The sequence below is a fragment of the Chelonia mydas genome, chromosome 5 (assembly GCF_015237465.2).
Source record: "Chelonia mydas isolate rCheMyd1 chromosome 5, rCheMyd1.pri.v2, whole genome shotgun sequence".
NCBI classification, from domain to species: domain Eukaryota; kingdom Metazoa; phylum Chordata; order Testudines; family Cheloniidae; genus Chelonia; species Chelonia mydas.
Window position 1 is genome coordinate 83734633 of NC_051245.2, and position 52586 is coordinate 83787218.

The window sequence follows — 52586 nt, forward strand, 5'->3', positions numbered from 1 at the left end:
CAGGAGTTGGGAGGTTTGGGAGGGACTCGGGCCCACCCTCTACTCCGGGTTCCAGCCCAGGGTCCTGTGGACTGCAGCTGTCTAGAGTGTCTCCTGGAACAGCTACGTGACCGCTACAACTCCCTGGGCTAATTCCCCATGGCCTCCTCCCAACGCCTTCTTTATCCTCACCACAGGATCTTCCTCCTGGTGTCTGATAATGCTTGTACTCCTCAGTCCTCCAGCAGTACATCTTCTCACTCTCAGCTCCTAGTGCCTCTTGCTCCCAGCTCCTCGCACGCATGCCACAAACTGAAGATTCTAGCAGCTCCTTCATTGGCTCCAGGTCCTAATTAGCCTTCCTGTCTGAATTTGTTCCAGAAAGTTCCTTCTTGTTCTGGAACTGCCCATGTTACCTTAGCCAGGGAAAATGGACCTTCTTAATCTGGGACTAATATATCTGCCTTCCAACACTCTCCTGTAGCCATCTGCCCTGACCCTGTCACAGTACACTATTTTTATGTATATATAGAAAGAAAAAAAAAATGAATCAAGTACGTATAACTCAGAAGAATATATCAATAATAAAATATAAATTTATTGCAATACATTACAGGATCTGATTTCCTCGCATTATTTCGATCTAGTTAGTAGGACGCCACCCTGGTTTAGGTGTGGATAAAAAATAAAAAGAGAACAGAAAAATGGGGGGAAAGCATGTAGTAGAGTGTAAGGAAGTCTAACAAAGTTCTGATTTTTCCCATGATGACTACTTCGATGCTTTTTTTGAAATATCAAATTTAAAAAAAAACAAAACCTCTTTTTTTTTTTGGTGCCCACATGCTGGTGCCCTAAGCATGTGCTTAGTGTGCCTATTGGATAATCCAGCCCTGCTTCAAACAAGGGGGCATGGCATCACCCCCAGCACCTCTAGTTCCAGTACTTATGCTCAAGAGGCAATAGCTTGCTCGACTGAAGAATTCTTCTGTTGACCTAGTGCTGGCTACACAAAGACATACGTTGGCTTAACAATGCCACTCAAAGGTGTGGACTTTTCATACCCCTGACTGATGTAGTTAAACTGACCTAATTTTCTAGTGTAGACCAGGCCTGAGTTGATACCCTCATGCCAAGGGGACCATACAGAAGTGTACCAAGAAAACCAACTAACAGGAGGACATAAGAATGCGTAAGTTCAAGTAGGACTTCTCCCCTACTTTTACACACATTTCCTTTCTTCACAGTGTGTAAATTGTACCATCTTAGAGCCACTTACGCTTTGGGCATGAATGTACTACAGCATGAGTGTAAGGAGGTCTAACTTTTACATCCCCTCTGAAATTGGGTGTGAATGTTACTAATATGGTGTAATATTTCCAACTTTTCCTGCTACAAACACTGACAATTTGTCTGTTGAAAAAATGATTTTTAAGACGTGGGGTAATATAGTGCCAGCAATTTTTCAGCAGAACTCCCCACTGATTTCAAACACCAGTGAGTTCTGCCTGAAATTGATGGTATAAAGCAACCCACTGAAATTTAAAAAGGAGAAGCATTTTAATACAGAGAAGCAGATGACTGAAATAACTTTCCTTTTCATGAATCAGGTTGAAAACAAAATGCCTAAAAGCTTTGACAATTCCTCCACACACAACAAACATGATTTTTTGCCTTATTACTGTAAGCTGTTTAAACATGGTCCATATTTGGTCCCTCCAATGCAAAGCTCAGTTTCAAAATTCTGTTCTTAGTTTCCCCCTGTATTAATTCAATGTAACTTCATTTCAGTCAATGGACTTGTTCTTCGGTTACACCAGTTTAATTATAAGCAGAATCTGGCCATAAAATATAACCATATTATCCTAGTTGTGGTTTCTGTCTTCTTTCCCACTGTTACAAAATATTTAACTTTTTTTTTTAAAAAACAAGAATGCCCTACTTGACAACCACACTCTTCTTTTTGCTGGTATATGAATGACATCCTAATCTTAACCGCATGACCCTGAAATAAAACTCTGCAGGTCCAGCTTTCATAGGGGCAGCCATAGTGTTCTGCCTTTTCTTCTTTTTTAAGCTCAGACAAGGCAAGGAGATAATTCTTTAAAAATCTGAAAGAACATTGAATCAAAATGGAAAATGCAGGAAAGGTAGTGGGTGGAAATTTAATTGAGATATCATTCCAGTGCTCATGAGAAACCTAGGGAGATTAAACTCTTTTTTACACTAACTGAATATGGTCCTTCAACATGCACAGTAACTGGATCTTTTTTATATTAGTATATAAGAGCTCAGTTGTTCAAGTAAGGTTGTATGTTGCTATGATCCTGATCATATGATTCAGGTTTTATTCAGCAGGCTGGTCACATTCCTTTGAACTGTTGCATAATAGAAAGCAGTTGCTGATTGCGCTGTTGAACATTTTGCTGTTCTTCTTTTAGCCTCTCCTGATCATGAAGAATCTCTTCCTGCAAAAAGCAGGAGACCAAGCTTTAGATGAAACATCCAGTCCTGGCAACTAATATGAAAAATGAATTAAAATGTAACACCTCCTCCCCACCCACCTCTCTCCAATCCAAAAAACCCATAAGTGCTAGAGATCCACAGCTATGACAAGACTCTCTTTCAGTCAAGTAAAATTCAAGAACCAAAGCAAACAAAATCCAACTAGCTCACTGCCAAGTGGAAAAAATAATTTAGGGTCAGATCAAACTGAAAATTCAAGGGCTTGCCATATAGGTTGCAGGAATTTGTCCCTTCTCGTGGCAGGGGTTTGGGGCTTGGAGTGGGCAGGGAGTGAAACCTCTCTACTTAATAAATCCAATGGATCCACAGGAAAAAATACTTCCAGATCCCAAGTGGCAAAAAAAGCCCAGATGGAGGGCTGCTTCCTGTGTTTCTCTATTATCCCTTCCCCTCAGTAACACAGTTCTAGCAGGCTAAGTTCCCCTGAGGCTACTTAGTAGAAACCTCAGAGGGGACTCAGCAAGAATTATTACGTTTCTAACAGCATTACCTCCAACTCCAGTTTCTGTGTGGAAATCTATGGGCTGAGCAGAGGATGATTCCAATTTTCCACAGAGAATCTAGTTCTCATGAAAGCTATTGAATAGCTTCTCTTTACCTACCAACTAACTCCCTCTCATGCCTTATCAGCAGGGCCAAAATAATCCCTTCAGAAACTTTCAGCCAAATGGGTGACATTTGCTCCACGCTTTCTGAGCATAAGTGGGCCTTGTGCAGGATGTTGTACAGCAGAATTTATAACTATCATCTATTATTCCTTAGTCAAACTCCAACTCCAGTGGGAGTTCTGTCTGAGAAAGGGCTCAGAACCATGTTCTTCCCAAACTGGTTTTTTATCTCAGTAGCAGGAGGAATCTCCAAGTTTTTAGCTGTGGAGTTTCCCCCTCACTGTAACTTCAGAAGCCTAGGCTTGCTCTCTCCTTATGTAATGTTTGGAGTGAGGGTTTGGTCTCCTGACTTCCTGAGATTTCCAGAAGCCCAGGGTCCCATGCAGCCAATGCACAGGGCTCCCCTCTCCCTGCTAGTTTCTTATTCAGGAACCATTCTACCACTTCTGACACCCCCTGCAGCTTCACAGTTGTAGCCATGAAGGAGAATCCCTAATTATTAATGTTAACACCTGATTGGATAATCCATAGATTCAGCATGGCAGCACACTCCAGACTGCACCTGCTCCCTAGTTCTAACCCTGGCCCTATCTCCAAATACTTCAGAGGCCTGACCTGGCACAGTCTAGGAAAAAGGCTTCTGCAGTTTTCCTAGTGGGGGGAGGAGAGGAGAACATACTGCAGAGCTGGTGCTGTTGTGTTCTGTGGCACTGGCCCAGTTATAATCTGCTTGCATGCCTCTCTACACAAAGCACAGGGGAGAATCTGGCTCTGAGTGAGGATGGCAGGACTGGGCCACTGAGAAGGAGGATTAAAAGAATGCATACATTAAAAAACAAAACAAAAACAAAGCTACATTAATAAGGAAAATCATTGTGATAATAATTATTAAACCTGGTTCTAGATGGACAAAATAATGTATTTTAAGTTTTAAAAACAAACAAGTATAGGACAGGGGGGGTTGTTAACTTTTTTAAAAGTAGATTTTTTTTATTCAGTTCTTACCACAGGAATTCTTAAGGTAAATCAGAGCTAAAACAGAGAAATAGTGAAACAAAACATGTTTATCATTCATTCAAAAATGTATTGTTTGTTGCTGGAAACATGTCTATGTATTTTAGCTGCCATAACTAAAAAGCTGAAGGAGAAAACAATTAACATCTTTGAAAGCAATTTAAAAATGTGATCAAGAACTAGCAGTCGGTGATTCATTTAACATTTCCTTCTAGAATACTTTGATAACAGTGGTTTTGTTGTTGTTGTGTCATCTTCATATGCTGTGTTCAAGAAAAAAAGAAACATTTTGCTTATTTCACTATTGCTACAAGAATTGTGCCCACAGGACATATAGAAAGAATCCAAATGGACTCTCCAGTTATGTATACAGTTGTACGTTACTTTGAAAAAGTTCACCTTCAGTTTACATATTTCTTTTCTTTCCTTGTCATTTTCCTCTGCTCTGGCTTTGAGCCAGGCTTCATTTTGGGCCTTGTGCTTATCTAGCATCTCTTGCAGCTCCTGGTTTAAAAACAAACAAAAATTAAAAGATATGCTAAGTGGTACTGGCTTTAAAGTTGTCCATGTTCAATTACATACATTAAAAAACAACCCAGTATCTAGTCCAGTGCATCTTTCAGGAAACAACTGTCAAAGGCATACTCACATCCTAGGACTCTTCCAAATTTCAGAACGTTTAAATTTCTTCAGTCTCCCTAAGCTGTATTTTGTTCAGTTTTCTGTTTAACCAGTGATAATACAGAAAATTGTTGACTTTGACAAATGCAGTAATTTATTATTTCTGCAGATGTTTACTCATTTAAGTAAGTCTTGGTCATGTAAATAATAATACTTAGCAGGCCTATGCTTGCACCTGAATGGTGCTACTTGTGAGTAAAATGCAATATCCCTTTTGGGGACTTCTGTCCCACATTGTGTAGGGCTAGCCTGGAGACCCCTTCTGCATCACAGAGGGGAAGGACAGGCTGGCCTTTCACGTCACTGACAGGAAACACCCTTACAGACACTGTTCAAGACTGAGATGGTCCAAGTAAGGACTACTTGTGTGAACTGGGTTCTGCAGTACAGGGCCTGTAAATTGCACTCCAGCTCTGAAAAGTGCCTATACAAAATGGCACCTTCTTACTTAATGGACCTGATCCAGTGGATATTTAGTGTCACATCAACTGAATTTACTGATAAATCTGTACAACTTCTTACTCCTCTTAGTCCTGCAGAGCTAACAAAACTAAGAGAGAATGAGCTGAGTTTATTCTGGCTCATGCATCAACAGAGTTGTTAAATAAATTCCAATTATAGGATCTCTGTGGCTTAGCCAGTATGAGCTCAATTTGATTTTCAGGTTAAAGGCTGAGTTTGCAGACTTGGCAATTAGAACATATTTTTCTATTTGTAAATTGAACAGATTTGTTATGGAACAACTGAAATGCAATAAATATGAAGGCTCATGGTCAAACACAAAGTCAACTTCCAGTGTAGCACAACAATTTAAAGACAGAGCTGAATTTGGTTTCCTCTGAAATCAATAGAGTTGGGCCAGCTTATGCCAATGGAGATGCCAGAAGTGAGGGCTGAAAGCTCTGAAAAAGAAAATAAATGGGGCTGGGAGATCTGATGTCTGCTGCCCCTGCTCCAGGAAAGTTGGGACTTTTGTTACAGCCTGGGAATTGCGGTTTGTCTAGGGGAAAGAAGAGTGGAAGAGAACTCAGAAAAAAATATTGGAGAAGCCAGATAGTTGGCTGAGCACAGGACTGTCTGAATGAGGAGCAGGAGGTCAGAAGGAAGGAAGGAAAATTGCTTTTCAGTTTTTCACAAATATTAGTTAAAAATACTGTGTACAACACATCTGGATTTGATCCTGATTCAGGGTTTTACTCCTGCACTTTAAACTTTCACATTAAGAAAATCTACATTTCCTGGGATGATTTGCTCTTCAATAGTTGGTCCTACCTGTTACCTAAGGCACTGTGTGATTTAGAAACAAAGCGGCTACTGGGAGTACTTGTGGCACCTTAGAGACTAACACATTTATTTGGGCATAAGCTTTCGTGGGCTAAAACCCACTTCATCGGATGCATGCAGTGGAAAATACAGTAGGAAGATAGATATATACAGAGAACATGAAAAAATGGGTGTTGCCATACCCTAGAGTTGGAATGGCAACACCCATTTTTTCATGTTCTCTGTGTATATATATATATATCTTCCTACTGTATTTTCCACTGCATGCATCTGATGAAGTGGGTTTTAGCCCACGAAAGCGTATGCCCAAATAAATTTGTTAGTCTCTAAGGTGCCACAAGTCCTCCTTTTTTTTTTGCTGATACAAACTAACACAGCTACCACTTTGAAAAGAGACTACTGTGCTACTTGCTAATTAGTTAATCTTGTAAAAGGTTAAAAGGTGGATATTTTGTCTTCGTGTTCAAATAGACTCAAGTAATAGTTGTCTGAGATCTAAAATATCTATCAAGTATCCAAGTATAACACCATCCTCTGCTTGGGAGACAGGAATTTCTATATCAGACGGGTTTCAGAGTAGCAGCCGTGTTAGTCTGTATTCGCAAAAAGAAAAGCATAAGCTTTTGTGAGCTACAGCTCACTTCATTGGATGCTTATGCTCAAATAAATTTGTTAGTCTCTAAGGTGCCACAAGTACTCCTTTTCTTTTTATATCAGACAACGCTTTGTCCAGTTTCTTCCATATCTTTCCTGCTTCCTCTTCTCTTTTCTCTTTCTTCCTTTTGCCTCTTTTTTCCTCCTCTCCCACCTCTATTTTTCTTTGCTTTGTATAGTTGCTGCAGGATAGCACAGTCTAATAAGTGAGCACTGCACTTTATCACGATGGCGATGAGATCTGAGCTCATTCTTAGCTCCTCCATTAATGAGTTCCAAAGCTTTGGGCCTGTTGCTAAGAAATCCCTCACTCTCACAAGCTTCACAGAGGGTGGCAGAGGAATGTAGTAATTGAGGGAGGTTGTGAAGAGAAAGGTGTTCTGTGAGGTACAATATCTTGTACTGTTTCACTGGAGAGTTGCGATGGACTGAACATGTCAATAAAGTAATATTTATAATCTGTGGAGGGGGGGGGAGTTTCAGTTTTAGAAAGACTCTTCCTCAGCCAGACCTTATTCAGTGAACAATTTGTATTGCCCATCAGAAGCCACTTTACTTGATGGGCAGACTGCTCTGTGAAATACAGTCTTTCATCTTGATTAATTAGCCTCTTACTCCACTTTTCATGTTCTCTGTATGTATACATATATATATCTTCTTACTATATGTTCCATTCTATGCATCCAATGAAGTGAGCTTTAGCCCATGAAAGCTTATGCTCAAATAAATTTTAGTCTCTAAGGTGCCACAAGTACTCCTGTTCTTTTTGTGGATACAAACTAACATGGCTGCTACTCTGAAACCTTTCAAATGGGTAGTTAAACTTTTGAAAGGCAATGATTAAAGGCCATTGGATTCTCAATAGGACATCTCTCAGGCATTAGCTCAACAAAACCGTAGAGAAAACAGCAAGTCCAAAACCTATTGGGTAAAAAACTAAATAAATACCTAAAAAGTTCTTAGGGGAAGACCTGAAGAAGAGCTCTGTATAGCTCGAAAGCTTTGTCTCTCTCTCCCAAGAGAAGTTGGTCCTATAAAAGATATTACCTCACCTATCATGTCTTGCCCATTATCTAGGGCGGCTACCCCCATTCTCCAAACAAGTCTTCCCCTGATAACTCTTTAGGTATTTAGTTTTTTTACACAATAGGTTTTGGACTTGCTGTTGTTTCTAAGGTTTTGTTGAGCTGACGTCTGAGAGATATCCTATTGAGATTCCAACAGCCTTTAATGATCACCTTTCAAAAGTTTAACTATCCATTTGAAAGACTATTTCAGAGAGCAGTCTACCCATCAAGTAAAGTGGTTTCTGATGGGCAATACAAATTGGAAGTATGAAGCTGCCACTCTCTAGAGTGAAGTCTTTCAGGTCTTGAAGAAGAGCTCTGTGTTGCAGCTCCGAAGTTTGTCTCTCTCATCAACAGAAGCTGATTCAATAAAAGATATTACCTCATCCACCGTGTTTCAGGGACTGACATGGCTACAGCAACACTATTTGATGGAAGGCATCTCTAGACAGGCAAGCTGTAGGGCAGGGAAAAGAGACGTCTCTGGACACAGGGAAGGGAGACTCTCTCTTTCACCTTAGAACAGGGTGGGGGTGGAACTCTGACTCTGGGCTCCGAGCCACATAGTGCTTTTTGGAACATGATGCAGAGAGCATCTTATTTGGTTTATCTTGTGCAAAGCATATGTCTAGGTATGTAACCCAAACAATTTCTTTTTTGTTCTTGCTCCACTTTCTCTCTGTTTTAATCAATCTTGTCCTCATTAAGAAATCTGCTGCTGTGTGTGGGGAAGGTTCACCCAGTCCGTCCTGGACATGAAAAAGCATGCTGCAAACTCCAGCAAGGGATATGGATGGAAAAAAGGGTTCTGGAACCTAACCTCCCCACTCTCACCTCAGACAACAAGGCACGGGTAAGGGTTTCCACTCCTGTGTTGTGTTGCAAAAGGCAGTGGCAGGCAAATACTTGGGGATTAGCTAACATAACCAAGAAAGAGAAAAGTGGTAGCACTGGTGTAAGGTAACAAAGGTCTTAAAGGTTTCCACATTCTCTGTGAGACAATATAGTGAGCCGAGCACGGCTCTCAGTTGCCAGTCACGCTGAAGAAGAGGGCTACTGCATTCTGGACTAACTGAAGCTGTTTTAATATTGGAGTAGTGAGTTGGAATACTCCATTGTGGGGTGACAAAGTCATGGATTCCTATCGCCTGGTCTATATTAGGTAAAATGGGATGCAGTCTTATTGCTAGTTTTAGATGGATAAAAACATTTTTGTGGTTATCACTATCTCCGTGTCCAGCACTAGTGAGGGGCCAGGAGAAGCGCCTGAGACTGCAGACCAATTTAACAATCTGGGGTCGGGCGATAGGATTTCTTTCTAGGTCTTCAAAGTTTCCCCTTTTCCCACCAGCATTCCCTTATCTTGCCCCAGTTCAGCTTCACCCAGCTGCCTTTCAGTCGTCTCAGCCAGACAGGATATTTGGGAGATGGTGCTATTTGCATTTAAATAAAGACAACATGGACCTGAGTACCATGTACATTTTGCTGGCATTTCAGGCTCTGACTATCTTTGGGCTCTATGGCAACGGAGAGACCAGGAGTTGCTTAGGGCTGGTCTACACTGAAAATTTACATTGGAATAGCTCCGCCTTTCCACTTCCCTGAGAGACATAGCTCTGCCAGTCTAATCCCTGGTGTAGCCAGTGCTAGGTCAATGGGAGAATTCTTCCATTAACCTAGCTACTGCCTCTTGGGGACGTGGATTAGCTACAGCGAAGCAGATCCTCTCCCATCGTTGTAGTGAGGGTCTACACTGAAGTGCTACAGCTGCAGCTCTGCTGCATTCATGCCGCTGTAATGTTTTAACTGTAGACACACCCTTTGATTGTGAGCTCTTTGGAGCAAGAGCTGTCCTTTCTGAATGTTTGGAAAATGACCAGTGTATAGTAGGCACTAATCTATCATAAATAAAGAATAACACATGCACAGGCACTGACTTCTGCTCGTGCCGGTGGGTGCTCGACCCTGCTCTGCACCGGCCCCGCCCTAACTCCACCCCTGCCCCACCTCCTCCCGCCCCTGCCTTACCCCCATTCCAACCCCTTTCCCAAAGTCCCCACCCCAGCCTGCCTCCTCCTCTGAGTGCGCCACGTTCCTGCTCCTCCCCCTCCCTTCTGGAGCATGCTACGCTGCCAAACAGCTGTTTGGCAGTGGCAAGCACTGGAAGGTAGGCGGAGGAGCGGGGACGTGGCGTGCTCAGGGAGGAGGCAGAGGCAGAGCGGAGGCGAGTTGGGGTGGGGGGGAGGGGAGCTTGGCTGCGAGTGGGTGCAGACCACCCACTAATTTTTCCCTGTGGGTGCTCCAGCCCCAGAGCACCCACAGAGTCAGTGCCTATGAAGACATGAAAGGAACAGAAATTGGGAAGGAGGGACTTACAGATCCAGTGTGGTGTGGGTAGGGGTACTATGGAGACTGGGTGCTGGGGACACTGGGCACTACTCTAGGTAACTCGGGAGGGTGGAAGACCACGAGTGTCGATGAAGGCCTCCTGCTCTAGGCCCAGACAAACCTCAGCTCCTCCATTCCTTGAACTTTCTGTAACCCTGCAAAACTATGCGGCAGCTAGCACACAAACAAACCTGTTTGCACATATCTCGCTAGCCAGAACTAGCTTCGGCCGGGTAAACGTATAGATAAGGAAGGGATGTTTAGCTAAAACTAGTGGCAAGTATAACCATATAAGGCACGGTGTGAATAATGCTAATGAGGAAAGATAACTGGCTGCTTTAGATGATTGGCTGTGCTATTGTACAGGGCAACAAGTAATTGGTTGTATATGCTTGCATAGTTAAGTAGGGAAAAAGGCATAAATTGTACGGTGTAACCTGTCTCTGGTGCACAGGATTTGAGACAGCTCAGTCTCCCTGTCTCCCTATTTGAAGCTTCAAATAAAACTCTCTGCTTCTCCACCCCGTTGTGGTCATTGGCGTGACGTACACCAGGCAACGAACCCCACTGTTGCTTGCCTCGGGCACTCTGTGCCGGCAACACAATGATATGAGTCTCCTTCAATTCCAGTCATCGAGGAAGGGGCATTGGGCAGAGGAAAGACACAGATCAGTTTTACTGGCTTGCAAGACTTGTGGAGAAGGCAAATATTATATATCAGGAGGTCAGTTCAGGCTTCCCATCAGCAGGCAACAGCTCAGATCTCCTCCCTTCAAGTAAAGCCATTGCCTTGAAAGGCCTTACAGGACTGGAGTGAGGAAGTAGTTGAATACACAGTAAATAACTTGCTTTTCAAGCCAACCGTGTTTGTCAAGTTTCTCCTAAAATTTTAAGTCATCTCCATGCTGGATAAAACTGGGTGAAATAATCTGTTGCAACCAGGCTGGAGGCAAGAGATTCTGAGCACGACTTCATCACAGATATGGGAGAGATTCTTGGATAGATCTGTGCCTGGATTGCCATAAAGCACGTGAATTTGTTGCTGCCTGCAGTACTTTTCTGGAAAGGATTGGATGTGGAGAGCTTTGATTAGCAGCTCTAGGTTAGCAGAAAGAGCAGACAAAGGAAAGAAAATACTGTGATCCACTCATTACCAGGAATTAGGAATCAGGGAGAGAGCAGTTCTGTCAAGATCTAGAGACACCCTACACTTTAAATGTCCAAAACCAGGAACCTAAACTCTAAGTGGTAGGTGAAAGCATCCTTTATAGTAAGCTATCAAAATGAAATATTTCATCTAATAGCAAATATATGTAGATGCTGCTACATGACAGAGAGGAATTTGGATCCTACAAAAGAGGAGAAGCAGAGTAGAATGTTACAGGAAAAACAGACCATTAATCTTTCAGAAGAACAGCAGGATGTCTTGGAATTTGGTAGCCAAGGGACATAACAGCTGGCTAAGTTATGTAGAGACATATTACAATGCCTGTGTAGATCTAACACTTTCCCACAGAGTGTAATTTGATGGTTACTACGTTTTCTGTCTTACCTCTTGCACATTTACAGTAGGGACAGTGCAGCAGGGTGGTTAGCCGCTCCTGCCCTGTGGGGCTTAAAAGCCAGCCCTGGGAGAGAGCCAGGGCTGAGGGTAAGAAAAGCTAGGCTGATTGGGGAAATGGCCGCAGCTGGGCCTATAAAGAGGTTGCTAGGCTGAAGCTTAGCCAGTCTTTCTCTGCATTCAGAGAGGGAAGGGCCTGGCTGCAGGGACCTAGGGAGTACCTAGATTGGAGCAGGGCTGAGGGGGAAAGGCCAGGGAAGCAGAGGAGCTCTAGCCTGGAAACCCCAGGCTGCAAGGCCTAGATTAGGGCCTATTAGGTACTGGGGTTGCAAGGGGGCAGCCCACGGGTAGACAGAGGCAGCAGGTCCAACCCTTTGCTTGTGATACACTGCAGTCCGCCCAGGGAGTGGGGCTAAGTGAGGACTGGAAGTAGCCAAGACTGAGGTGAAGTGGATATAGTGAGTGGGGGGGTTCCCCTGGGTGGGGAGACCCCGAGACTGAGGGGTTGCCGCTGGAGGGGCAGCACCCCAGACAAAAGGGTACTGGGTCCGGGAGGGACACAGGGGTGAGTGACAGGCGGATCACCAGAGGGAGCTCTGGAGGCTGGTGAGCTAATTCCCAAAGATGACCAGCAGGAGGCGCTGCTGGGTGAGTCCGGCTCTATTACAGACAGATTCACTCCTTTGAGGATGGGGTTGGGGTGCAAAACAGGTGCCTACATGTCATGGTGATAAAAACATATATAGGAAAGCTCATCCCTTACATCTGCACAAGCAGCAACAATGGAGGGGGGATTTGGTTTGCAAAGGTAGGCAATGCAACTGCTATCCTCATCAGTTCTGTTGGAGAAAAACAGCTTTAAATTACTGTTGGGGCAGTACAGGAGCTCCTCTGCAGAAAACTGCTTAGGAGAGACACTGAATCCATGCAACTCTCAATTGATCTGTCCCTGCTCTCTGCTGTAGTGGCCATTTCCAATTTCAGGGCAATGTTAGTTCCTGAGAGGTGCTGTGCCCCAGCTCCAAGTGGACTTCCTATTTTTAGGGGCCTGCAGCCTGGTGAATCTGGCCCAAGATGTTTTGTGAACTTGCCCGTTTCCATTCTTGAAAGTAAAAGAAATGATGCAGTCTCCATTTCTGCTTTATTACCAGCTAAGATTTTTATAGCTGGGAAAATAGAGTAAGAGAGAGGGCAGCTCTTCAGGCTAATCCCCATTCCCTTTTCTATCCTGCAACTATCCATTTAAAAAAAGATGAGGTTGTTCCCCATGTAGGTACTTTCTAGACTGTAATCAAGTCACCCCTTAACCTTCTCTTTGTTAAACTAACTAGACTGAGCTCTTTGAGCCTATCATTATAAGGCATGTTTTCTAATCCTTTAATCATTCTTGGGGCTCGCCTCTGAACCCTCTCTAATTTATCAACACCGGAGTTGTGCAAGTTGAGCCTAGTTAGCATCAAGAGATGTTTTAACTTTTGTGTCCCCATACTTTGCTAATATGTAATTGCTAAAGAAATAAATTCCATCTATGAACATGCAGCCACTTTTTCACCATATTTTTTATAAATACAGAAACCCACCTGCTGTTGATATCTGAACTGTTTGTTGTAAACTTCCTTTTCTTGTTGGAAAGCAATTGTGCCCTGAACTAATTCAGCTTTCTCACTGTAAAGTAAATGGGCGGTATGTTTAGTAAAAACAAACAAGTCATGAATTACCGAATAAAAAAGGCCTGTTTTCAAAGATGTTGGTGGCTTCAGTTGTTTTTAAAACACAATATGCCATTTTAAATATATATTTCAAATGTAGATGGGATTATTTGATCTGTGCTGGAATACCAGGTATTAGACGTCTGTTGTTTAGGAGGGCACACTTCTAGAGCAGCCTCTAAACATGCCCAGTTTCCCTCCTAACCACACAAATTTCCAAGTGGAAATCTGCCCAGGAATTAATATTGCTCCAAACTTCCTTCCTTCACTCCTTTTATCCCCTGGGGTGGAGGTATGTGGGGAGACTGCAGACTCTGGGGAGGAGAAGCAATAGCAGAAAAACAGCTCTTAAGGAATCATACTACACAGAGCTGAGGATCCAGGATACTCCAGGGAGGGTTTATCTTTCCATGCTACAACACAGGATCCACAGGATTGCAGCCTGTTTTCCCTGAGGAACCCTAAGTGAGGCCTCAGTAGGCCTAATTCAATTGTCAGGTTAGAGGTCCATTTCCCTTGAGGCAAAAAGAGAAAGAAAATGCCTTAAAGTGAACATGGTGGAGTTTCTAGCAGGATAAGTTACAAAAATGTGAATTTAGGCATTTTCCCCAGGTCTTATGGCAATATTCTCATGCGACCTTGCTGATGTAGGCCCCAAGTCTGAATGTGCTTAACTTTACTACTTTGAATAGCCCTTTATCTTCAGTAGGGCTACTCACGGTACAGTTAAATTAAGCACATGCATAAATGTTTGCAGGATTAGAATCTAAAGCCTCAGTTTCACAATGAACTCTATGCAGGTGTGTAGCGAGGTGGTGTGGTCCCCTGCCACCTCGGAGAGGGACGAGCCCCTCTGGACACCAAAGTGGGCACAGCCAGCGCGTCCTGCAGCCACCCCCCAGAGGTCAAGGCGCAGGACAAGAAATATAAAAGCCCAACCCCAGAGCTCACTGGAGAAGCAGCCATTAGAGAGGCCAGATGCCTACGGCCTAGCTCCCGGTTGGGAGACGCCGGCAACTGTCGTTGGACCCGAAGACTGGCCCGCCGAACCAACGCCTGACGCTGACCCCCAGAGCCCGGAGGAGCTACCAAGCCTACCCCTCGCCAGTTACCCAGAGGAGCCCCAGGAATTGATCCCCCCAGAGACACTGTCTGGAACCAGGTATCTCTAGAGAGGGAGTTAGGAAGTGGCCTGGGGGCAGCTGACCCTAGTCTGGCTGCAGCACTGCCAGAGCCTATGTCAGTCTGTTGCGGTCAGGATCCCCACTGACGCAGCAACAGGCTTTCTGCTGCTGCTAGGGCCCCAGGCTGGGACGCAGTGGAGTGGGAGGGCCTGTGTCCCCCTGCTACCGAACTTGCGGGGGGCAGTCTCCCCCCTCTCCCAGGCCCCTCTGAGCTGAGAACCTTGCTTTGTTGTTTACCTGCCTTTGCTCAGCCCCTGCCTGAGGCCCTGGGCCATTGACACTCTGCTTCCCCGCCCTGACCCAGTGCCTGGACCTGCTAATTATATAAGTGTTTGCTCAGTTCCTGTCTGAGGACCTGAGCCCTTGACTCACTATTGCCGCTGACCATGGGCCGGGTGCGAATAACTGTCTGTGTTTGCCTCTACTGCTGTCGTGGTGAGAGATTCCCGCGGCCAGCCTAATTCACCGTCAACAACTGGAAGGAAGGACCGAGGCGGTGTGGACCCCTGCCACCCCGGAGACGGACGAGCCCTGGCCAAACCCCCTCTACTTTCCACAGTATGCATCCGATGAAATGAGCTGTAGCTCACGAAAGCTTATGCTCAAATAAATTGGTTAGTCTCTAAGGTGCCACAAGTACTCCTTTTCTTTTTGCGAATACAGACTAACACGGCTGTTACTCTGAAACCCCTCTACAAGGTGGATCCTCATTAAAGTCAATGAAACTCCTCACACGGGCCAGGGTCCATCCACAAAGTCAACGGCAGGATCAAAGCTAGAGGCTTGAACTACAGCAGTCCCTTACAGGTGCTCTGACAGTTACAAATACATCTATATTGTTGATTAAAGTAGAATCTATGCTTTTATAGTTCCTTGCTTGAATTCCTTAAAAAAAAAAAGCAAAATATAAAATAATAATAATAATCTTTTTAACGGTCTCTTTTGTGTGCAGTAACAAAATAAGTGTAGTGGGTACACACAGCCTATTCAAACTCTTGACATATAGTGAGAAAGATTTAAATTTTTGCAAGAAGAGTAATCTTTATGTATTTCTAACTATCTGATGAAAGTTACTGTCATACTTCTGAGAAACTCTGCATTCCAAAATGAAGGATCTTAACTCCAAAATGAACAAGAAAACTCTCTCTCTCAGTTCCAGTGCTTTTTCTGTCCTCATTTTTATTTTTCCTAAAAAGATATTTTGAGAATATTAAAATCGCTATGAAGTGTAAACCAATTTTAATGGTACAGCATTTTTAAAAGCCAATTGTACATTTTTAAAGTTACTTTTAACAATATTTTTATTTCTTTCTGTGACCTCATTTAGAAAATGGGATGTTTAAGATATATTTATTGTTACATAAAAGCTATAATAATCTTGTAAGGGATATATAGAACAGATATCCCTTGAATGATCAATACTTACTGATTCCTTCTGGCCCTCAGAATTTAAAAAAAAGCTATCCACCTCCTGTTTATTCCAAAATAGGATCCACCTAAGAAGTAAAGACACTAAGCAAATGGTTCACATCATTTGAGACACTTTATCTAAGCACCCACAGATCAGCCTTGGACAGGAGTTCCTTTTGCCAAGAATAGAAACTAAAATGGCTAAATGAGAGTATTGTCCTGGTGATTAACAAGAATCTTTCATACTTGGCATATAAATAAAGCCTCTTTCTCTCTCCCAACCTAGCTAAAAAGAACACTAAGGGCTTGTCTACACTGGCACTTTACAGCGCTGCAACTTTCTCGCTCAGGAGTGTGAAAAAACACCTCCCTGAGCACAGTAAGTTTCAGCGCTGTAAAGTGCCAGTGTAGACAGTGCACCAGCTCTGGGAGCTGTGCTCCCAGCACTGGTAGCTACTCCCCTAGTGGAGGTAGGTTTTTTTAGAGTGCTGGGAGAGCTCTCTCCCAGCTCTCTGCTGCGACTACACATGCCACATTAAAGCGCTGCCGCAGCTTTAAGTTACCAAGTTGTATGCAGTGTTGTAGCTGTGTTGGTCCACACCCGAGTTTGCATAATTAAGACGACCGGACCTCTAGTGCAGACAGCGCTAGGTCGATGGAAGAATTTGTCTGTTGAGCTAGCTACCGTCTCTCAAGGAGGTGGATTACCTACACCAATGGGAGAACCTCTCCCGTCGATGTACGTAATGTCTACATTGAAGTGCTATAGTGGCACAGCTGTGTTGCTATAGCATTTCAAGTTACCAAGGAAAGGTAACTTCCTTCTTTCTTATGCAAAGTGACCCCCTGCCCATTTTGAGGGGACAAGGGTTGGGTGGGGAATCTGCAAGTTAAGCAAACTAGAAATGTGGCTGTAAGATTGAAGGTTGAATTGGGCAAAATGCCTGTTACCCCAAGAAATACAATTCACATGTTTTAACCCCAAATTATAAACTATATATCATTTTCCTTGTAAATCAAATTATCAGAGATAATCTGTCTTGCATCCCAACTTGGAAATTGCACAATTTCTTTGCCTTGTGAGTCAGATCTACATCCTTCTATATGTAAAAAATATCTCTTGTTCTATTGTAAGTCATAAATAATGTGAAACGCTAATGTATAATCAAAGAAGTTGGTTTTCATCATAAATAATTTTTACATTCTCATAGTAATAGGAATTGTCTGGCACAAGGAAGAAGGAATATTAAAAGATGTAAACCAAGGTATACCTTTGAAATATAGAGAAATTCATAGGTTCTAAGGCCAAAAGGAACTAGCCTGACCTCCTGTATAGCACAGGCCACATAACTTCCCTAAAATAATTCCTGGAGCATATATTTTAGAAAGATATCCAATCTTGATTTAAAAATTGCCAGTGATGGAGACTCCATTGCAACCCTTGGTAAATTGTTCCAATGGTTAACTACTCTCTGTTAAAAATGCAGGCTTTATTTCCAGTTTGAATTTGTCTTGCTTCAACTTCCGGTCATTGGATCGTCATAGACCTTTCTCTGCTACACTGAAAAGTCCATTATTAAATAGTAAGTACCTGCATGGGGAATAAAAGGCGGTAATCAAGTCACCCCTTAACCTTCTCTTTGTTAAGCTAAAAAAGATCAAATTCCTTTAGTCTATCACTATAAAGCATGTTTTCCACTTATTTAGTCATTCTTGTGACTCTTCGCTGAACCTTTTCTAATTTATCAACATCCTTCCTGAATTATGGGAACCATAACTGGACACTATTACATCAGCAGTCTCACAAGTGCCAAATACAGTAGTAAAATAAACTCTCTATTCTCTTTACTTGAGATTTCCCTCTTTTATGTATCCCAGGATTGCATTAGCTCTTTTGGACACAGTGTTATGCTGGGAGCTCATATTCAGCTGATTATCCACCATGACCCCCAAATCTTTTTCAGAGTCACTGTTTCCCAGGATAATTTCCCATATGATAAGTATGGCCAATATTCTTTGTTTCCAGCTACATTCATTTACATTTAGCTGTATTAAAACACACATTATTTGCTTGTGCCCAGTTTACCAAGTGATCTAGATAGCTCTGTATCAGTGACCTTTCTTCTTCATTATTAACCACCTCACCAATTTTTGTGTCATCTGCAAACTTTTATATTTTCTTCACAGTCATTGATAAAAATGTTAAATAGCATAGGGCCAAGAACTAATCCCTGCAGGACCACACTGGAAACAGGCCAGCTCAATGACTATTCCTCATTTATAGTTACATTTTGAGACCTATCAGCCAGTTTTTAATCCATTGAATGTATGTCATGATGATTTTATATCGTTCTAGTTTTTTCATCAAAAATATTATGTGGTACCAAGTCACAATCCTTACAGAAATCTAAGTACATTATGTCAACACTATGACCTGTATCAACCAAACTTGTAATCTCATCAAAAAGATGTCAAATTAATTTGACAGGAACTATTGCCCATAAACCTATGTTGATTTGCATTTGTTACATTACCTTCCTTTAATTATTTATTAATCTAGTCCCATATCACTCCATTATCTTGCCTGGGATTGACATCAGGCTGACAGGTCCATAATTACCTGAGTCACCCTGTTTATCCTTTTAAAAAATTGACATAACATTAGTTTTTTTTCCCATTCTTCTTGAACTTCCTCAGAGCTCAAAGTCTTATTGAAAAGGAACATTAAAGTTCAGTGACCTCCTCAGCCAGCTCTTTTAAAACTCTTAGACGCAAGTTATCTGGACCTGCTGATTTAAAAATGTCTAACTTTGAAGGCTTCAGTTTAACATCCTCTAGAGATACTAGTGGAATGGAAAGAGTATTATGACCATATAATGACACTGCGTCATCTTTTTTCCCTTCAAATACAGAACAAAAATATTTATTGAGCACTTTTCCTTTTTTTGCTTTTTATGCATTATTATTGACAGTTCTTTCATTTCTATCTAATAATGAACCAATATCATTGTCGGGATTCTTTTTGTTCCTAATTGTGACAGGGTTGGGCCAGATGGCTACAGGATAGAGGGCAGATATATTAGCCCCAGGTTGAGTAGGTCCCTTTTCCCTGGTAACAGGGAAGGTTCCACAACAATCAGGAACTTTCTGGAAACAATTAAGACAGGCTGATTAGAACACCTGCAGCCAGTCAAGAAGCTGCTATAATCAATTAAGGCTGGCTAATCAGGGCATCTGAGTTTAAAAAGGACCTCTCTTCAGTTTGTGGGGTGCATGTGAGGAGCTGGGAGCAAGAGGAGCAAGAAGCTGAGAGTGAGAACGAGAACGTGTACTGTTGGAGGACTGAGGAGTACAAGCATTATCAGACACCAGGAGGAAGGTCCTATGGTGAGGATAAAGAAGGTGTTGGGAGGAGGCCCTGGGGAAGTAGCCCAGGGAGTTGTAGCTGTCACACAGCTGTTCCAGGAGGCACTCTGGACAGCTACATTCCACAGGGCCCTCGGTTGGAACCCGGAGTAGAGGGCGGGCCTGGGTTCCCCCCAAACCTCCCAACTCCTGGTCAGGCACAGGAGGGGTTGACCTGGACTGTGGGTTCACGAAAACGGCCAAACTGAGGGCGGCCATGAACCTCCGAGGCAAGCAAATCCGCTAATAAGTGCAAGACCCACCAAGGTAGGGGAGGAACTTTGTCACATAATATATTTTTAAAACTCCTTATTGTCCTTGTCTGTTGACAATACATTTCTCCTTGTGTTCTTTGCTTTCCTTATCAATTTTCTACAATTCCGAACTTCTGATTTATATTCATTACTATGGACTCCTCCTTTTTTCCATTAATTATATATTATTTTTATTATTTTTATAGCTGTCTTCACTTCCCTTTTAAACCAGGTTGTTGGTTTTGTTTTGTTTTTTAAATCAGCACAGCCTTCTTCCTCAGTTGTGGGATTGTGGCTTTTTGGGTATCTAGTAAGGCATTCTTAAAGAATGTGAATTATCATGCACATTTTTCTGATTAAATTCTTTCTACCAGCTGAGTTGGCTCAGCTGTATTAAAGCACCATAGATATATATATTTCTGGTCTGGACTTTATTCTGTTTGCACATTATAAATATGATCAACTCATGGTCACTTGTACACTCAGCTACCAATAACTTTTAGTTCTGTGGTCTTTTCCTCTTTATGTTAGGACAAGGCCTAATATAGAATTCCCCCATGTTGGCTGTAACACTTTTTGAGTTAGGAAACTGTCATCTATAATGTTTAGAAATTCCAAGGATTGCTTAAAAGGGGTAGGGAGAAGAAGGGATTGCAATTAATAGTAGGGGCTAATAATGAAGAACAATCCTTAAAATGAATCAAACTTAAAAAGCCTCCGATAAGAAAAGGATTACAAAAAATTGTTATTCACCAGTGCCATCTACTGGATGATACCAATGAAAGCAGCAGAGAAACTAAGGGCTGAAATCTGAGCACCTACCTGGCATGTGTTAGGAATTAGAGAGTGGCCCCTTCCAATTTAGTCCTGAAACTAGGGTATATAACCTGAGGTCACCATGTGCTCAAGAGAGTTGACTGAACCTAACAAGAAGCTTCGGAATCCTAAATGTGACCTATGTCCAGACCAGACCAGACCAGACCAGCCTTGTGGAAATGACCCTCCCCCATCCCAGGGCTAAAGGAATAAAAAGTGGTGAGATTTCAATTCAGAGACTGTATTACTCCTATTTCTTTAACATAAATAACTGTATATAGTATTACCGAGCCTACACTGTCTAGTGGTTTCTCTCAAGCAACCATATGTTTAATTTTAACTCCTCTATAAACCAAGTGAGATTGAAAACAATAACTTTAAGCAATTGCTTTTAATATTCTAAACTTGTCCTTTTCGGACCAATCCATTTGTACCATACTACCCAAACTCTTCAAAGTACCTTAAAGACAAGTGTATCCTTGGAAGTGTGATAAATGTGTTAGGTATTAAATAATTGATGAGTAAACATAATAAGAAATCTTGGTCATTTGCACTGTTCCTCAATATAACTGCTGAGCCTCAACTCTACTCGGTGATATTTTTTTGCAAGACTGTATTGTGTACATAGTACACACCTAGAACACTAGATTGTGTCTACTTTTGAGTGGTCAACTGTTGATTGTATACTAATGCACTTCTGGGTGAATTAATAAATTATTGGTTGGCTAAGAATAAGCAAGTGTGAAGTGTCCTGATTTAAGGAATACTGTTCAAGTTAAAAATTGATCTGGAAAGAACCCATCATTAAAACTGGAAAGCTAACACTCCCTGGATTCAAGAAAAATAACTTACCCAACTGGCAAACCTAGTTTGTTAGATTTCAGCTTTAAAATCTAATTGGCACCCTGGCAAATTAATTAAAAATGACCCTTTTTCATGCTTACAATCTAGACATGTCAGAAAATAGAGACTGAAAAGATCTAATTGTTACATTATCTCTAGTCCAGCTCCTTGTCTGCGTAGGATTGCTTCCTATTGTCCACTCTAAAAAAATTATACTAAAAGTGCCAAACTACTTTCCACCACTTAAGTTGTGTTTACGCTAGAATACTTTTGCTAAAATGTCCCCACTGTTTCAGCCTCACTGAGTAGCCCATAGAGCTAGCCTAGCCTTATTATACGAAGTTGTAATGCAAGAAACTAACAGGCCTGTGTACTGTAAGATATTCACTTAAGCAAGTTAGTGAAAGTATAGTCAAATATAGTAGGCCTGTGACCCTGGGCATAGATAAATGGCCTGACATTTACTCTTAGATTTTTAGGGAATTAGGAATAGCTTGCTCAATAGCAGAAGTTGGAACCTAATGGTACCCAGTAACCATAGGGACACAGAAGCGATACTGAGTTGGGATATTTTAGGATACAATCATTAGATGTCTAAACACAAATTTGCTTGAGCAAGAGGTGATGTATAAAATAATGAGTCAAAAGGTATGAATATGTATTAATATGCTAACCTGTAGGATAAGTGAACCCCAATATTTTGAGGGTGAGGAAATTAGATTTGGAGATGGAAGGCTGAGCATTAGAATGAATATTCATGCTAGTGCTCAGGCCCTATCATTAGAGCCTTGCGCAGATACATATTCATAGCTGCAGATATCTGCAGATATAAATGGGCATCGATGGAACTGCAGGGCTCTCCTGAGAACCGCAGCGGCGAAAGGAGCAGAATGTGGGGCACCACTCCCAGGAGCCAGTGCCCTGCACTGGCAGCTCCTCCAGTGTGGCTGTACTGCCCCCAGCGCCGCCCACTGGGGCGGGCACAAGGCTCACCGGCAGCTGTCCCTGGTCACGCTCTTGTGTTCAAGCAGTGCGCACGCCCCCAGACAGGAGACGCAGACAGTTGCATGGAAGGGACGGGGGCAGTACAGCTGCACTGGAGGACTGGAGGAGCTGTTGGAGCAAGGCACTGGCTCTTGGAAGTGCCTCCTTTCGTTGCTGTCGTTCTCGGGAGAGCCCTGCGGTTCCACAAATACCGATTTATATCCGTGGATTCCGCATCCAAGGATATAAATTTGTATCCGTGCAGGGCTCCACCTATAATAGGGCAAACCACCGTGTGGAGGGGGTTAGCTTTCCATCATTTGACTCTTCATCTGAGGAACCTCGATCATTGGACTCATTTGGCATGCCATAGACAGGGCTGGTCCTTTGTCTCTTACCATTAGTTCCTCAAGGAAGGGTATAAGTATTCAAATCTAAGAGCATTTGCAAAGAATGGTACCACAAATATTCCCAATACTGTATTATTCCTATCTGCTTATGTGCCTCAGAGCTTTTCTGGCTTTATTATTGATCCTCATAAAAATCTTTAAGGCTTTACTTTGCCCGCAGTGTGAGTGTCCTTGCCAGACACCTTGAGGTTCCCTACAAGATATCAGACTGGTTGGTTTAGTTCTGTGTAGCCTGATTGATTCTGGGACAGGAGCCCTATTACCCTCAGCTCATTAATCAGATCAACTGGCAACCAATCCAAGCATTATTAATAATTGAAAAGGATCAGACAACAACTGGTGTTAGTAATAGTGATGACACTAGTGTAGACAGAGCATGATACAGGCATCAGCATTTTAAGCACATGTTGTCTAACAGAGCTAAATGACATATGGTTTAAAATGAGAGCTGGTCAGAAATTTTCTGGAACATTTTCTGTCAGAAAAAAATGCCAATTTGCCAAAAGTGAATTTGTGTAGATTTGTGTAGATTTCAACAAAATTTCACTTAAAAACAAAACAAAACAAAAAAAAACAATGGGGCATTCCAATAAATTTCCAGTTTTTCATTTTGAAAAGATTTTACTGTTTCAAGTTTTTTAATACAAGTGAAAATTAAGACAAAACATTTCAAATGACCTGAAAATGAACTTTTCAAAATGTTGTTTCCTGGGAGATTTCAATTTTTTTTATTATTCTATTTCAAAACAGAAAAATTTCAGAATTTCCCATGAAACAGGAAGTCAGGTTCCTGCCCAAGTTTACTTAAAACACTGGAAATTGAGGGCAGCTTTGCGTACATTGTCACCCCCGGTGGAGCTCAAACACAAGGAACAACTATAAGACGTTTTAGCAAAAGTTTCCTACTGCAAGACCTTGATCAGTGGAATAATCTCAAGGTAATGAATTTCACTGGAGCAGATCCAGTTTAGACTGGGAACTGTGGGCTTCATTGTGCATGGCTGCAACAGGGCTCCTGGAAGCACTTTGTCTTAATCAGATACTGTCAGAGCTGGCCAGGAAACCAAATTTTAGTTCTGCAAAAAAATTTGTGTATTAAAAAATATTTTTCATCTCAAATGAGAATGAAAAGCCAACTACTCAAAACTTTTCACAGAACTGAAATCCCACAGTATTTCATTTTGCAAATGGAGCTATGGAGGCTGGAAGTCACTCATTGACATTGACACAATCCTTGTCAGTTTCATACTAGTCACTGCTGAATTGCAACGAAATAGACCAGATTTATTGTCAGGTGAACATGAGGCTAGTCACTTTTACATCTGCTATTCAGTGGTGAGCAGCCACGAGATGGACAAGAATCAAGGCCCTTGTTTCAGGCTCTCACAGCTCCCCAATTCTTTCTCTGCCTGGGGAGCTCTGTTTGTCCCTCTCCAACCTGTGGGCCCCTCGCCCCTCTAGTAAGAAACACCCCACCAGGTCTTTTCCTGGCACCAGTCCCTGGGCTCAAATTCCTCTTTCCTTTGAGATAACGTCACCATAGTCCTCCTTCTTGGGGCTGTGTCTGAACTGTCAGGCTCCCCAATCCCATCATCATGCAGTCCTACCCCAAGGTAACCTCTCTAGGTTCCTCCTAACTGACCTAACAGCACTACTTTTTAATCCACATCAGATGATCACGTGCCTCAGGCACCAGTGTCCTATTCCCACTTTGGTCTCATGATCCTCCCCAAAATACCTTTTCTTAAAGGGGCCATGACTTGGAACAGAGTTGGCTGACCCCGGGTCCCCTTTGCCCTTAAAAGGAACAGACTCTCTACCTAGACACCTCTCTACCTGCCCTGTCTCTCTTCCGGTGCATTCCTACACAATCAAACCATACTTTACACAGGGCTGTTATAAGAAATCCCTGTTTGTATTACATTAACAAGGAATTAGCAGATGGGTCAGAGTTAAGGTTTCCAACTTTAATCCTGCATTTCCTCTCCTCTGGAGGTCTGATTTCCCAGTTTCAGCAAGGCATTTATGCTAGTTTTGTGTGCACAATTTCCTTGTGGCTTTATTTTGAAAGGAAAAAAAATAAAATATTGGCAATGGGATATGTAGTATGATCTTGAACTATTTGACTTGATGTCTGCTGAAAATGGCTGCACTTGAACAAGGCCTCTCAAAACCAGCAGGGAGCTGCTGAACCTGAGCAACCAGTACCTGCCCAGACACACACTACTCAGAGCAGTAGCAGCTCATTCACAGAAGCCCAGCAGCTATGTTATAAATCCAATGGCAATTTGAGCACTACAACTCAGAGGGAAGAGAAGCAAGTAAGCCTCCCCCGGGCCCTTTCCCAACACAATTATCACTCATCTCTGTACAGTGATTCTGGGTAGGACAGCAGGAATCAGAAAACCCTGGGAAAGGCTTTTTGTGTGCTATTTCTAGCCAGGCTGAAGCTGTAGTAAATACTGGAGATCCTGCCAAAGCTTGATCTTTCAAGGTTTTCAGACCAAAAAGATTTTAGAAAAGCTTCAGATAGGCATCAAACTTTATCCTGTTGATCTGAACCTCCAAATTTTGTGTGGTTCACCCATTGCTACAGAAGGGTCTAAAAGGAAATTAAACATCCAAAAGAAATAAGCCCTAAACAACACTGAAAACAAAACCAAAATGTAGGTAACAAGGCAATTAGTGCAAAGACAAAAGGCCCTTCAACTAATTATCTCTATGTGGGATGGTACATACCCTAAGAACTGAGGGTGGTTATCCCACCTCTAGGAAGAAGGAGGGAGAAATTGGGTAATATTCCCCACATCTTTACCACATGAAGGGCACTCTGTGGGCACAGGGCTGGAGAAAGAAACAGAAAATAGGTGGACCTGGGTGGATCCCCCTCCCCCAGTATAGCCCTGCAAAGATTACTGAGAAAATACAAATTGGGGCTGTATTATCTTTTTCCCAGGGGCAGCTGTGGGCAAGGCCCTGATAACATAGCTACGGTGGTGGTGTGCTGCCAGGGATGGGGCACAGGATTCCACTGGGGGCTCAAGCAGCTGTGGAGGTACAAGTTATCCACATGGATGACTCTGATGTCTCACAGATCCCCAGGAATCCTTCAGCTTTGTGGGTGGGTCCTGCAACCTGTACCACAGGGGATAAGCTCACTCCCCTAATGAAACAACCAGAGGGAAGGATCTCTGCAAGAGGATCCGGAGAGAAATTTCCTCCCTCTGAGTCCCTTTCTGTATTTTTTTTTCTGCCAGAGGGGGCAGTCGGGCTCATGAGAACTAGAACTAAGCCTAGTAGTCACTTTTCCATGTTTCTCTGTAAGTTGCTTAAAATACTTTGACATTCATGATATAATAACTAACATCCACATTTTAAAATACATACTGTAGATTAAACTTTAAACAAATTGTGAGCAAACAGTACAGCAATTATGCCCTTTGCAGGTTTCTGAATATCATATTACCTTTTTGGTAGCAGCCGCAGCCATACTGTTTAATGATAATGAAGCTTGCAGCCCTTTATTTAAAAAGCCGAATCATCATGCTGAACTTTTACATTTGTAGACATGTCTATCTTATTTTTTGCTAGTAAAACATTGGTTCCCATAATAATCCTTATCCTTGTCCCCTTTAAGAAATTTTTACCCCCAGCCCTGTCTCCCACAAAACATATAAAGAATATTTCTAGAGACTCTAAGTAATACATACGTGTCTAGCTTTTGAAACTCCAAGTCAAGCAAGTCAAAGGCCCTTGTGATCATGTCCATTGCTTGGTTACGCACAGAAATAAAATCTCTGAGTTGAGCTGCCTGTGTAGAAAGTCATAAGGTAACACAGCTTGAGATACCATAAAGAATCACAGAAGAAGAGAAAGCATTTAATGGTTATTAGCATCTCCCCTTAAACCTACAATGGTCTAAGTCATCTATGAGTTTTCCCATCAAGACCCACTGTTCTATCTACCAGTTTTTCCCTTGGTGATGATAAGAGATGATAGATTTCACTACAACACAGACCCATGTTGATCATTATTTCATAGGGGGATGCCAGTTGTGATTTTTGGTTTACTCTAGTCATTTATTTGCACATTTTTCTACCTTGTCTCTCCTCAGCAGTGATTTTTACCTTTTCTGTTCTAAACAACACATTTGTTTTGCTATGACTTTTCCCCATTTAATCCTGTTGAAAGCATTAGTTATTAAGTACAAGTCTCTCCAGGAGAGTGGCCTGCACATGTTGGCTTCTACCACTGGTTTCAGAGACAGGGCTGAAATTCTTCTGAAGGCTGGTCTCAAATCATCTGCAGCGGGGATGGAATCCTACACTGAAATTATTAATAGTAATAAAATAATGCATCCATTCTTCAAATACTCTGTAGTATAATGTTTAGTAATTGAAATTAATTCCTTTACTGAGCAACGTATTTACTTAGCAATTAAATCAATAATTAAATATTTTACTACATAAGTTATTTATTTGCTAAGTAATGGTGTTATTGGGTAATCTGGGAAATCTTTATATGCAAGTGATTCAAGGAACATGTGACCCATTTAAATTGTTCCCAACAGGAAATAGTTTATATAGTAATTGTATTGTAGCAATAATTTTCAAATTATATCCCCAAAAGCAGGTTGCATATGGAGCTGGCATACTCAATTTTTTCATGTGATACCATAAGAAATACATAAAATTGACCTGAATGGCTTGTACCAAATTAAAAGAGTCTATTAGCCCATAATTTGAAAATAACTGCTAAAATTACTATGCAAGGTACAGTGATAATAGAAGGAGCAATTTAGGCCCTAATTCAGCCATTCAGCCCTATTCAGCAAAGTATTTAAGCATGTATTTAAAAGCTTTACTGAACTGGGACTTTACAGAGCCCTCCCCCTCCCCCCAAATAACCCCAACTCAAAACCTTAGAACCAAAAGAGATGACTCAGAGTGGAGGTCATTAACCTGATACACCTGTCAGGTGGGAAAGATGAGATACATTATGTCCCCCCTGAGAACTTTCTCTCCAGTTTATTTATTTAATTAATGGCTAGCTCAGTGGTTTGAGCATTGGCCTGCTAAACCCAGGGTTGTGAGTTCAATCCTTGAGGGGGCCATTTAGGGATCTGGGGCAAAAATTGGGGATTGGTCCTGCTTTGAGCAGGGGGTTGGACTAGATGACCTCCTGAGGTCCCTTCCAACCATGATATTCTATAATTCTAGTCCTCCTGGAGACAGTCAAACACTTTAAGCAGCTTCCGCCAAAAAAGAAAATGTTTAACCCCCATTTCTGCTAAGTCAAAGGAGAAAGGAAGAGAAACCTCTTTCAGAATTCACAAAATGATTAAAATAGGTTCTGGTTCTGTAGATCCCTTTTTCTTACTTTCATGCTTAGTATAAACAAAGCCAGGCAGAAGCCCTTGGCCTTGCTGCACAGAAGGGAGAGTACTTCCTCTGTTGCTCCATCTCCCTCTCCTTACCGAATGTGGATGCTTCTTAGGGTTGCCATCCCTCCAGCATTGCCCTGGAGTCTCCAGGAATTAAAGATTAATCTTTAATCAAAGATCATGTCATGAGATGAAACCTCCAGGAATATGGCCAACCAAATTGGTAACCCTAATGCTTCTCTGCTGCAGCTCTGCATCATGGATGGAATACTGCTGAGTTTATGGTAGAAGACAAAGAAGTAGAAGAGGGGAAGTGTTGCTTTCTGAGGCACTGCAAACTGCCTTGCAGACAGCTAGGTGAAAGCACTATAGCTGAGAGCTATCTTGCTTCCCTCTGAGTCACCTCCACTACCGGATTTACCATAGCGCCGGGCCCACGCTCCAGAGGGGCCCCGGCCCAGCCCACTCTTCTCCACCCCTGCTCTCTCCTGAGGGGGTAGCGGCACAAGCTTTTTGATTTAAATTGGATTTTTGAGGAAAAAATCTATAAATATCTGCTTCAATTATCTTTGGTAAATCAAATAACCTAACAATCATTCATTTTCTGTTATAGCTATAAAACTCATCTGAAAAGTTTTCAAAACAAATCACTGTTTAAAAATAGAGTGTGTACCTTCTAAAAATGAAACCTACATCTATCTCAATGTAGGTTTTATATCTATCTCTGAGCTGTGAAGAATATGTATTAAGGTCATAACAACCACCAAGAATGCACTTTTATGTAGAAAACCATGATTAAGTTGAGTCTTCCTGACCAAATCCACCCTCAGCGCTGTGCTCTTGCCCCTGGCCCCTTCATTCCCCAGGGGACCCCTCAAATATGTTTGGCGCCAGGCCCACAAAAAGTTAATCTGGCCCTGCTCACCTCTGCAGCAGTTACTGAGCTGCCAAGGGAGACCCCAGCCAATAACTTCAGAAATTATGTTGCGGGGGACGGGGGGGTGGGGGAGGGCTAGGAGAAGCAGCAATGCAGCAGTCACCCCTGTAAGACAATTCCTGTTCTTAGTACAAATCCTTACGGGCTGGTTCAAGAAAATCTCTGCCAGGGTCACCTCATGGAGTTCCCCTCCCTCTTGGGCATTCCAGTCAGAGTGTGTGTGAGAGAAAGATCTGGCCCCCCCCAGTTTATTTCTGTGACTTTTTTCCCTCCAAGTGGAAGGATCTATGTAAAATCCACACTAAAAAACCAACCAACTAAACCCCCAAGCAAACAGGAATAATTTTTCTTCCACAAAGCCATTCTGTCATTACCCAGAGGCACAATAAGGTACAACATCATGCCTAAGAGATTCAGGACACTTGCTTTAGCTTTGTTCCTCACAAGGCACCTGAGGGGTAATGTTGTACAGCATGAAGCACATCCTGTCATGTCTTACTGCTTAACTTTCAGGTGAATGCGCATTTCCTAAGTGTTCTGGATAAAACCACAGCTCCAATGTTACACAAAGAAACAAACCTCCTTAGATCTAGTGAAACTGAGGTGAGATACTTACTGGGATTGCACGTGGGGACTCCATTCTGGCAGATAAAGGCGATGCCACTAATTCATATTTCACTTTGGGTATTTTGGTGGGAGTAAACCTACACATACACATACACATACATACACACACACAAAATCATGGTATTAATAAAGAGCCTGAAACTAAACACTTTTCTAAACAAATACAAATGGCTGCAAAGGAAATTAATTCTCTTTTTCTCTTGGTTGTTCTGGAAGTTATTTGAGGTCAGGTACTAGAATATTAATTTAGTTCAAGGGGACAAAGCTGTCAAGCACAGAGCTATATGCTACAGTTGGCTGAATTAAATAATACATTTCCAAAACAGTAGCAATATTTGAGAACTCAATCTTTCAGTATTAGTGTCATCTTTGACTCTTCTATTTTTCTCTCCCCATATCCAGTATCTTCCTATTTGATATCCTCAATCTACTATTTCAGGTCCTCCCTCCTTAAGTCGTCAGGAGGTAAATGAATATCACTGGCATCGTTGCTGAGAAGACAGATAAGTGACTTTGCCCACATGGAGACCAGAGTGGCAAAAGATGTTCTCTGAGAGTATGTCTACATTTCTGACTTTCTGTGTGTCAAATTGCTAGTCATTGCCTCCAATGTCCCTATCATCCACACTCAAATCCCTGAGATGTGTGTTCAAAGGTGTGTAGAAATGGAGTTGGCAAACCTGTCTGGGGGCCTAGGTAAGGTTGCACATTGACACATGACCCACCTCTCTACCTGGTCACTGTGTGGTGTGGTCATAGCTATGACATGGTGACCTGTCCTCGAGTCTAATTACTCTTTCACCGTCATTCACACAATTCCCTGTTCTTCTATGGAGAAGGATGTTATGTTCTGGGAACAGGTTTGTTTATCCTGAGTGGAGGGCAGTACACAAGAAACTCTTGCCAGGCACCTTCCCTCTCTCCAAACCCCCTTGCTCCAGCTGCCACTACCACCATGTGGTATCCAAGATGGATGCCAAGCTGAGAAAAGTTTATTTTTGAACACTCTGTTATTGTTTATAGTGGTCAGAAGGAGGTACATAAGAGACTCCCATAGGGCATCCACCCTGTCGTCAGATTTCCCTCCTCACCTGGCTGACACCACATGGTATTCAAGATGGATGCATGTTGTCCCACCACACTATGCTAGTTGTCCTGCACCAGAAATGTCAGTCTATACATGGAAAATAAGCACCAATTGTGGCATTCATTAGCTGTGTCCAGTCTGCTGTGAATGAACCCTCTTCCAAGTTTAGCTGCTTTCTTTGTCTCAGAAAGTGCTCCTGAAATGGCATCCAGTGTCTTGCCGAACGTCTGCTCTGCTACATAAACCATTAATATGCAAACAGAAGCAGCTAATCAGCTGGTCCCCGGGCTCTTCCCGGGATGGATTGGACAGAAGTGAACAGCATTCACAACTTGCAAGTGCCTCACAAAAAACCAGCATTTAAAATGTGGTACCTGAAAGCACCTCTGCGCAGGGGTCTCCCACAAACCAATACTAGGGCTGCTCCAGATGGTGAGGACACTCAGGACTATGAAATGCCATGTAGCTAAACTGTTGGTATGGACATGGCTACATGGGGTATGGTGTCTGTGCAGCTCTGCAGTGTGGACTCTGGTGGTGGGCTTAGCTAATACACGGATGCATGCATGCGAGCCAGGACTTGGGTACATGCCCAGTGTAGACATAGCCTCAGATACAGCAGAGAACGAGAGGAGTAAAGGCAGGCAGCCTTTGTATTAATGGTCCAGAATAATAGGACCCACATCTGAATATCAGCCTATTCCTTTATCGCAATTAAATGCTGTTCTCTGGGTAGCAAGAGAATTGATTTACCTAGCTGGGCCATCGGCCATTGTATTTGTCACTGAAATGTGGGCAATTATTAGTGATGAGCCAGATTAAAAAAATCAACTAATCACATATTTATGATGATTTATACACAGAAAATACTTTGTACTGCATGGAGAGGCCAGCTCAGTCAAAGGCAGAGCCAATATGAAAAACATCACAAATATTCAATCTTCCCTGCCTTTTCCCATCGAGGGAAAGAAAGCAAAGAAACAAAAATATAAAGAATACCTGCTGCTTACTCCCTGGATTCCAAATTCTGAGAGAATCTGCTTCATTACTGAAATTAAGACACCAATTTGCTGTTAGTCCATTAACACATTTTATGAACAAAAGGAGTGATAGATCAGAACCATTATGGGATCTTTCTATTATATTTATAACGTATTTTGGCCAAGACCATATAATTACAATTACATGTGTGTAGCTTTTTTAACTGCTATGAATGTTATCTGCAAGACAAGTTTTGAAGTGATAAAACATTAGCACAGCAAGTCACACACTCAAGATCATTTGGAAGCTTCAGCTGATACAGAATGTGGCTGCCAGCTTGCCACAGTGGCAATGGGGTATGCTGCCTGGAACATATTATACAAGATTCCAAAGACTATCCCTATTCACTTTTAGATGCAGCTTAAGGTATTGATATTGAACTCTTCAGGATATGGACTATGTCCACATCTTGGTTTGTATAAGGCCTCGCATAATAGGACCCTGATCCTCTTTGGGGCTTTTGGGTACTACTGTTATATAAATATTGAATAAGAGTAAAACCCTATATTACTTGGATTCTAGCTACCTCAGGAATTGCCTCTCTGTACCAGCATGACGGACTGAGATCAGCTGAGATGGGCTCTTGCTTCTCTCTCACTCCAACTCTTCATTTTCTTTTCTTGCATTTCATTACACAACACTTGGAAACATCTGTACCTCAGCATACATGCAAGATGGGCCTTGGTGAACATGCACATGTCCCAGACTCTTAGGGCACTTGTTATAGTCCTTGACCCTTTTAAAACTGTGAGCTGCAGTGGCAGGACACATGACTAGTACCAAATATGTAACCTACTGGAAGGCAGATATAATGCTTCCCGCTTTTTAGGGTAGGTCTACAGTGCAATTAGACACCTGCGCCTGGCCTGTGCCAGCTTACTTGGGCTCCCAGGGCTCAGGCTGCAGGGCTGTTTCTTTGCAGTGCAGACTTCCGGGCTCGGTCTGCAGCCTGGGCTCTAGGACCCTGAGAGGTGGAGGTTCCCAGAGCTTGGGCTGCTGCCTGAGCCAAGAAATCTACACAGCAATGAAACAGCCCTGCAGCCCGCGTCAGTGGGCATGGGCCAGCTGCAGGTTTTTATTTGCAGTGTGGACATACCCTTAGACAAGGACAGCAGACAGGTTTGAAAATAAAGCCAGTCCTTAGGAAGGGTCTTGGCCTAAATTGTTGTTGGGAGCTTAATTATACCTTCCCCAGCCAGAGAATATGCCCAGTGGCTTACAGCCTTATTTGTTGCAGCTTTCTTCCAACTTCCTGACACTGCCAGGCTTTACTACTAACTTGAGTCCCAGAATGCAGCGAGCATGAGATTTCAGTTGTTCCCTGACTTGAGAAGCACACATTGTGCATTCTTGGGTGAAAGCACAGGAAATGCCACAGCGTCATGAAGTATGAAGAGAAATGTATCACTTAGACCTCAGGGTCCTGCCACCTAGCTACTGCCTCCAGTGGGAAGATAGAGGCCCACACCTCAAATTAGATCCTGCTGCTAGTTGAGGGGAGATGGGGCTTCTTGGAGGAGGGACTGTGTTGCAGGGAAGCTGACAATTGGGGACTGTCCAAGGGATACTGGAAAAGCTTCAGAGCTTTGAATGAAAACAAAAATTTGTAATGTTGAACTAAACCCTGTCCCTGATGAGAATTACCTATTGCTAATTATAAAGAGGGACAGTGAGGATGTATGCAGCTGAAATGGTCACCAGTCACACAGTGTACAAGTGAAGCTGGAGCACATTACTAGGCTGACACCCACAAAGTGGGTTAGTGTGATGACATCTTGTGGTAATTGTGAAAACAACACTACTCGCTCCGTAACATGCTGTCAAGTTTGGAAATATGGTAGACACATATTGCTGGGAAGCTGGTAATTAAGACTCCTAATTCACAAAATAAGCACTGTAGGCATTAAAAATTCACACCACTTTTTATGGGTGAAAATAATGTATTCTCTCAGATATTTTAAAATAGCTTTTAGTAACATCATGAATTAAAATCAATTCAGCATTATTAGTTATTCAAATCCACTGATCATGTTTGTGTGTTTATGTCCAGAATACTAATATCACTATATGTATGTGCATTTCATTTTTGGTGTCCACTGTAGGAGTATTACAACTTGGAGGTACTTACTGTTAAAGATATTTTGCATGCTAATGAAATTGTTTCCTGCCTTATCCATATGCTCTGGATTGATGATAGCCAGTGGTCAGAGGAATGATAGTAAAAATGATAAAAGTATCAAACTTTATTAAAATGAAATTCCACTCATATGTTGGACACAAAGTTTAGCAAACAGAGAACAGGAGGTACAAAGGCACCATTTATCAGAACTGATTTTTTCTTTCGACTGATTTAACAAAGCTTATCACAAGGAGGCAATAATAACTTTGAGTTACTCCCTGTGGTCTTTTCTCAGAGAAGAGGTTCCTAATGAAAGAGCTACACAGAATAGTAAATTACTCTTATTTGCTCTTAACTTCAACCCTTTATTATTTTAGGACAATCTTGACCTATTAAAATTGTTTGTTTCATCTCTAGGTATTGCAAGCACTGTGATCACACTAGCACAGCTTTATGTGAAAATGACATTTCTTCCAGCTTTATAGCTTTACTCCTATCTCATCCACCCCATACACCATTCCATTGTGCTGCTCTTTTAAGTGGCTATTCCACTGAAATAAATCAAGCGTTACAGTACATATCAAAATCACATGAAGTATTTTCTCCTCATATGTACTGTACTGTGTCTGGTATGCTCAATGCAACAGGTAAAAGCGTGTGCAGTGGCAGGTGGATGGCGCTATGCAGTGTGGCCAAGGGATTCAATTCAGCAAAGCATTTAATGACGTACTTAAAGTTAAGCACATGCATAAATTCCATTTACTTCAATAGATTAAAAGGTGCTCAAACATCTTGCTGAACTGGGGATTTAGATTATTATTTGTGGAGTCTTCTCATTATACTCAGTACTATCTGAAACACTGAGGAAAACAGTTCTTGTAACCACTGTAATCAAGCGCTTATATTAACTGTTAGACAAAGTCTGGTACGCTTGGCAACGTTTTGTGTAGTCAGCAATAGGCCAAGGTTGGTTGAAGGGCCATTTTAGAGTCTTTTCTAGAACCTCCCCCGATTGACTTGGGGCTTTTGTGCAAGAAGAAAAATCCCACCTGTAAGTGACACCAAGATCATGTGGTAGGATTGCCTTAAGACTAGTGCCAGTGCTCTCTTTGTTATGAGCCACTGTGATCATTTTACTCAGACATTTAATAAGAAACACATTTCAGATGAACTATTACTTACTGTGACAGCGTGATGAGAACCAGCAGCTGAACCAGCATTCTGGTCAATTTTACTCCAATTAGTTTCCCCAAGGAAGACCTGACTGATGGAAGCCATGGAGGATAGGTCCATCAATGGCTATTAGCCAGGATGGATAGGGATGGTGTCCCTAGCCTCTGTTTGTCTGAACCTGGGAATGGGTGACAGGGGATGGATCACTTGGTGATTACTTGTTCTGTTCATTTGCTCTGTAGCACCTGCATTGGCGACTGTCGGAAGACAGGATACTGGGCTAGATGGACCTTTGTCAGTGTTTACAAACCAGAGTTGTTACAGCCATTTGAACAAGAAGACAGAAGTGAGCAGAGGGCCGCACCCTGTCACACTTCCAATATTTTAGTTGGATCTATGACTACAACTAGCTGATATCACCATTATTTTTATTTTAAAAAGGCTAAAAGTAAGAGTTTAACTTTATACCATGTGTAAAGTGACATTAGGAATAAACCAATAGGTGGAAAACAAATCCTATGGTATTAAGGGACTAAGTACATTTTAGTATACTATTTTACAGTGTAAAATAAGGTAATACCTGAGCATGTAATCCTACCAGGCGATGAGAGCTCTTAACTCTCACTAAAGTTAATTGAAAGTTATTTTCTTCAGAAAATATGCACACTCCTATTTGATCTTCAAGTCAATGAATGTCAAAGGAGTTCAGTTCCTCGCAAGTGGCACTCAGCACCTCAGAGGACTGGGCCCTATAAGACCACATAGAGTGTATGTTTTCCAGAGATCATGACTGTCAGTTTAGGTGATGTATTAAACAGCATTTTAAGGAGTGAACAGCAGCTCTGGAAGCCTATGTTAAACAAACATAATAGCGCTGTCTTTCTGTAGGCGTATTATCACAGAATTTGGCATAAGATGGGAGTGGGAAAGGACAGAGACATGAAGAATTGGCTTCAAGTTAACAATAAGTTTAGAATTTACCAAATGCATAGTAAACTTACTTGGTTGTCTATCTGAAGGGTTTATCAATTTCATCCCCATTATATCATTGAGTTCTTCTTCCTCATTCATGCCACCAAAGATATAGAGCTGGGAACAATGAAAAAGGAAGCGACATCAGTAGCAAACCAATATAATGACAGGGTTACATAATCACATTAATGTATCAGTTAATGTTTGCAGAGGCCCTTTAGTATAGTACAGTCTGTATTTACGGTTCCTGGTGCTCACTTCAATCAAACACAGTAAAACTCTTCTTGAAGAAAACTGTATAATTCCATTAAATGGAAAATGCCTGACTGTGTCACTGCCTGGGATCTCCGCACAGAAGACTCTGACATAATCTGCCTGCCCTGCCCCAGAGGAGGAGAGGAACTGCTCAGCCTGGTCTATGCAGGACCTTGCAGAAGTTGCTCCCTAATTCCCTCTAGAGAAGATGTTTTCAATCTCACTGCCCCTCTGAAAGAAGAGGAGCAGCTCATCCCAGAGAGTGACTTTATGCTCAGTTTGGGACTTCCAGTAGTTCAGAAGAGAGCCTCCTTAGCTGTTCCCACAGTCCTTGTGTCAGCAAGGGAAGAAGACCCACTACCATCTAATCTCATGGAGGAACAGTCCTGATTAATTTCTGTTGCTCATTCCAATGCATTGGCAACACTGTTGGGTGGAGAGTATTAAATAAATAAAATAAAATAAACACAAAAACCCTTTTTGGTTTATATTTACTACCTGAAAAAGAAAGTTTACAGCCCACACGATAGAGCTGCCTAGTTAGCAGCTTCAACAGGCTAGTTCTGCTGGCCTGCAATCAGTGCCTTCTACTGCAGTCTCTCGTGTGGAGGATCCCTCCTCACCTGAGAAGCTGGAGCTCAGAACGACTGACTTCAAAGACTAAGGGCCTGATCCTGCACCACTGGAGTCAATGTGAGCTTTGTCATTGACCTCACTGCAAGATCAGGCTCCGAGACCCTGCGAGTGCATTCAGGAACCGATACTTAGTGGAATCCCCCAATGCTAGAGAAGACGGTGTGGGCCACTTTGAGGAAAAGGCTACAATGGACTTGCCATAGAGAAGGTCGGTTTGTACCAACACAGCACCAGTGCTGGGTCCTAGTGCTCAGGGGTCTTGGCCAACTCAGTTTTATGCCTTGAGGGTTTAGCCTGTGATGTAACACACCCTGACAGCCTTGTTTTGGACTTAAAGGAGTATCCCAGGGGTTTATCAAAGAGTGCTTGGAGTCATTCTGCACATTTCTTAAGTTCTTTGGATAATATTTGCAAGCAAACCTGTCACCCATGCACGTTGTGGTTAACGCCAAGATAGGTGGCACAAAGATTATCAGTCATCACAGACATTGGTTGTGTTTCACTCACATGAATTGCTACTGTGCAACCTTCCTTCCGTTTTAGAAGTTACTTCCTGTGAAAAGGAAAAGGGTGTAGGCTCCTCCAGGGAAGCACCCACCATACCTAATAGACAAACTGCTACATTAAGTGGTGTCCCAAAGAAGCAGAAGAGTGAAGCAAATGTTAAATGCCAAGATGGAAGCCAAGCTGAAATGCAAAGTTTGGTGTTAAACTACTGAGAAACACTGGTGAGGTACTGCAGTAGCACTGAGTCACTAGACGCACAGGCCCTGAGATGCAAAGAAAAAAAAATGCAGCTGCACCAAAACAGCCATTTTAGTGCAGAGACAACATCAAGCACAAGAAACCAGGAGTGCCAGAGCTTCAAGCAGATGCCAGAGTCAGCCACCAGAGCAGTGAAAAAAACAACTGATGAACAGCAGCAAAAACGTATTGAAATGCTCAAGGCAAAGACCTTTGAAATTTAATCACTGAAAAAAAGGTAGAATCTGAGAAAAGGATATCCAGAGATACTGCTGGGATGTGAAGAAGAGCTGGAGCAACAGCCTTTGTGGTGTAGCTCCTGTGGAGAACTCTTTCACTAATGACAGTCAAAAAGATGCTGAGTGGAATACTTGGAAGTCTGCATTTATACTCGAAACAGTGTGGTGAGCGACGACAATCCATAAGAAGCGTTGCTCGTACTTCACTCTGCTGCTACTACTGCCCTTAAGGGTGGGAAAAAACCTTGATTTATTGGACTTTTGGTACATTGTTTCATGTATTAATAAACTGTTTTTACTTTGTTAAATGCAACTATTTAATTGTTGTAAATTGTGTTTTGAAAACAATGATTAAAATCAACATGGGATTTAATAGAAAATAAAAGACTAATATGTGGGTCTATACAGTGACTACATATACGCTGAAGAACTGAAGAAACAGCTGAGCTGTATGTTGCCTGAATAAATAAAGATTGCAGGTAGGCTCTTTAAATCAGTAAAGATGAAACACAGATAGTAAAGTTTAGGGATGGCAGAATTCTGGCTTTAACATTACATTCACTTACATGGCTATGAAGAATAAATGCTACATGGCTGTGTCTGAGAGCGGGGGGGATCCCTACATAAAGTGGCATCTTCCATTTCATCTTTGCTGTAAAATACAAAAGACAGAAATCAAAAATAGAACATGTCTACTGTCAATGCGTTGACAAACGTATCTTTGCAGTAAATTAGGCCCGAGATAGTCTCAGTATTACACATGAAACATTTGCAACCCTAAGACGTTTGTATAATTATAGGACCTGCCAAGTAAAGAACAGCAGTAGTGAAAGCCACAGGGAAAACGCAAACCAAAGAATTCTGGGTAATCCTCTAATGACAAAAGGAAAGGTTCTTTCAGACAGGTATCTTTCAGTCTTCCGAAGACTAATCACTGACCTCAGAAAGATCAAAATCACTAAAGCCAAACACATTCCAAAAAGAAATGTATACCCAAGTTATTGTCATAAAACAGATTTACTCAAAATAAGCAGCTAAGAAAAACATTCCAAGGATGGGAGATGATAGGGAAGTCTATTTGTAATGTCAAGGAGGATAATAATGTTAATGCAGTAAATCTGTTACATTTATATAATGGTTTTTAATCTCAAGTGATCCCAACGTATTTTCCCACTTCCATATACAGGAATCTCTGCCCATCAGTGAAATGCAGCCATCTATGGAGTGAACATGGCATCTGTTTAGCTTCACACCATGAACTCAATTCACTCCCCTGTGACAAAGAGGGCAGCTCTGCTGTAGGGAGACACACGCCAAGTGTTTGGAAGCTTTAAACTTTCATAATTGCTATCTGGATCTGGATCTCAAGGCCACGCATGAGTTACAGGTGTCAATCCCACTTCCAGGTAGGCTTCCTGCCACTAAAGGCTTTGTTTGCTGGAATAAGCTGATAGAAGTCAAAAATATCTCAGGATCGATTCAAGACCAGCAACTCTAAACAATAATTTAGGGCACAAGGGGACAGCCATAATAAAAAGTGATGATATGTATTATCAAGCAAAAAGATATGTGGTAGGAGTGATTATATGTGACAAAGGACACAAAGAACACACAAGGTAGAAGTTGGATTCTGTGGCACTACTTGTGTTGTTACTCTGGTAGATCCAATAGAAAATTGTGTATAAACATTTCACAATATGGGGGTGTTCATGTGCAATAAAGCACAGTGAGTGATCCCTGTCTGATCACGCCCTTTGCCATACTGCATTATGGCCAAGAAGGTAGAACTTCTGAAAAGAATAAATCAGCACCAGCAGATCACAGTTTAGTCTGCTGTACGTAATCATTAGATCATGTGGGTTTTGGAAGGAACTTCCTCCAGCAACTTTGTCAAAATTCATGTGGATGAATTTTCAAGCAAAAGTGACAGGTTTCAGAGTAACAGCCGTGTTAGTCTGTATTCGTAAAAAGAAAAGGAGTACTTGTGGCACCTTAGAGACTAACCAGTTTATTTGAGCATGAGCTTTCGTGAGCTACAGCTCACTTCATCGGATGCATAGTGCACTTCAAGCAAAAGTGGCTTTTCAAGTTTTTGCAGTCTTCAGTGCAAATAATTTTCAGCCACCTGAAATTCTGGGGTGTGAAATCATGCAAAAAACCAACGAACCAACCAACCAAAACCTGGTTAAAAAAAGTTGCATGAATTTTCTTGAAAATATTTCCAATAGTTCCTTGCTCCCCCTAATTCTCATCAACACTGTGGCTCCATAATAAATTACACTTATAAAGTTCCTTTTTACTTTGTGTCCTGCAGTGATTCACCTGCAAGAAGACACAGAAAAGTGATCCAGTGTGATCCATATTTAACTTTTTAAAAATGTCATTGAAACTATTTAATTTTAAATATACTTTTTTATTTTAAACCAGAAAAGTTGGTTAAAAAAGCTTCTCTGCATAAAAACACGGAAAAACTAAACGACAATGAATTTATGAACAGGTCTAACATTTTTCTTCTCTGTTTAAGGAAAACAGTTAGAAAAAATCGGCTAAGCCGTTACTAACTGCTGCTCAACATGAGTACTGTGCAACTCCACGGTATGGCCATTCTTTTTGCATGTCCACTGTTTAGAACAACAGCTGAAATCATATTTTAAATCTGACTTTCCTAAAGAATGGTGTTTTGCAGCCTTCCCAAATCACTAATCACAAATCACTTGGTCACATTGTGAACCTCCTGCTCCTGTTCTTGAATGGTTACTTGCCTATGTAGTCTCTATAGAACCACTTGGGTGAGTAACTGCTCACCAAAGGAAGGAAGGGGGAAGTTCAGAGGTTTGTATGATCAAAAGATAACAAAGGCAGCATTTTCTGCAATCTCTCAGGCAACAAAAAGCGTTGAATTAAAGTGGTTTACAGAGCTTGTCTAGAGAAACATTGCAACCTAACGTAAACCATAAAATGCCGCGCAGCCTCACATTACAGATTCCAGGCAAAGCTGGAAGGTGTGGTAATATCTTTAAGGGGATAGAGAGTGGTGTTAGATTTGGAGCATATATGTGTGTATAAATATTATACAACATTTAATTAAATCTTACAAATTTTCAAGAAATTGTTAATTGATTGATCATATATTGACTACAGAGATGCACTTGTGCATTTGGATGTATTTTTATGTAGCTCCACACATACTGAAAGATGTACTCAGGTTCATTTTATTACAAGACTATGCCCTTGTGCAGCCATCGTGCTGGATAGTATCTTGTTCTATTCAGTGATTAAAAAATTGTGCTGACAACCCTCCTTTTGCATTTTTACTCACCTAGGCTTAATTTCATTACATCATTCTTTGGTGTTTTATGACCATCTTTAGACTCATATATTCCTCCAAACAAATAGATATCCTGTTGGCAAGAACTGCAACTGTAATACAATATATATGACTCTGTACTCCATTATCTTATGGTAAGTCTCTTTCCCTGCAATTTAGCTGTATGCATCTAGAAAAACAACATGAAAACTCCCCTCTCCTCTCAACACACAATATCCCCTGTCCCACCCTGCAAAAAAAAAAAAAAAAAAAGAAGGGGGGGGAACCTAATAATTTATTAACTCTTATTACTAATGAAAAGAGAAGAGTAGACAATGTAATGAAATCTACTGGGGTCTCCCTATGTGGAAATAATTTACCTGGATTTACTGCTTGGTTATTACATTGATGAGGCTATAGAAAACTTTAAAATAGACAGATTCTTAGGGCATTCTGAACATTTTCCATATATTAGTGAATGCAAAAATGCTGCAGTGTTTGCAAGTAAGAGGTGTTTCAGACTGCAGTGAAAAGGAAGAGAATCAGTACTGTCACTCCTCATCCAGGTTGTTGGATTCCCAGAAGGTAGCGCATATAGCGGGGTTAGACTTTAGAAGAAAAAGATATGGCATTCAGCACTCCTTCAGCAACCTGTGCAGGCTGATGTGCAGTGTGGCAACAGAGGAAACTATGAGACATAAACAAGTCATGCAGGAAGTAATGATATTTTTAAAAATGAGCACAGTGTTTGCATGAAAGTTATTTGCTACGCTTGACAGTATTGAAAACTGAACTCCTTCATTTATGTACTGCTAAAAAGCACTTGCCGTGCTAGGAATCCACATTGCTCTGCCACTGGTCCTGAGCTCTGTGCTGGAAAGAATGCTGCAAGGATTGTGAGGTTTGTTCAGCCTCCATACTGTTGTATCAACCAGGCAAGGTACTAACAAGCTTCAATAGGACTTTATTTTCAAAGTGGAAACCCCTTTACCAAGCTGCTGCTGCATCCTCTGTAGCTTTCTCCCAGCCTCTCAACTCCTCCCCCATCCTTCCTGTTTCCTGTCCTTTCAGACTCCCAACAGCCAGTGCTCCCAATTCTAATAATTACAAGCAACATCTAAACACCACATTCCCTCCTCTCTTAAGAAACTCTCCCAATTAAAATAAACATTGTTGTTCTAACCACAGGAACAAATATGAAACAAGACACTGTACTGTTGGCAGAAATATTACACTGAAAACACTGTAGATACTACATAACATAGTCTCTAGTCCAGACAGGTGGTCGTCTGGGTATGACAGGCCGTCTCTCAAGCCCATGTTCCAGTGCAATGTCTTGTTGTGTTGGTACTACAGTGAAAGTCATCCAATGCAGACTGGGTGTTGGCATAATCTCCTCTTGGTGCATAGGCAGGTGCAAGATAAGAAGCATTCCATACCCGCCCATCAGAAAGTCGATAGGTGTAAGGTCCCTTCTTCTCTATGATTTTAAGAGGAGCTATGAATTTATGGTCCCCTTTGTGTGAAATTCCAGGTTTTCGCATTCTAACAAAGGAATCACACTCAAACTTTGGTTCCTTAGCACCCCGCTGCTTGTCTGTGAAAGCCTTAGACTTTGCTTGGTTCTGTTCAACTGTTTTTCTCACATCATCCTTGTTTGGGGCATCTGGTCGTGCCTTTAAGAACCGAGCAATGTTCAGTTTAGTATTCATCTGTTTCCCATGCAGTAACTCTGCGGGTGATCTTTGCATTGTGGCATGTCGTGTAGCCCGGTACGCTTGCAAGAAATCAGTAGTGAGGGGTATCCACAATCGCCCTTCCAGTTTAGCCGTTTGCAAACTCTCTTTCAAACTTGTGTTAAACCGTTCGATTTCCCCATTGGCTTGAAGGTAATATAGGGATGACCTTCTGTGCAAAATGTTCCTCTGTGCTAGAAAAGTTTCAAACTCCAGGGAAGTAAATTGACTACCATTATCTGAAACCAGTTCTTTGGGGTTATCTTCCCTGCTAAAAACTGAAGAGAGGAACTTAATTACTGTAGCAGAAGAGATTTGCCATGTAAACGCTACCTCAAACCATTTACTGAAATAGTCTATTAAAGTGATGGAATAACGGCAGTCAATTGGAGCAGTATCAAAGGGTCCTACAATGTCAATTGCCACTTTTTCCCATGCAGATTCAGGAAGAGGAAGGCTGTAATGGAGGGGTACATGTCACTGCTGTCTTATCATGCATTTGGCAAGTGACACAGGATTTTATGAGTGCTTCAGTTTGAGAGTCCATCCCTGGCCACCAATACAGATCCCGTAGTTGTTGTTTGGTTCGGACAATTCCTTGATGAATATCGTGTGCCAGGTGTATGAGTTTTGACTGTAATTCTTCTGGCACAAGGAGCCGGTGTGTACCTCGTAGCACACAGCCATCAAACAAAGAAAGTTCATCCCAAACTCTAAAATAAGGCAGCAAAACTGGGTCAAGGTTTTTAGGGTGACTGGGCCATCTCTTTGTCAGAAATTCCCATAGTTTTTGTTGAATTGGACATGCTGAACAAGCAGCTTGAAATTGTTCTCTTGTAACTGCAGTGAGAGTGCTTGTAATAAGCACATCCACTACATTCTCATCCTCCATTGGACCATCTGGTGAAGGCAAAGGCAGGAGAGAAAGGCAATCAGCGACCACATTTTGGTTTCTAGGTTTATATTCCAGTTCATAATTGAAAGAGAGTAGTCTTGCAGACCATCGAGCAATACAGTATCCTGCTGTTCCCAGTCCTTTCGTGGTGAGCAACGTCGTCAAAGGGCGCTGGTCTGTGCGCAACTTGTATGTGCGGCCCCACTGGTAAGTTCTCCATTTTTCAGTAGCCCAGACACAAGCAAGTGCTTCTTTTTCGACTGTAGAATATTGTCTTTCAGCATTACTTAGTGTCCTTAAAGCAAATGCAACAGTCCTCTCTGTGTTGTCCTCATGTAGTTGTGTGAGAACAGCCCCAAGTCCATAATCAGAAGCATCAGTAGTTACAATTGTGGGCAATGCAGGACTGAATAGTGCAAGTACTGGACTATGTACAATCAAGTCTTTCACCGTTTCGAAACTAGCTTGTGCATCCATTGTCCGCACTAAGGTTGAATTTCTCTGTAGTAATTCCCGTAACAGTTCGATGACAGAAGCATAATTGGGAATGAATTTTGCATACCAGGAGGTAAGACCCAAGAAGGAATGTAAGGTTTGCAAATCTGTTGGAGAAGGAGCATTTGAAATTGCCAGGATATGATCTGGATCAGGTTTTAGTCCAGCCTGTGAAATTGTATGCCCCAGAAAGTAGAGTTCAGTTTGTCTAAATTTGCATTTTGGACCTATTGAGCTGGAGGCCTGCTGTGCTGATGCAGTTTAGTACAGACTGCAGGTTACTGTCATGCTCCTCAGAAGTATTTCCAAACACGATAATATCATCCAAACAGCAATGAACTCCATGTTGATTCTTCAGAATCAATTACATCATCTTTTGAAAAGCACATGGCGCAGATGCGAGACTGTATGGAACATGTTTAAAACAAAATAGTCCCTCATGTGTAATAAATGCTGTGAGGTCTCTGCTATCTTCATGCAACATAACCTGGTGGTATGCACTCTACAAATCAAGAGTAGAAAACATCTTTGCTCCACGGAGTTCTGCAAATACTTCTTCTATGTGAGGAGGGGGATGGCTGTCAATCACAATAGCTTTATTTGGCTCCCTTAAGTCCACACAAAGGCGAATGCCTCCACCCTTCTTCTTCATCACTACTATAGGTGAACCCCATTCCGAGGAGTCGATGTCTTCAATAATGTCCTTTTGAACAAGTTTTCTAAGTTCCTCTGAAACAGCTTCCCTGACTGAAAATGGTAAGCGCCGTAACTTCTGTCGTACAGGCATCATATTATTCCGCATTTTAACTTTATGCAGAAACCCATAAGCACAGCTGAGTTTCTCCTCAACCTGGTGTTGGGTCCCAGGTGAAACTGGTACCGCAAGAGTGCTTTGCTGAGGAAGATCAATTCGTCCATTAACTACCCTGAGATTTAAAGCAGCCAATAAATCTCTGCCAAGGACAGGAGTGCCTTTGTGGACAATTTTCAGAGTAGCAGCCGTGTTAGTCAGTATTCGCAAAAAGAAAAGGAGTACTAGTGGCACCTTAGAGACTAACCAATTTATTTGAGCATAAGCTTTCGTGAGCTACAGCTCACTTCATCGGATGCATGAAGTGAGCTGTAGCTCACGAAAGCTTATGCTCAAATAAATTGGTTAGTCTCTAAGGTGCCACTAGTACTCCTTTTCTTTTTGTGGACAATGTAGAACTCTGCAGTTACACAGCAATCACCAAAAGTAACTATTACTGGCAGGCAGCCATGTACCGGAATACAGTTTTTCAAATAGCACACCAAGTGAAGTTTGGGTTCAGTAAGAGGCACATCTTTAAAGTAATGCAGATAGATGGAATCAGGTAGTATAGATACTGCTGAGCCAGTGTCCAACATCAGCTGAATAGAGTGTGGTTTGCTTGAGGGTATGGCGGAAACGTTTACAGTGCACTTTATCTGTTCTGGAATATGTGCAGTAGTGATTTTGTCCACGCTCAGCACAGTAACATCTGGTATTGTAACTGCATGCACCTGTTGATTGAACTGGCTGCCGCGACATACTTTAGCAAAATGTCCAATCTTCTTGCAATGATTGCACTGAGCTACTTTTGCTGGACATCCTGTGTAGCTTGCAAGATGTTGTGGGGATCCACAGTGAAAACATGCTTTTACTGTATTTTGAATTTGCTGATTTGGTGGTTTTTCATTAGTTTTCCTCTTGCAATTGTGTGTCTGCAGTGGTAGTGAACTTTTCTGCAAAGGAGTCACAGTCTGGATTGTGCCTCCTGTATCCATGCTCATTTTTTTGGCTTCAGCTGTAGCTGACTCAATCTGAGTAGCAATGGTTATTGCTTTTTCTAGTGTAAGTTGTGGTTCTAGAAGTAAGTGTTGTCTTACATGAAGCATGGTTGTTTTCTAAATGAGCTGGTCTCTAATCATCTCATCTGCCATATTCCCAAAGTCAAAAATTACAGTCAGACTCCTCAGGGAAACAATATACTGCATTATAGTTTCCCCTGGTTTCTGCTCACGCTGGTGAAATCTGTCGCGATTAGCTACTACATTCACTTTTGACACAAAAAAATTCTTTAATGCAGTGAGTGCAGTCTCATATTTATCATCTGCAAGGGGAAAAGTGTAAAATATACGCTGCCCTTCTGCTCCAAGGCGGTGGATTAGCAGAGCACACTTTCTTACTTCAAGAAAGAAAAGGAGTACTTGTGGCACCTTAGAGACTAACCAATTTATTTGAGCATAAGCATCCGATGAAGTGAGCTGTAGCTCACGAAAGCTTATGCTCAAATAAATTGATTAGTCTCTAAGGTGCCACAAGTACTCCCTTTCTTTTTGCGAATACAGACTAACACGGCTGTTACTCTGAAACCTTTCTTACTTCAGAAATCTCTGTAGCACTGATTGCAAGCAGATAAATCTCAAACATATGGATCCAGGTAGTAAAAGCAATTTGAGGCTCACCTGGGCTTTGCAGAAAGGGTGCAGGTGGGTTCAGAGGCAGAAGATCCATCCTCATCACCAAAATGTATCAGCCAGGCAAGGTACTAACAAGCTTCAACAGGACTTTATTTTAAAAAGTGGAAACCCCTTTACCAAGCTGCTGCTGCATCCTCTGTAGCTTCCTCCCAGCCTCTCAACTCCTCCCCCCCTTACTTTTTCCTGTCCTTTCAGACTCCCAACAGCCAGTGCTCACAATTCTAATAATTACAAGCAACATCTAAACACCACACATGCCCATTCAGTCTAGAGCAGTGGTGGATAACCTGCAGCCCGCTGACATTGACCCTCTGCAGGCATGGCCCCCTGCAGGTCCCAGTGGCCATGGTTCGCCATTCCCAACCACTGGGAGCTGCGGAGGGCTGTGCCTGCGGACGGTGAACGTCAGCAAAATGTCTCGTGGCCCGCAATCAGATTACCCTTATGGGCCACATGCGGCCCGCGGGTTGCAGGTTGCCCACCACTGGTCTAGAGTCTCTCTGATGAGATTGCCAACTGTAATGATGTGTATTGATGTGGGCACTTGTCCACTGGGAACTGGACCAGGCACATCCACTCACTCACACAGACCAAAAAGCTAGAGAGCAATAACATTCAATCACTAGCAATCTGGGCTAAATTTGAACAAGTGATCTGTATGCCAAATGGATCACATTGTGCCAGTGATATTTATGAGGAAATCCCAACTGAAAACTTAGCACTTGCATATGTCTTTACATTTGAAAAACAAATATACTCCACATTCAAGCATTAATGAATATATTCTGACAGCACCTGTGTGGGGTAAGTTAGTATTATTATCCCAGTTTCTCAGATGGGAAACAGGGGAAGAGATATTAAGATCAACTTTTTCTAAAGCGGCCATTTCTATCAGATGCCTCAATTTTTTGGTGTTCAAGTTGAGACACTTTCAGAGGCATGGAGCACCCAAAATTCCATATGAAGCCAAATGAAGTCAGTGGGATCTGTGGCTGCTCAGCACCTTTCAAAATGGGGCCTCAAATTGAGTAGACAAAAATTAAAGGGCATTTTTGAAAATCTGGGCCTTAATGACTCTCTCAAGCTCATACAGTGACAGAGCCAGAATTTGAACTCGGGAATTCCTGGCTCCTACTCCTGTACTAGACTTCTTGATCATACAGCTGCTCAGAAAAACCTAGAGGTGAAATCCCATTACACCGTCTTTAAGAGTATATATCTGAGAAGTGTTGAGAAGGAGACATTCCTACTTCTTCCCTCCATACTGGAATTACAGAAAAAATAAACCAGGACAGAAAAATGACATTTGGTCTATACCTTGTCATGGTGTGCTGTAAATGTGTGATGTGTCCTTCCATTGGGTATCTCTCCCTTGACTTCACACTGCTGCCAGGTTAACAAACCTGTTAAAAAAGAGCCTCACATAATTATATATTTTCCATTGATTTCCCTTGCAATCTGAAAATCATAAAATTTACATACTACAGCCTTTTAAAGTGCAGCTATAATCCAAAAACTGGTTGCAAAAATGGACTTGTGGGGGATCCAGATTTATTCTCTCCCAATTTGTTCAATTCACCAGTTAGAAGATACTTTTTCGAACTGACAACACTGCAAACAATGTGTGATCTGAAAACCAAACCATCTTCTTTCTGCTTCTTACATTATTACCAATAATAAAGACTGCTGTCAGAACTTATTCGACAATTTTGTTGATGATGCCTGAGGCAGAAGAGACTCTAGCTCACTCTTACATATCTTGGATGGCTCTATGGTGCTAACAGTATTAAAAACTCATTTTTGTCAGGAAAGTAAGTGGACAGGCTTTGAAGCCATAAAGGACCATGGTATGTTGAGTGAGAGGTACCATTTTTATGTACAGGTTTCAGAGTAGCAGCCGTGTTAGTCTGTATTCGCAAAAAGAAAAGGAGTACTGGTGGCACCTTAGAGACTAACCAATTTATTTGACCATAAGCTTTCGTGAGCTACAGCTCACTTCATCGGATGCATTCAGTGGAAAATACAGTGGGGAGATTTATATACACAGAGAACATGAAACAATGGGTGTTACCATATACACTGTAAGGAGAGTGATCACTTAAGATGAGCTATTACCAGCAGGAGCACGGGGGGGGGGGGGGTGGAGGAGGGGGAGAAGAAAACCTTTTGTAGTGATAATCAAGGTGGGTCATTTCCAGCAGTTGACAAGAATGTCTGAGGAACAGTGGGGGGCGGGGGGGAATAAACATGGAGAAATAGTTTTACTTTGTGTAATGACCCATCCACTGCCAGTCTCTATTCAAGCCTAAGTTAATTGTATCCAGTTTGCAAATTAATTCCAATTCAACAGTCTCTCGTTGGAGTCTGTTTTTGAAGTTTTTTTGTTGAAGAATTGCCACTTTTAGGTCTGTAATCGAGTGACCAGAGAGACTGAAGTGTTCTCCGACAGCTTTTTCAATGTTATAATTCTTGACGTCTGATTTGTGTCCATTTATTCTTTTACGTAGAGACTGTCCAGTTTGACCAATGTGGAGGGAGGGGCAGAAGGGCATTGCTGGCACATGATGGCATATATCACATTGGTAGATGTGCCCGTGAACGAGCCTCTGATAGTGTGGCTGATGTGATTAGGCCCTATGATGGTGTCCCCTGAATAGATATGTGGACACAGTTGGCAACGGGCTTTGTTGCAAGGATAGGTTCCTGGGTTAGTGGTTCTGTTGTGTGGTGTGTGGTTGCTGGTGAGTATTTGCTTCAGGTTGGGGGGGCTGTCTGTAAGCAAGGACTGGCCTGTCTCCCAAGATCTGTGAGAGTGATGGGTCATCCTTCAGGATAGGTTGTAGATCCTTGATGATGCGTTGGAGAGGTTTTAGTTGGGCGCTGAAGGTGATGGCTAGTGGCGTTCTGTTATTTTCTTTGTTGGGCCTGTCCTGTAGTAGGTGACTTCTGGGTACTCTTCTGGCTCTGTCAATCTGTTTCTTCACTTCAGCAGGTGGGTACTGTAGTTGTAAGAATGCTTGATAGAGATCTTGTAGGTGTTTGTCTCTGTCTGAGGAGTTGGAGCAAATGCGGTTGTATCGTAGAGCTTGGCTGTAGACAATGGATCGTGTGGTGTGGTCTGGGTGAAAGCTGGAGGCAGGTAGGTAGGAATAGCGGTCAGTAGGTTTCCAGTATAGGGTGGTGTTTATGTGATCATCGCTTATTAGCACCGTAGCGTCCAGGAAGTGGATCTCTTGTGTGGACTGGTCCAGGCTGAGGTTGATGGTGGGATGGAAATTGTTGAAATCGTGGTGGAATTCCTCAAGGGCTTCTTTTCCATGGGTCCAGATGATAAAGATGTCATCAGTGTAGTGCAAGTAGAGTAGGGGCATTAGGGGACGAGAGCTGAGGAAGCATTGTTCTAAGTCAGCCATAAAAATGTTGGCATATTGTGGGGCCATGCGGGTACCCATAGCAGTGCCGCTGATTTGAAGGTGTACATTGTCCCCAAATGTAAATAGTTATGGGTGAGGACAAAGTCACAAAGTTCAGCCACCAGGTTTGCGGTGACATTATCGGGGATACTGTTCCTGTTCCAAGCTGACTGCTTGTAGTCCATCTTTGTGTGGAATGTTGGTGTAGAGGGCTTCTACATCCATAGTGGCCAGGATGGTGTTTTCAGGAAGATCACTGATGGATTGTAGTTTCCTCAGGAAGCCAGTGGTGTCTCGAAGATAGCTGGGAGTGCTGGTAGCGTAGGGCCTGAGAAGGGAGTCTGCATAGCCAGACAATCCTGCTGTCAGGGTGCCAATGCCTGAGATGATGGGGCGTCCAAGGTTTATGGATCTTGGGTAGCAGATAGAATACTCCAGGTTGGGGTTCCAGGGGTGTGTCTGTGCGGATTTGTTCTTGTGCTTTTTCAGGGAGTTTCTTGAGCAAATGCTGTAGTTTCTTTTGGTAACCCTCAGTGGGATCAGAGGGTAATGGCTTGTAGAAAGTGGTGTTGGAGAGCTGCCTAGCAGCCTCTTGTTCATATTCCGACCTATTCATGATGATGACAGCACCTCCTTTGTCAGCCTTTTTGATTATGATGTCAGAGTTGTTCCTAAGGCTGTGGATGGCATTGTGTTCTGCACGGCTGAGGTTATGGGGCAAGTGATGCTGCTTTTCCACAATTACTTTTCTGATAATATCCAGACTGTAACTAAATTTCCTTTTTTATACTTCAGCAGAAAACTTGGTGGGACAGCATAGTAAATTGTTGCAAGAAGTTTTACTTGAAAGGCTAATAGATCAAAGGAAGTTACAGTTATAGTTCATGGGTTAGCAAAACAGAGTGGTGTAAAACCACCAACTCTCACTGCTGAAGAAACAATGTGCGGGAAAAATATTTTTTGCAGGTCAGCTGGAGTGAAACATTTTGAGATAGATTGTGGCTTTTTAGCCACTGTCCTGAAGAGAAGGCCATGTCAAATTGCAGTGCCTGAGAAGGAGCACCCGGGAGGTTGGCACAATCTTTCCGGTGATGCTCCTTGCCATAAGAGGTGAGCAATCTGCTACCTTTATGTGCTGGCTCCACTCCACAAGCTGATGCAGAAGGGGAGTGGGAGCACAGCCCTGCCTCCTCCCTCCTCCCTTTGTGGAGCTCTGCTTCCTGGGGGCAGGGGGTTAGGCTAGGCCGACCAAGGCTAGGCTGTTTTTGTGCTCCCCAAAGTGCAGGGAGCACAGAGACTGGTCTGTATGTAACCTTTGCACAGCTGCAGAGAGGGGTAAATTGTCTTGCTCGCCCCTCTGGCCCCATGTAGTTGTGCAGGGGCCACACCTGGTCCCATGCAACCATACCGAGGCCACACCCAATTTGCCCCCCATGCAGTCTCACCTCAAACCTCTGATAAAAATAAAGCCGATTTTGCAGATGGAACACTCCCTTTACAGTGAAAAAGCCAAATTCTCTACAAAAATGGCCTATTTCCATCTGGACATATTAAAATTCAAGTGCGAGTTGGGAGAGGGAAATTTCAATTAACGTATCCCAGAGGACAAACAGTTCACAAGAGGGGCTTGAGATAATGGCTTGTTTCTTAACGTCTTTTTTCCTGACTCAGGATAGGTGAAGGAAGCAGTTGTCTGCAGACAAATAACTTAATGACTGGCCCCTCCTAATAATTTGGGTTGTCCCTGAATCTGGTCTGCAGATGTAAATACACTGGGTGTATTTTCATGAGGCAATAGCCAAATGCATGACAAGGCAATACAGTTATTTCACATCAGTTAGCTCATATCCACCCTTGGAAAGAAGATATTTGAAATGAACCAATGAGAACTTTCCAGGAAGTACCTCAGTTTACCCTGTGTCGTTCCTCTGAAGACAGTAAATGTGGTGGGTGAGGACAGAGTTAAGTGGGAAGGATAGAAAAATGGGTAAATTTTCATCTACACTCTAGCTGTGTATGCCTGTTTCTATGATTCTTTTAAGGATTTCTATTTTGCAGGCCTATCAGACTTATGAATAAGGCAAATGTAATTAAATAAACTATGCAACTCTTTCAATATACTTTGGCTGGCTTTAATTTTCTGTTGTGAATTCACCTTTTCAGTACTATATTTACAAGCTTATATTTAAGACTATATTCTTGGCGCATCTCTCCAAAACAGGTAACAAAAATGATACTTCACACAAACGTCAAAATTTTCTCCCTTCCT

The 52586-nt window shown here is 42.2% G+C and overlaps 1 protein-coding gene across 1 annotated transcript; it reads right to left on the reverse strand.

The window, feature by feature from the left end:
• Positions 1-604: 604 nt before the first annotated feature.
• Positions 605-48297, reverse strand: LOC122466011. Its single transcript, XM_043547509.1, has 10 exons — positions 48222-48297; positions 41307-41388; positions 38554-38639; positions 36143-36230; positions 31808-31856; positions 29711-29798; positions 26485-26585; positions 13340-13424; positions 4524-4628; positions 605-2444 (listed from the first exon to the last, which is right to left on the reverse strand). The coding sequence occupies exons 2-10, from the start codon at positions 41320-41322 to the stop codon at positions 2340-2342; spliced, it is 723 nt and encodes a 240-aa protein (XP_043403444.1). The 5' UTR covers positions 41323-41388; positions 48222-48297; the 3' UTR covers positions 605-2339.
• Between the last annotated feature and the right edge of the window lie 4289 nt (positions 48298-52586).

Bases quoted from the DNA above. Each gene is read 5' to 3' on its own strand.
- LOC122466011 (XM_043547509.1), bottom strand. The intron at 31,857-36,142 runs GTAAGTTTACTA...TCTTAATTTCAG, and splicing joins CCCTTCAGATAGACAACCAA to TAATGAAGCAGATTCTCTCA. The intron at 4,629-13,339 runs GTGGGTTTCTGT...TTTTTAAACCAG, and splicing joins AGTTCAGATATCAACAGCAG to GAGCTGCAAGAGATGCTAGA.